Source organism: Octopus sinensis, linkage group LG13, assembly GCF_006345805.1.
Source record: "Octopus sinensis linkage group LG13, ASM634580v1, whole genome shotgun sequence".
Lineage (NCBI taxonomy): Eukaryota > Metazoa > Mollusca > Cephalopoda > Octopoda > Octopodidae > Octopus > Octopus sinensis.
In genome coordinates, this window is record NC_043009.1 from 64,379,888 (window position 1) to 64,451,976 (window position 72,089).

The window sequence follows — 72,089 nt, forward strand, 5'->3', positions numbered from 1 at the left end:
TCCTCGCTCAGGTTTGAAACCACGCTGTTCTTTAGGAATCACATTTGGACACACATTCTCAACGAGACGATCTAACATGATCGTGGAAAGTATCTTTCTGGTATGTGCCAGGAGAGTTATCCCTCTAGAATGACCACACACTGCTTTTTGGCCCCTTACCCTTGTATACAGAGATTAGAATGCCATTTATCCATTCTTGTGTCACAGAAGACTCATTCCAAACTTGAGTTACTAGGTTATGAATTTCAGATGAAATATGATCTCCACCTGCTCTCATAATTTCAACTCGAATAACATCCAATCCAGCAGCTTTATCTGAGCTCAATTTGCATAATGCCAGATTAACCTCTTCAATAGAAGCTGTATTGTTCGTGTGTTCATCTCTCTTTGCGGAATGTTGTTTATGATATCCATGTTCACTACATTTTAGCAGACGCAACCCATTCTTGTTCACCTTTCGTATTCTGTAACTATTCTGTAACGCCCAAGTACATTCCAAACACCATAGTCTCTACCAACACATGTATTAAAGTCACCAAGTACAGCCAACTACTCATTCAAAGGCACTGACAGAATACTTCTCCTAAGCTCTTCATAAAACGCATGAATATTTTCCTCACTAGCTGAAAGTATAGGAGCATAAACGGGGAAAACAGTTACAAAACGTATACAAGAATGAAGGATCCGTAGTTTCATTATGCGTGTATATATGCTTTGTGGTTGTTCTAGGTCTTTTAGCAAATCACTTCTAATTATAAACCCAACACCGCTTTCCCTTTACTCTCCTTTCGGCTTCCCAACCCAGAATAATGTGAAACCTGCCGCTTTTCCGACAAGATGATCTTCATCTGAACATCTTATTTCAGAAAGAGCTGCAATATCAACATTAAGACGACTTAGCTCCTTAGTTACTAGAGCTGTTCTTCATTCAGGTATATCTGCTCGATCTAAAAGGGTTCTCACATTCCAACAGGCCAAGTTAAGAGAAACTTTTTCCCTTGCATACTTGCTATCATTGCTTATATCAATTCTTTGTTAATTCTTGCTCAATTGAACCACATTTAGCTGCAGTAAACTAATCAGCAGAAACAGGACAGTCACTTTTTAGTGCACCTTCTCTAGCACCTTCCCAGTATATCCAGGTGAGCAGTGTTCTCCTTAAAAGGACTGATCAGACACAGTATTCTCCACCAATAACAGTCCTTGTCCATGAAAACACGTTAGCGATGTTAAGATAAGAACCCTGCCGCCTTATGTGCAGATTTGTAACTGTATGCTTCCAACCGGTCAGGTCTGCATACATCGCCACGCCTCTATCGCCATAGGACTTTTGAAAAATGATTGTACGATGATGGTGTTTTGCCGAGGATGTCTGTACTTCATTAGATTTCAGTGACAAACACTTGTACAAAACTTTTGCCACTCTCTGGGTCAAAATAGTAGATTCCATTGACAAGCAAAGCAAGATGACTAGTACTAAGGTGACATCATGTTTTATATCGGGGTACCTTCTCCTAGGCTTTTCCTCAAAAGAAGACCTCAAGCCAGCAGTGGTAAGTGAATTTGAATTCAGAGCTTAATTCTCCTATACTGGTTTTCCTAATCAAGACTTCGTTTCAAAACAGGGGCCCAGTCTGACCCCATCAACACTCATGGCTTTGATAGTGCAGCCAATTAAGGGACTGTCATTACTACGACCTGGTTTTATGTCAGAGTGTCCTTCTCCTAGAAGAGTTGCCTTCACCACAGCTAGTGAGCCCCATCTATCCACCCCCTCAGAAACTACACATGAGCTCTTCTACCCTTTGACAGGTCTTTTCTTCCTGCAGGGTGTCCAACAATTACCCTCTTCGCCAAGTAAGCTTGGTGGGTTTGCCAGTTTAGTCGCCGTCTACCCGACCGTGCAACAGGTTGCACTGGATTACATGTTACCAGTAAACGCCCAATAACGACCAGACAGATGTAATTATGAATAATTACGCGCGCGCACACACACACACACACACGCACACACACACACACACACACACGCACGCACGCACGCACGCACACACACAAACACACAAAGCCACTGAGAAATGCTAATGAACTTTTAGGAAAATGACGAAAATAAACAAGACGAATTATAATAATTAATAGGTTTTCGTTGTAGGTCTGTTGTATTTTTTTGGGGGGTATTTGTATAATTATTGTAATTATACAAATCCTTGAAACATTTATGTAAAGCAACGCTCTGTTCATGCTTTGCAAAAATATTCTTGGAATATTCCTGTGTTCGATACTCAAGTCTGTCTCCTTCCTTTTTTGCCTCTGTTTTTCCTCACCCACTCTCTCTCTCTCTCTCTCTCTCTCTCTCTGTTTTTCCCTCTCTTTCCCTTCCTAATACTCTCCTCCGTTTCTGCTATCCCTCTGCCCTCCACGACTCTCTTTCCCTTTCTCTTTCCTCCCACCCTCACGTGACCGGTGGCTATCTAAGCCCTTGCCATTCTTTTCCCTTTAGCCTCCATCTTGATCAGTCACGCTTCTTTGCGCTCCGTCACTTGGTCTTCCCGAGTTTGTTTTACTTCTTCCTTCATTGGTCGAAAGAATTGACAGAGTTTGATTCACAGTGACAAAAGCGAAAGGCGGATACTTCGTTGAGTCTATGATCGAGGGTTTTTCTCTGATTTAAGAAAATACATTAAGAAAATACTTCACCAGAATCTCTCAGTTATTTCCATTTTGTAGATGTTTTTTCAAAATAAGTTTAGGTGATCTAAAACTTCTGGATAGCAGTAGTAGTAGTAGTAGTAGCAGCATATATATATATATATTATATATATATATATTATATATATAATATATATATATATATATATATATGTATATATATATATATAATTTCAACAATTGAGGGTAAAATAATTAATTATTAATCAATTTCACCAAGTATTCAGTATGTAAAGGGACCATTTAAGGCGAATTCAAAATATTACATTTTATAAAGGGCTTAGTAAAATAAATTAAATGTGGCAAAGTAATTTATTTTACTAAGCCCTTTATAAAATGTAATATTATATATATATATATATATATATATATATATAATATATATATATATATATATATATACTGTTATGTCTGGGGAGAGTCATTTTCTTTTTGTGCAATAGTACTTAATAAGGCACTTTGGCTTGCTCATAACAAAGCTGGTCTCACCCGAGAAGAAATTAATGTTGTGTTGGCAGCCAGAAGATCTATTATTAAATTTGATGATAAGTTGTGGGTCCGTAAAGACACACCAGATAGTTTCGATATACCAATGGGAAGTTCTGATTCAGCACAGATAGCTGATTTGGTCTGTATATATATTCTTTTTGAAATCGCTGAAGAGTTCCCTAACATTTATGGAGGTCTATATCGTGATGATTGTTTACTTTACCTCCAAAATGTTTCCAACCAAAAGGTACAAAAAGTTAAGAATAGTTTAGTTAATTTTTTCAGTAGAATGGGCTTAAAAATCGTTTTTGATGACGATCTGACGAAGGCCAACCTTTTAGATATTACGCTTAATTTACACAGTGACTCTTACTTCCCATATCATAAACCGTTGACCAATCTTAAGTACATTAGCAAATTTAGTAATCATCCTGGAGCAATTACTAAGAATTTAGTTAAGAATATTTCATTTAGATTATCTAAATTATCTGCTAATGTTGATATTTTCAATAATAACGCTGAATTCTATAACTCTGCCTTAATCAAAGCAGGTTATACAGAAAAAATTTTCTACATTGATTCTGCTCAGTCTAATTGTAAATTCAATAATGTAGATAAGATTTCTAGTCGTAAAAGAATTATTGATAACAAACATAACTTACGCACCGATACAAAGCGAATGAAGGCAGATAACCCCTATTTATTCCCCTATTACCGATCTAAAAGTAAATATAACACCTTCAAAAGTAATTACGCTATGAATACTGGTAAAAATATTTGGTTAATAATTCCTTACGGGAGACAAATTAAATCTAATCTCCCACTGCTGTTTCGTCAAGCTATTGCTAGGAATTTTCCAAACAATTCTAGATATTACTCTATAATTAATTCACATAAGGTTAGGATAGGTTTTTCAAACACAAAAAATCTCTTGCAAATTGTATCTTCTCATAATAACAAACTGTTAAATATTAATACATTTACTAATACTAACATTAATTTAGCTAATACCATCCAACCCTCTAGAAATATTAATAACAAGGTTATTGTATCTGAAGTCAATTCCAATAGAATTAAATTTATGTCAAGTAACTCTAAGATTAAAAATTCTATATACCAGTGTATAATCAGTACTCATAATAAAGTACGATTTTACATTGGAAGCACATCGTTAGAGTTATCTAAAACAATTTCTATCCATTACTCAACATTTAGGGATAGAAATAAACGGAATAGTACCGGTCTCAGCAAACTGATTTGGGATTTAAAAGACCACAATGAACAATTTCATTTAGAATGGTTGATCCTCTCAATTTCGATACCATATGACAAAGGCAAGAAATTCTGTCTTCTCTGCAATTCTGAGCTATTTTTCATTATTTTTTACAAAAATACTCTAGTAAACACGGTTATAGAACGGGCATACAGATGTAAGCATTGGCAGAAACATACTTTTAGTGCATATAAGTAGTCTCTATCATTATATATAGTTTAAACTTTAATTTCCTTTATATTAACATTCACTATTAATATCCCTACTCTTTCTGTTAGCTACTTATGACGTTATATCATATAACGTTTTTTTAAACAATATTAATAGCGTTCTGTCTATCGCTATACGAATCCATCATTTTTTGCTAAAATGTCGTATTGACGAGTTTCGTTTTTTCACTTTCCCGAAGAGAAGATTGCATTGTTTATACCTTTTATTCTTTTGAATAGTATCAGTGGAATTTTCGAAACATATGTAGAAAGTAAAAATACTTGTTTAAACCTGCGTTAACTCCATTTTTATTCATATATATATATATATATATATATATATATATATATATATAATATATATATATATATATGTGTGTGTGTGTGTGTATATATATATATATATATATATATGTATGTATGTATATGTATGAAGTTGAAAACCAAGAGAAGAGTGGAGATTTATTCACAGCCAAAACTTTTTTATTAAGATGTTTTCTACAGCATATATAACAATGACCGATATATGTTTCTACTGCAGCAACTGCACACTGCTCCTTATGCAATTATGCATCCTAGTCGCTGCAATTTCATCAAGGGTCCATCACTTACGACATTTTCAAAGTGAGCTAATTCAAACAAGCTTCCTGCGTTGGTATTCTGTTGAAGGTGATAGCGTTATTTTTTAAAATCGAATTCTACTCTTATAATCACCTCTACTCGTATTATAGTTGAATCTTGGTCTTAAAATGTATATCTATATTACAATTGTAGCAATTTTTTAACCCTAGGACAACGGTTTCTTTTATGAAGCGACTCAGTTGCATTGACGGTAATTATTTCGGCTGACACCAGCAATTAGCGCACGACAATGGTTCGACGTATATTTACGTCAACCGCTTTTGTGCAAATACCGTTTATTTACCTAAACTATATCCCTCTCCAAGAAGCTCATGCAGTTTTCTTCCCGAATAAGATCACTCGACAGCACTACTCAGATCAGCTTCATGTATTTACAATCACGTGAACTCAAAACTTGGCTTTCGTGTGTGGTAGCGTTCAAAACAATGGTGTCTAATTTCCTTACGTTTCACTTTTGCTTTTCATACTGTGCATCTCTTTGAAGCGTTTGTGTTCTTGGCGGTGGGGGAAGCGGTAGGGGAAAATATCAATGTTCCTTCACCGTGCGATGAGGGGAGAAGCCGGTGTAGGGACATCTACGCGTTCTGTACTTTAGCAGGCCTCATGTTTCTATCATTTCACGGAACAATAGATTCCTGTATGTCAATCCATCCCCCACACCGCCAAACATCTGCCAAATCAAATTTGAGTTCACGGCACACATGTCAACTATATACTAGAAGATTTTTTTGTGCTATTTCACAAATTTTCTCTCCAATGTGTGTGTCGTCGCAAGCTAATCTGAGCTATCGACCCCACCCATCCCTTCTTTGTATGAAACAACTACACTCGGTTTCAGTATGGCATTACTGTCCATATCTTCTTTCCTAATGTCCTTAACTCTTGCAGAATGCATTGTGCATAACATGCAGATGTTTTTCTTGTCATACCACACTAGAATGAGAAAGCCACTATCGGTGAATCTATACGCTATTTCCCCCTTTCGAAGTTTTATCTTGTAAAGATTGGGTGGCATGTTTTTCCTGTGCTTCCTCACAGTCCTACAGATATTAATCCTCGCCTGCATGAAGAGGTCTCAACTGGAAAACCAGTTGTCCATATCAATATTGTAGCCTTTGTCAACATGACATCAGTTGATGCTACAGTAGATGTGAAAAGATCCAATCTGGCCCGACAAAGGTAGATTTTGTAATTTCACGCGTACCCACAGGCTCTGCCAGTTGACTGGCATACTTTATAAACCTTGATTCCAAAGCCGGCACGTTTGGTCAGGTTGTATTGTTTGAAGTGGAGCCTTCCCTTGAATTTCCAGAAACTCTCGTCCATACAAGTGTCCTGTGTGGGGATGCACATCATTCTGAAATTGTCAGCCACTTCATCAATGATGTATTTTGTGCAGCCTGTCATCCTGGTTCTCGCCTGTGTTGAAATGTAGATTTTGAAGAAGCGTCAAAAATCCATCACGTAGCATTGTTTCCGGAAAGAAAGGTGTCGAAGTGGCTGGATCCTGATTACAATATGATGCCAAGGTTGGTTTCTTCACGATGTCCCTCCATATCAGCAAGGCAAACAGAACTTTGATTTCGTTCCCTGTGGTTGGGAAACCAATCACTGCCATGCCCGTGTCTGTCATGCCGGAGATGGTTTTCAGCTTAGTCATTCATTTCGTCCGCTAAATATTGGAACATTTCATCCGTAAAAAACTCATGGAAGATTTCCATTGGCAAACTTCCATATTCAAGGTTTGCTTTTATGCTGGGTGTACCAGTAAACCCATGCCGTCGGACGAAATTAATCTCTCGCTAGCCACACGACATTCTGTTGTCGGGAGTTTTTCAGTGCTGCCCGGCTGTACCGTTGATTCACCGGAATATCATCATCGCTATCGGAATCATCTGTTTCCGAACTAGGAAAATACTCACTCTCCGAGTCATCGTCCAAACCCGAAGAAACAACTGGTGAGGTGGTGGAGTCTGGGTGTGATTTGGCGCGATGACCGTAAATTCAACGAAAGAGGACGCGACGTCGAAGTTGACGGAGCCAGAGTTGCAAGACGAGTCTATTGGGTTGTAAATATTTACATGAAGCATCTAATTGACCTCTCAGTTGGCAACTGAACCGGTACTAACTCACTGAGACACGGCAAACGGCGTATAACCACCGATTTAAAGCATATTCACTGTGTGCGTACATTTACGACCACAGTTTTAAAAGGGTTAATTCAGAGGTATTTAACTTCATTTGGCTCTATATTCAGTTAATATTATTGTTATAATTATATTTAATCGTAATCTTTGCATAAATATCATTAATTATCAGAATCATTATTTTAACTAGTGTAATTACTATAGATGATAAGTCGTGTTTATTTAAATCGTTCAAGCGTATATTTTTGTCCATAGAAGACATCTCATTGCCTGTTCGTGTCTAGTGTTTAGACTGAATTTGGAACCACACGGTTGGTAAGCAAAGTTATTACCACATAGCCACGCCTGCACCTATATGCAGAATGTTTCAAAAAAATAAATAAACCATTCAGTCCCACTGCGCGGCACCTTGGGCAAGTATCTTCTACTATAGCTTCGGGCCGACCAAAGTCTTGTGAGTGGATTTGCTAGATGGAAACTGAAAGAAGCCTGCCGTACACATACATATATATATATAGTTATATATATAGTTATATACATACATATACATACATACATACATATACATACACACACACACACACACACACACCACACACACACACATATATATATATATATATATATATGTGTGTGTGTGGTGTATGCATGTATATGTATGTATTTGTGTGTCTGTGTTTGTCTCCCCACCATCGCTTGACAACCGATGTTGGCGTGTTTACGTCCCCGTAACTTAACTGTTCGGCAAAAGATACCGTCAGAATAAGCAGTAGGCTTACAAAGAATAAACCCTGGGGTAGATTTGTTCGACTAAAGACAGTGCTCCAGCATGACCGCAGTCCAATGACTGAAACAAGTAAAAGAGTTAAAGACTAAAAGAGAATTCTATCATATTTGAAGAAGTATTGAGATCTTTTATGCAGTGTGTTATCCAAGTCGTATGCATCCCTGGTAGATACGACAGGGGCTGAAAAGTTTATGCGCTGACTATGAAGGAATGGTCCTGGTGCTATTAATTTCAGCGCTTCTAATTAACGACTGCATTATTTCTCTCCAGATAAACTGACTTCGGACTGTTCAAAGAACACTTTTAGGGTAATTGGCAGCGACTTCTCTTGAAAACGGGTAAAGTTTGGCATCGTGGTATTATCAAGTACCTGCAGAAAAAGAGCTTATCTCCCAATGGCATTTATGCTAAAATGGTAGCTACATTAGAGGATGACGTTCCAGCTTTATCAACAGCTCGAAAGCGGGCAGCTGAATTTGGAAGGGGAAGAGAGAATTTTGAAGATGACCCGAGGTCTGGACTTTTCCGCCGATCCCCGGATATGGCATAATATGCTCAATACTACAACTTTTGTTATTATAATTCGTACAAAGAAATACGTACCATGTCGAACTTCTACGTTTTACTCTCTATATACATCATTACCATTCATCTGCTTATCATTTTCACTGCTTCAAAGTCGCTATCATCTTTCTACCAATACCCGTTTTCTGATTCCTGTATGTTATATATTTTCTCTCTTTCTCTCAAACAGCATATATTTCTCTATCCGAAGAAGCTATTCCTCAAAACGTCAGCACCCACTTTTCTTGATGACATGCGTACATATTGAAAAACGAGAACTGATGTTTATTCATAGAAATCGTCCACAGACCACCATTAGTTTCTACACCATTGTATCTAGAGAATACGTATCTGTTATGTACTGAAGCGGAATTAAATTAATGTTATATTTTAGTCTTGTGTCAACGTCTGTAAATAACAATTTCCAATTTGAGCAGAAAAGCATTAATTTTGAAGAGAAGGTTTCGCATTAAACCCAGTTCTTGGTTGGCTGGTATTTTATTTTATCGATCACGAAAAGACGAAAGCGAGAGATGACCTAGGAATAAATAGGACTGAGACCGTAAATCAGTTAGACAAATTACTGCAGGATATAATGTCCGGCGGTCAAAATAAACACCACCACCACCACCACCACAACCACCACCACCACAACCACCACCACCACGAACAACAACAATACTAGTAAACAATTACCTTCGTTAGCATGAAACTAACGACTAACAGAGAGTAAAATATTTTGGAGATATACTCAACATTGAAACACACGTAATTTATCACATTGAAATTATTTGAGACCAAAAATTAAATCGAGTTCGTATGTTCCACTGTTTTGATGCCCGTTCCATTCGAGAGGATTCCATTACAGCACTTAATCGCTTCCCGATGTCACCAGTTAGATCGTCGCAAATTTTATCCCCGCATTGAAAGTCTGAGATTTGTACACTTGTAATAATAAAAAATAAATGTAATGAATAATTAGCAAATATCTAAACTAAAGCAACATATTGACGTAAATGTGATTTTAAATGTTTCGACATTTCACGTTTGTTTACATTAAACTCAAAAATTCTGCTTTTCTACAAATCTACAAATTGTCCATGTCTTCAAGTGTTTGAAGTAAACAAGCATCCTTCGTTTCAGGAAGTAAAAGGACCAGCAAACCAGCAACAATTCCGAAGACTCCAAAGATGCTTAGCGGTATCCAAGAACCGTATACAGAAAGTCCAAGCATCGGTGCTGAAATGAGACCACCAAATCGAGCAAATGAGGAAGCCGTTCCCATGCCACCGTTGCTGAAATATAAAAAGAAAGTAAATACATTTTACTTCAATACAGATAGAGATATTTATCTATATATCACTCTGGTGTATAAATATGAGGATATATCTACATTACAATTATAAGTCCAATTATAAGTCCAACACAATTATAATGTCATAAAGCTTGATACAACGACATTGCATGTATATGGTAATCAGCTAAAACTATTGTTTAGAGAAGCCAAATTAAAAAAAATATAAAACAGTGTTCGTCTCGTTGTCAAGTGATAGAAAGTGGCCTGCAAAGGGAGTAGCTAGCATTGCACACAACATATAAACAACCCACAACTTATTTTGATACACACCTTAGAAGTGTTAATTATTTTTAAATGTAATTCTTTAATGTTATTAATGTTTAGCAGGATTTCGAACCTGATGGATTATACCATTAATCGAAAGCATTTCATCCATAGACATCCCATCGTTTAAGGTATGATCAAGTGCATGTGTAATTTATGGATAGCGAATAGTATATACGAATGATTGGGATGTTCTGTGGGAGAGAGAAAATGAAACTGTAACGGCATGCGAAGTCCTTCTACAAGCTATTAGATATCATACCTACCGTACTGATGTTGGAAATATTTCTGCTGTTGTCAGATAAACACCATCAAATGATGCCGTTGCACCCAGCTTCCCAAGAACAGCTAATATCAGTGGAAACCAAAAGTTTCCTGAAAAGAAATTGTATACTGTGAAAATAAGAACGCTCAATTTTTGTATTATAACTTCTGCATGTCACATTCCTCTGCAACGTAAAGTGTTCAATAAACGGAGGAATTAGTTTGAAGACTAGTAGAAATAATGTTTCTGATGCCTCATGGGCAAACTATGGCCCGCGGGACTTTCTGAATGACACGCCTAACAAAAAATGACTCCGAATCTTTTTACTAGTGTGGCCCACACGATGAGGAGTCATTTCTCAAGAGGCCCGCCTATGGCAATAGAATCTAATAGAATGATTAGGTGACCCCAGTTGTTGGGGAATTATATTACCATCAGCCGAATGAACAGATTTTTGTGAGAATGATAATTCAGTCTACGAGAAAAGAAACCACCGCAGATACTAGTGTGCTTGAAGGCATCAAGTTTATAGCAAGGAAGTAAATTTTGAAGACACAAATGTGCGCTTGTGTTGAAAAGACTACCTCCACTTTTGAGGACGATTTCGACAATGCCGTCTATGCTTGTTATGAAAGATGATCTGAGATTCTCTAATCTATTGTCCTTTAGGGATGTAGCTGTAATGTTGTCATGTGCGTACATGGTGCATACAACACAGACAGTTGGCCAAATCTTAAGACAATTAATCAGAACGTTTTACGATATTTCTTCCGGTTCTATTCGTTCCCATTTCAAATCCCGCCAATTCTGGAGCGTGAGGACGTCTAACAGTATTTTATGAGGTATTTGTTCTGGCGTTTTATGCCGATGCACACAGATAGAGAAATGCCGATACACACAGATAGGGAAATTAAGGCCAACAGACCAGATATAGTTGTCAGAGATCATGAAGAAAAAAAATGCTTTCTAATTGATGTATCAATACCGGCAGATGACAACGTGTCTCTAAAAGAAATGGCGAAACTTTCAAAATACAAAGACCTGGAAATAGAGGTAACCAGAATGTGGAATCTAAAAACAGAAACAATTCTTATTGTGTGTGTGGCAGACTTGGCACTAGCTGATAGGATGGAATTTTGAGAAAATAACCGAAGGAACACAACCGACAAAAAATGTAGTCTTGTACTACAATTCCATGATAATTACAAGGTGACAACCTATGAAGTCGCCAGATTTCATCATTGAGCAAGGGAACTCTTTCCTTCATAGATATAGCGATTATGTCCTAGCGCTGCACGTTACCAGAATTCCTGACTCGTGTCAAATAGAACAAACCATTCCAAATTTGAGTTATGGCATCCGTGTGAATGTAGTCGGGACGGCTATCTTGCGCTGGTATAATGTCACATAATGTATAATAAGGAAGCCATATCAATTAATGAAAATTCGATTTCGTGGAGTGTTGGCGATTTTTTACTCCGTCTTCTTTTTCGCTTGGACTTCCCCTTGTCTCCTGTTTCTGAAGAAGAGCTTTGCTCGAAACGTAAAACACCCTTTCTTTCTTTCCCTGAGCGTGTTTTAATTCTTTGCATGTACCACACTCTCGAATTGCTGTCTTTTTCTTCGTTTTCTTTATGTATATATATATATATATATATATATATATTTAATAATAATAAAATAGGGTAATAAAAATAAATTATTATTACCCGTGGCCTAGCACAAAAGACGAATTAGACATTAGACTATATATTATTCATATAGAAATACAATAAAAGGCTTCCAAATAAGGAAGCGTTGTGCTAGACACACAAAAAGGGATAAATTCATGGAAGGAATGAAAATTAAAAACATTTACCATCTCAGCTATATCCAAGACCGAACGGTTTCTACCTATTTTTAGCAAACAAACAGAATGTATTTGCCAAGACAAGGTTCTTCAGTGAATTTATCCCATTTTGTGTTTGTAGCACAACGCTTCCTTATTTGGAAGCCTTTAATTGTATTTATATATGTATATATATAAAGTGAGTTTTCAGGGGTACATTATCCAAGCGAATACTGTGTGTGCTCTCAGTTCGGTTCCAGTTGTCTGTTAACACAACGGTCCGTATTCTTTGACCCTGCTTACAATAAGTTGTTAGATATTGATAAATTTTCTCGTTCGGTAATTCTGTGTGTTCTACGTACGACTGCAAACGCTCTGTAGAGCGTATAATGATAATAATAATAATAATAATAATAATAATAATAATAATAATAATAATAATAATAACAACAACAATAATGGGAATGGTAATCTGACCATCGATAATTGATTTTACAATTATATAAACCGTATTAATCATGACCTACACGTGTTTCAACTGCAGTGGCTGTACACCGTTGCCGATGCAAACTTGCAATAATGACAGTGCAGTTTCATCAGGGTCTATACCTTAAGTCAGTTTCGAATTAAACTATTCAAATCTCCATTCTCCTCCTCTTCCTCCTCATTAATATTATTACTATTATTATTATTATTATTATTATTATTTTATTATTATTATTATTATTATTATTATTATTATTATTATTTTTATTATTATTGAGTAAGAGATAACTGAAGAGATGGCGGCGTGCGTTTCCGCCCTGACATTCGAAACTCGGAGTTTTATCATGGCTTCCGAATAATTGTCACATATTATATTTACAGATAAATTCCTCTATTTACATAACATCGAGGTCTCTGATATGAAAAATCCAAGGCTGTGAAGGATTTCAGAACATTTATAAAAAGAAGGTCTTACATATGTTTCCGTGATATTTTATCAATCCCTTCATCAGAGAAAGAGTGAGAAAATGGTTAAGCAATGGTTATTATGGAGAAGATATGAAATACAGAGTGAATTGGAGGAATGAAAATAGACGTGAGATAAGTAAGGATATTGTATCAAAGTGACACTGGGGTAAAATATTCTTTAGTAATATGTAATTGATATGCGAGGTCAGTTGAAGAAAAAGTGTTATGACCCAGTTTCGCTGGTTGGTGCCAGATGGACTGGCGAAAGAAGTTATAGGGCTTTGTCTTGTCACCGGTAAGGGAAATTAATGAGGATGGAAAGTACCTCTGACCCTTATCCGGTCAAGCAAAGTTGAGAAAAAAATAAATCTGCCACCCCTTTAAATTGCGGCGAGCTGGGGTTAGTTAGTGAGTTGGCTAGAGGTGCAGTTGGCGTGAGGGTCGATCAGAGATGACAGTTGGCAAGAGGCGAGAAGGACAGGCAGATAGGATTGAGGACATGTCAAGCGAGAGGAAGTAAGGAAGATTACGGCGAGAAGGCATGAATATTTGTAGTAGGAGCTGAAATTGTTGCAGACTCGGAATGTGCGGTAATGTTTGTTTATGTTTTCGGTTTATGTTTTCGGTGTTGAAATGTAAAAAGAATTGTGTCAGAAAAAAAGAACTGTGGAAAAGAAAGGAAAAAAGGGGAAAAAAACATTGTGAGTTGTGTTAAAAAGAGAAGGAAAAAAGAAAGAGAAAGACTTTAATTTGGACTGTTTTCGAACTCTGTATTGCGTTGAACATTAATGTGGATTGTTTTCGGACGTTGTGTATTGTGCATGCATTGATTGTTGTTTTTCTTTTTAACTTTTTACGATTTGTTAAATGCTTTTCTTTAATGTATCTGCAATGTATTACGTTTTGATTGATGTTGTAACAATTGTATTAACTGTTGTAAATGTAAGCAACTGCCCTCCGCTGTCTCTCTCTTCCTGTTGTTGTTGTTGTTGTCTCCAGTCACCGGTCTGCGTTCGCTGCCAACTCCACCGCTTTCTGTGGTGGATTTCCGATTTGACTGAGCGTGGTCGTCGTCGTCGCTCGACTTAGGGTCCGAGTTCGAGTTGAACGACGGCAGGTTCGTAACATAATTCTCATGCTCAGCTGGTGCTAACTTTCTCAATAAAAGTCGGCGTTCTTTTCGTCCCGCCAGTTGGAGCTTCCTTCTTTAAAAATTTCCTCATGCCTTCTAAACTAAGCAGTTCCGCATTGACCGTTTAGTTCCGTTCAAGTAATTCCTTCCCAGTCCCACCATAAGCTAAGCCGTTCCTTACGCTGCTTCATATTGATGTACAGGCACCATTTTTCGTCCCCACTAACGATTCGGTAAAGAAATCGTTCCTTGTGTCCATGAGTTGAGCAGGGACGAGCAAGCAAACCACCGGAGATTGTGGCTCGTTGATTTTTGTTGCCACTTAAAACATGTGGAACCCATGCTCTATACTTCTGAACCTTTCCCATATAGTGAAGATGCTTCTCTATAGCAGTGTGGGAGCATTCCATTATCTCTGCCAGTTCACCTGTCATTTGACGAGAATTTTCGTGCACAAGTTAGTTTAATAGCTCCTCAACAAACTCAACTGGACGGTCAGAACAAGGTGCGTCTTTGAGGTCAAAATTTCTATTTTTGAACTTGGCATACCAATCACGAGCGGTTCTTTCAGCTATGAAACCCTCTCCATACATAGCACAGATGTCGCGAGCAGCTTTTGCGGCCTTAGAACCTTGATTAAAAGCAAAAAGAAGGAGGTATCGAAAATGCTCATTTTTCTTAACTTGACATTCCATTTTAATGTTCTGAAAATAAACAAAAGGTAACTAAAATTAACTAGAAAAAAAATAGATACCAAAATGATTCAAAAATAGGATTCTCGAAGAAAAAATAGATTACAAAATTTAAAAAAACGGCGGGAACTTAGTTACCAACAATATTTATATATATATATATATCTGTAAATATAATATGTGACAATTATTCGGTAGCCATAATAAAACTCCGAGTTTCGGATGTCGAGGCGTAAACCCACGCCACCATCTCTTCAGTTATCGGGCCATCGAAAAAGATGCAATGAAAATGACCGTTAAACGCATTTTTTTCGATGGTCCGATAACTGAAGAGATGGCGGCGTGCGTTTCCGCCCTGACATCCGAAACTCGGAGTTTTATCATGGCTACCGAATAATTGTCACATATTATATTTACAGATAAATTCCTCTATTTACATAACATCGAGGTCTCTGATATGAAAAATCCAAGGCTGTGAAGGATTTCAGAACATTTATAAAAAGAAGGTCTTACATATGTTTCCGTGATATTTTATCAATCACTTCATCAGAGAAAGAGTGAGAAAATGGTTAAGCAATGGTTATTATGGAGAAGATATGAAATACAGAGTGAATTGGAGGAATGAAAATAGACGTGAGATATGTAAGGATATTGTATCTGTAGCTCCATTATTTAAGCAGAGTGGTTTACGTATAATTTTCATATATATATATACATATGCAAGTATAGATGGGCTGGACACGTCGCCCGGCTCACCGATAATCGGTGGACGCACGCAGTTGACGAGTGGTACCCGCGTGAGCGGAAAAGATCACCCGGAAGACCTCCACGACGGTGGAGTGACGATTTCAAGAGGACGATTGGGATCACGTGGATGAGAAAGGCGCGATCCAGAGAGGAGTGGACAGCGTGCTGTGACCAGCGGTGTCAAATGGACGCCTGACGGACTGGTCGGTCAAAGTGATCAAAGTGATATGCATATATACATACATATATGTGTGTGCGTGTGTGTGTATATATAATAGGCTATGATATGTATATGAATATAAGAATTGAATTTATATTATGCAAACATTTATGCAAACAGATAATTTGACATAAGTTTGCTTTTAACTAATAAACTGTCAAACGACGCACTAAAATAGTAAACAGAGAATTATATAACAATATTAGCTAATGCCATTCATTTGTATGTATCCTTAACATTTATTTATTTAACAATGACCAGTTACAAAATATCTGATGTAACAAAATTTTTACCTTTTGGTACAAAGTTTGAGACAATACAGTTAATTCCACCAAAAACCATGAAGAAACAAAGCGGCTTACGATGTCCAAACCATTTAAAGCTTATACATCCAAGAATATTCGCTGGAATTTCTACTGCTGACATCACCAAGAAATTTACGTAGCGATTGCCAGACATATCAACAGAATTTAGAGTCACGCCGTAATAAATCATACTGTTGATCAACCTGTAAAAAAAAGGGTCAGTTTGAAAAATAGTTTGGTAAAGAGATCTTAGCTGATTGTTTAATAATCTTCTTTATATATAAAAGTCAAGTTGTGTGTCTGTCTCCTACGATTTAGATTCCTAACTACTCCCACATTTTGCGGTGCAGTTCAACCAAAACCGGGTATCTTATAGTCGTGATTCATATCGAGCCCTTCTGGGTATTAGCGCGCGTCTACGATGAGTCTACGATTTAAAAAAAAAATTACCATCATTTTTTTCCATTTTAATGCATTTTTTCGCTATTATATAAGGGAAGTAACTCTCAAAAAATGTCTACGATGAGTCAACGATTTAAAAAAAAATTTACCATAATTCTTTTTCCATTTTTAATGCATTTTTTTGCTATTTTTTGGCTATAACTCTTTAAAAATGCTTATATAGTTATTTTCCTTACAAACCCGAGCAACGCCGGGCGATATTGCTAGTTCTTTATAAATAATGAATATATATTTTTTATCATCCATTTTTCAGTCATTAGACTGCGGCCATACTGGGGCATTGCCTTGAATCATTAGTCGGATGGATCTCCCCAGGATATATTTCTAAAGCCTTGTGCTTATTCTATCTGTCATTTATGTCGACATGCTAAGTTACAGGGACGTAAACACGCCAACATCGGTTTCAAGCGATGGTGGGGTGACAAAGACACACACAAACACATACATGCATACATATATAGCCGTAGCCACTTGAACATGGCTGTCCATTCGAACGGACACTACAGCGACTTTTTTAACCCTAAGAGGGAATCTCCTCTAGCTGGTTAGCGATGCAGGGCTGCATCCGAGTTGTCCAGTACCGACGAGTGGCAGAAATAGCCTTGGTTTGATTGATCTGTCACCAGACGGTGGTAGGGGTTCAGTCCCCTGCTCGCAATTTATCAGATGCAGCCCTGCGTCCTTAACCAGCTAGAAGAGATGTCCCAAAAAATCACACTAGGGTCCATTCAAACGGATAGCCAGGCTGAAGTGTGTATATATACATATATACACATATAAGTGTGTGCGTATATATATATATATATATATATATATATATATATATATAGATATATATATATATATATATATATATATATATACATATATACATATACATATATATATATATACACATACACATATATATATATATATATACACACACACACATATATATATATATATATATATATATATATATATATATATATATATGTATATATATATATTATATATATATATATGTGTGTGTGTGTGTGTTTGTAGTTTATATAAAACTATACTGATATATTCACTGCTAATTTTAAAAAATACTGCTGAGATTGGAATTTAAAATTTTATTAATATATAATTAATATGTTCTTTTACCTCAATACTCCTTTGTTAAAGCCAGTAAATATCATTTAATCAATATTCAAAGATACCATCTGATGATTTAGTATTTAAATATATAATATGTATGGATTCTAAACTATTTCTATATAATTTCTTTTCCTCCCTCTATTGTGGTAAAAGTTTGATATATACTCAAAAGTATTCATAAATTTCTATCCTTTTGTTACAATATTCTTCTTAATAATCCTCTGAATAACACTAAACTTTATCTGTATACAATATAGCAACATTGTTTTAAAGTATTTCATTATAGTGCTACATGATAAGACTCCCCCTGTTTCATTATCAATAGTCTGCTAGTGGGTGCCCCTTAATTATCAGCTAACATCTTGTTTTAAGTTTTCCCTTACTAAACATCATGAGATTGCTTCTAATAAATCTTGATTTTTATGGCTATACATCTAGAATGTCTGTCTACTCCCTCAGCCCTACCCTAAACAGATACTGCCCTCTGTTTTCTCTCAGCCTTAAATATATAAGGGATTTGATAAACTAGTATATAAATTAAAAATGACCCCATAAAAAATCAGTGACAGGCAGTGTCTTGAAAATTTCAGTTATGGCTATGCAACATGTTCTTTGTCTGTCTCCTTAACTTGGAGATTTTAGGTATAATTATACTAATGAGTCCCTCTGTTCTAATTTAATTAAATTCTATGTCTTTGTGCAGCTGAAAATTTTTCTACATTTTAAATTGATGTAATTATTGCATTGTTTAATCAAATGGAGTTGCATGAAATGATCGTAGGCATTACTTCTGGATATCCTTGTTGCTTATTTTGATTATATAAATATGTATATATATATATATATATATATAATATATATATATATATATATATATATATATATATATATGTATACATTACGTACATACATATATGTACATACACACACACATATATATATATGCATATTGGGTACGGGACATCACAGAACGTAAACAACATGAAATGCAAAAACAACACGTAACTATCTGCCATCTATCTTTTCCTCACGTGACCATCTTTCTTTTCTTTCAGTCTGTCTTACAGACCAAACCTATTCTTTATATGTCTTCTCTTCTATCTTTTCTCTTGTCAAACACAATATTCCTCCAGCGTTCGTTACCTATCTCGTCTGGCTTAACGGCCCTCCATAATTGATTTCGTTTGGTTTGTTGTATGTCCTGTTTTTTTTTTTATTTTGGTTCGTGGGAGCAACTGTCTTTTGGAAGCCTCATATTGTAGTTAATCGCTCGAAATGAGGGGTAGATGGACTGCCGACGACTGATGAAGGGTAGTTTTTCATGTTACTTGTGTTGTTTTCGATTTGTTTCTCTCGTTGTTCGCATACCAAAGTTTGTCTTCGTATTTCATGTTGTATAAGTTTTGTGACATCCTGTGTCCATATATGCATTATATATATATATATATATATATATATATATATATATATATATATATATATATATATATATATGCGTGTATGTACATATATGTATGTGTATATACATATATATATATATATATTATATGACTGAACGCCACTCATCCATTTCCAAGTGAGTTTATCTTTTGTATATATGTGTGTGTGTGTGTGTGTGTGTTTGTCTATATATGTGTGTGTCTATATATATATATATATATATATATATATATATATATATATACATATACATATATACAACTTATAAACAAAGGCAAGAGAAAATTATTTCTATGCCGATGTGCTGATAACAGACTTTTAAATCGTCAATTTCCACATATTATTATGTACCCACTACAGAAACACGTTGTGCTGAAATCGAGGAAAGATAGCTAATAGAATTTCTTTAAAAAGTTCGTTATTTCTATATTGAATCAATTTCGGAATTAATCTCATAGATTCTTTCCTCTTCAGTAGAAAATACAAATAGAAATAAATGAAATACTTACATGCGCCCATGGAAAAAAAGCCGAAGCAAAAGTCATGTGTACACATAAGTACCCCAGATATAACTAAATATAAAATCCTTTGGCCAGCCTCAGCACACGTATGAAATGTTCTCCACCACAGCTTATAGTGGTTACCAGTCCCTATAGCGAATAGTAATAGATCTACTACTAATATAGGATGAAGATTTTTTACAGAAAAAAATTTCATCAAAAAATAATGAAACTAAGAATGAAAAGACGGACGAAACACCGATAAGCATTTTACTTGGCATGCTAACGAACTCGGCGGAATTTGAACTCAGAACGTAAAGACGAACGAAATGCCGCTAAGCTCGCCGCCTACTTAGTATAGAACATATTGATAAATGTAAAGTATAGAAGCCATCTTAACATGGCTAACCACATAGGGGAGGGGGTGTTACTGTAGCTTTATAGCCCCAGGAGATCGTCGTCTCCAGCTGGCTTTAGACACCATTTCAGTGCCCTTGAAGTACTTGCAAATACTTCAAGGGCACTGAAATGGTGTCTAAAGCCAGCTGGAGACGACGATCTCCTGGGGCTATAAAGCTACAGTAACATCCCCTCCCCTATGTGGCTAGCCATGTTAAGATGGCATCTATACTTTACATTATCGAGCGATTACTGTTTCAATCTCATTCTGAGATTTAATAATGCATATTGATAAATATTTATTATTTAATCTTAAACATGACAAAAGATTTACCAGTTAAACCAAATGTTCACGGAAATCATCGCTCTTCGAGGTTTTTTTAACAAATCAATTGCTGTGTACGTCTTATGTATTTTCTTGCTTCCAAGTTTCATATTTTCGTCAATCTCGGCCTGCAATTTGGATTTCCTTTCTGTTTGAAGTTTCTGAATAAGTTTTACCGCAATCGCAGCGTTTTTCCTATTTGTTTTAGCTATCTTCTCAAATGACTTTTCAGCTTCAGTAAATTTCCCTTTATTAAGAAGCCATCTTGGAGACTCAGGAAGGAATCTGCCAAATAAGATGATTGATAGACAGTGAGATAACGTTGCAATGTTTTAGAAGTGAAAAATGAAATTATGCAATAATAAATTTGAACTGATAATAATTTCATGCATCTTAGACTCAAATTAAACAAATCAGTTTAATTACTACGGAAATGTGAACCTATAACTTTGTAGCTTATAGGTTTACTGTCTCTTTGTACTGTATTATAAATATGACTAATATTATAACGGGCCGTAAATTATGTTTTCTAAATGGCCATTCGCCGCACATATACAAATATATAATTTTTTTATGTGTGTAAATTTGTATCAGAAACACCTCAGTGAGGGTGAATTATCTGAAAAATCTGTTAAATTCATAAAAGTGGTGAGTTAAATATTTTGCAATATAGATATGTATTACTAATAGAAATATTAAAATTACCAAGTCTCTCTAAAAGAGATTACGGCAGCGTTACTGGAAATTAATTGTCATCGCCATATTAATATTAGTATGGCGATAACTATTAATAGTATGGCGATAACAAATTACACACACGCACGCACACATACACACACACACACACACACACACACGCACACACGCGCACAAACACACATACATATTACGACGAGCTTCTATCAGTTTCTGATTACCAAATCTACTCGTAACGCTTTGGTTGACCCGGGGCTATAGTAGAAGATATTTGACCAAAGTGTCTTGCACTTTGGAAGTGGACATGGAACCACCATATATATATATATATAATATATATATATATATGTATGTATATATATATAAAGACGACGGGCTTCTTTCAGTTTCCGTCTACCAAATCCACTCACAAGGCTTTGGTCAGCCCGAGGATATAGTACAAGATGCTTGATCAAGGTGCCACGCAGTGGGATCGAACCCTGAATCATGTGGTTGGCACACAAGCTTCTTACCACACAGCCACGCCTATCTGCCTAGATGTTCGTTGCAGCATGCACAACTACACTTACTTCAATGCTACAATGACAACCAACGCTGGTGGAATAACTGAAGCATATAGCAGGTGTTGCCATTTTGGAAATACATATGCCACACCAGCTAGAATCATTGCTCCAAAACCGAAGGTTCCATGCATAAGGTAATTCAAACGCATTCTGTAGTTTTGGGCGACACATTCTTGCACTGTAATATAGAAAAAGATATATTTCTTAATATAATATGTAAATAGTGATACAAATAGTGGTTTCAATTTTTGGCACAAGGCAAGCAATTTTGGGGGAAGGGGATACGTTGTTTGTTCCTTCTCGAGCCATGCCTGGCTCATAAGGGCCGGTTTCCCGGTTTCCTTGGTGTATAGATTCCCCCACCTGGACAGGACGCCGGTCTGTCGCAGGTGAGCTGCAAGATGCAGGAGGAAAGAGTGAGAGAAAGTTGTGGCGAAAGAGTCAGCAGATGTTCATCATTACTTTCCGCCGGAGCTGCGTGGAGCTTAGGTGTTTCGCTCATAAACACACACATCGCTCGGTCTGAGATTCGAACCCGCGATCCCTCGACCGTGAGTCGCTGCTCTAACCAGTAGGTCATGTGCCTCCACAAGGGGATAAGCCGATTGCATTGATCCCAGTGTTCACCTGGTATTTATTTTATCGACACCGAAAGGATGAAAGGAAAAGTCGGCCTCGGCGGAATTTGAACTCAGTTTTCAACCACCGGTTCAATTAAAGTTTAATTACGTAAAAAAATAACGAAATCTTTGCAATGAGATGTATCTATTGCATACCTTTTAGAGTAATTACTGTAATTCGTTACAATCACGAGTTACATTTATCTGCTCCTCAGTTCAAATCGCTACTGAGGCTATAGTAGAAGACATTTGCTCAAGGCCTCACACAATTGGACGGAGCCTGGAACCACGTGGTCGAGAAGCAAGCTTCTTACCACACAACAACGCCTGCAGTTGTCTTGTCTCACAGATATAAATCTTCAATTCTTTTTATTAAGGAAAGGACTGTCGATAGCAGAATTGTAATTTCAGGCAATATTAAGTAAGCACAGATGAAATTTAGAATATAATTCCTGTCGTTGTAGACATTTCGTATTATCGTTTGAAATCGATAAACAAAACAGAAGCCCCAAATTGGGTTGGTTAGTTGGTTGCTTGCTTGCTTTCTTGGTTCCGTTGACTATAACGCCTCGCATGAAATTTCATTAAATGTACTGGAATAGAATTCTCACCGTACTCACGTCTTATGTTCGGAGAACTTTTGAAGATATTAAAAGAATTTTGTTCTTCGCCGTAGAACAACGTCGTCCTTAATCGTGTACGACGTACCATCTCTTTCAGATTCTTTTATTAAATAGCAAAAGTGTTTTCTCTTTCGGTAAAATAAAAAAACGAGAGTAATATTTGCAGGGAGCAGCTAGATGACTCCTCAACTATCACAACACCCACATCATTGTTACTCTACATCTGGACCTAACACACTCTGACACAAAATGTATCACTCTTGGCACTCTGGTATTTGGTGTTATGTTCTTTTAGACAGTAGTTTCAAATCGATAATATCTCCATGTTCATCGAAGATCACGATGAAGTACTTTGCATTCTTTCCTTGTGACACATCACTGAATGCCACTTTGATTACTCGCCGATTCATATCAGATATAAATAATACACAATATTTGCAGGAATGTCCCTTTCATTAAGGCTCCTTTATAGCCTTCCTCTTTTAAGGGCCATATGGAAAAACCAAATGTCTTTAATAAATTTCTTGACCTGTACTCTGGTACGGTTGTAAAAACTCTCACCGTTTTCTTTTGCATACATCTTTATTTCACTTGTGGTAATGCCGGTAACTCATGTCTCACGAAGTATCCGTTTCCTCCTGAACCCCCGCTTAATAGGCAAACGAATTCACTGTTCTCAGTGATATAGTAAATTTTTAAGATGGTTCTGCCTTAGTAAGAGAGCACCAGGAAATATACTACAAGTGAATAGCAGACAATTTTTCAGATGTAGACACAAAAAAAACAACAACAAAAAACGGCGATTTACAGGCTAAAACTCTCTAATTTAGAAAAGGATTAATCCAATGGGACTATATTTTCTGATGATGCTGGTATTTTTAATCAACAAACAGGGCCGGATTTGGATACAAATGTTATTGAAAGACAATCACCCATCCATTGTATACGGACGTCTTTAAGTTGTATAATCCTCATGATAAACTCGTAATACTAAAGCAAGCAGTAGATGAATTCATCAGAGAAATGGATATGAAATAGAGATTAGAAACATACAACAAAGTAACGTTGAAGAGTGAAAAATTAAGAACGTTTTCCTGTTAGATACAGACACAGAAATAATTAGAGAATTCGACCAAACATCGATATCTGGAAAGTATACAATACACAAATTAAAGAAAATATTACATAAGAAAGGATTATTTGATGCTCCTACAATATTTGTGGTTGGAGTATCATTAATCATGGATATATTTTTTAATTAGGGCTGACCATAGACTATAAAGCAGTCGATTACACATTAAAACAAGATATAACAGACTATCGTACAAGCACATTTCTACACACTAAAAAGAAACGATTTCGCATACACCACAGGAGTACAAAGGCCCAAATTATGAAGCAAAAAAGAGAGGCATGTAAGTGTTAAGATCAAAAGTTGGCGTCTATAGAATTTTCAAATACTTACAGATGGTGAATAAAACTATATACGTGCCAGCAATTCCGAAACCTTCAATAATGTAGATAATGCAAAAGACAGTGTAATTTGGTGAGTATATTTTGACAAAACGACAAAATATATTCAATAGATCCGCAACACAGAAAATCTTATATCGGCCGAATCTGCGAAAAATAAAATTAAAGCGACAAATTATTGTTTTAGTGTTTTTTAAAAAAAGTTTATTTTTTAAATTCATCTGTCTGTTAGAAATCGAATTCCCTTCATGTCAATGTATAAATCTCTCACGTTTCTCTCTCACGTTTCTCTCTCACGTTTCTCTCTCACGTTTCTCTCTCACGTTTCTCTCCATGTCTTTCTCTTTCTCTTTCTCTCTCTCTCTTCCTCTCTCGCTCTCTTCTCTCTCTTGTTCGATCCCTATTCGTTGTCGATCTCTCACTTTTCATCTCTCATCACCCCCCAACACACACACAAATATATATATGTATATACGAGTGTTGTACCGAAATAATGCAAAAGTGGGTATGAAGATACAAGGAGGGTGGTGAGAGAAATTTCGGATATTTTTAGTGAAATGTTTGAAAAAACAACTTTTAGATGTACAGGTTATGATTTGGTTGGAATTTAACGTGAAAGAAATTCAGCGAAATTGAGCTGATATTTTACTCATTTCGGCCTTGTTTTCTCATCTATTTGGATGATTTAGATTTCAATTATGTTAAAAAATTACTTTCAGGACAGCTTCATCCTTTCCCGAAAATTCCCTGAAAGAAATCATTGTACTAGTATGAGTAAATTGCGCAGCGAACTAGCAGAATCGTTAGCACGCCGGACAAAATGCTTAACAGCATTTCTTCCGGATTTACCTTCCGGAGTTGAAATTCCACCGAAGTCGACTTTACCTTTCATCTTTTAGGGACCGATAAATAAGTACCAGCGAAGCACTAGGGTCGATGTTATTGGCTTTTCCTTTCTCCCAAAGTTGCTGGCCTTGTTCCAAGACCTGAGACCATTACTTTGACGCTGTCGAGATCTCCCTTAAATAAACTCAGGCATAGTCCAGTGTCCATTCATTACCTGGTCGTTTAGTATACTAAAAGTAGAATAAATCTAGGATTTATGGTGAATGTTATTTGATACAACGTTATTCACCTTTATTGCTTGTAAGTCCTTGCTTCTTTGACATTTTCTCATATTGACAGAAAGTCAAGACCCAAGGTTAGTAGAAGTAAATATCGACATTTGCATTTGACTGACACCGCTTCTATCCATAAGCGCTGAGTAGAACATTTTTCTGCACTTTTGAACAGACCATCCTCTGTTGGCATGAGGTATTCGATATTGTTAATCGAAATGCCCTGTGATTAATTCTAAGGAAAATAGGTTGCCCATAAAAAATTGTGAACATGATCAGGGCTTTGCATCAAGATATGAAGACTAAATTTTGGTAGGAGGCTTTCTGAATCATATTTTGCCATGGAAAATGGAGTAAAGCAAGGAAACTTTGATGCTCCCACCCTCTTTGCAATATACTTTGCTGTTGTGCTATCACACGTTTTTCAAAACTATCGATCAATGGCTAATGTTTTCAATCTGACCAAACTGAAATTCAAAACAAAGCTTTTACGACACTCATTAGGGAACCCCTATACACAGACGATTGCGATCTAGTCAGTCACTCTGAAACAGGCCTGCAATCTCTTGGATCGGCATTTGACTCATATTCTGGTATGACCATCAACTTGAAAAAAAAAACAGTTGTGATGTACCATGTGGTACTGTTTATAAACCCCCAAACTTTTCGCTAAGGGTAAGTTACATGAGGTTGTTGACTCTCATCGACCTCGGAAGCTCTGTACAAAATGATGGAAATCTGAACACAAAAATACATCTGCGAATTCAAAGGGCAGCACAAGCATTTGATGGGTTGGAGTCACGTGTTTGGCGCCAACGACATATAAATAACAACACAAAATCGTTATCCCCGTTGTATCCCTCTGAAACATGGACCGATTACGAAAGACATCTCAAATTGTCAGAACTATTCCACCAAAAATGCCATCGCCGCATTTTAAACTTTAAACAGAACTTGTTTACTCATGACACATATGTCCTTGCATCTGCAGACGTCAGTTCACTTAAATCAATGATCTTGAAAAATCAAATGAGTTGCTCTGGCCACATTGTTCGAATGGCGGATGAACGCGCACCCAAGTTTTATGGCGAACTTGCAGAAGGGAAACGCGATCAGTGTAAACCACAAAAGAGCTTTAAGGACTGTTTAAAGACTAACATGAAGTCATTTGGAAAAGATCCAAAGACCATAAAAACCCTTGCTTCGGATGGAGCTGGATGGTGGACAAAAGTGTGGAGTGGAGTGGAAGCTTTTGAAGAAACCAGGATGACGCATGTGAAACTAAAAAGATATTTACAGAAAAATGCTACGATCAAGGAGAAAATTAATACCAACAACCTTTTTGCGTGCACAATTTGAGACAGATCATGCCGTTCTCTTACTGCGTTATGCATTTTCTCTGTGTGATTTTGTTTGGTAGAGTGGAATATTTCTTCTCAACGAATGTAACTTACTGGCGTAATTGTTTCTGAGTAAAACTTTGCGAATGTTGGGTGTTTCTTATCCCAATATTCCTTAATTCTCTTCATGTAGCCAATCGAGAGATTTTCCCTGGTCTCTCTGCAAAATTAGTATAGGTTTCGGTTCAGTTAGAAAGTCCACTGGAATTCTTCTCGGTAGAGCCGTTGCGCTTGTGATAGCTGACTTCGGATTCTATCGTTGCCATGGTGATATGTATTAACTTAATTTCAGTGTTGCTTACTGTTTCGATCTTCTCAGGAAAGGTTGTTTCTTTGTATTTACTCCAAAAAGATAACCATTTCTTTTGCCGAGGCTTGTACTGTATTTATGGCAAAAAATTATAGGAGACTGTATTCACTAACCGGTAGAATGAATAGACTGCTATGCCAACGTTTCTGGATTCGACGCCATGATGTTTGTGTATATGAGTGTATATATGAAATTTTATCTTCTTTGAGAAATGAAACACTTGCTGGTTAATTTGTGGATGAATTAATAAATTTATTTGCATTCATTAGACATCTCTGTTTTCTAATTCAGCTTATATGTATGTATGTATGTATGTATGTATGTATGTATGTATGTTTGTATCTGAATATATCTATATATATATATATGTGTGTGTGTGTGTGTGTGTGTGTGTGTGTGTGAAGGTAGGTAGGTATACAAGAAGCCATAATTATAATGTTGGTTTCAAATTTGAAGGCCCGTGATTTCGGGAGAGAGGGTAAGCCAATTACATCGGCCCCAATGCTGAACTTGTACTTATTTTATCGACCTGAAAAGGATGAAACATGAAGTGGTTCTCGGTGGAATTTGAGCCCAGAGCGAAAGGTCGGACGAAATACCACGAAATATTTTGCCTGGCTTGCTAACGATTTTTGCCTGTTCGCCACTTTAATAATTATCATAATGATATTAGCATTTTGAATTGATCATTATATTGTTAGTAAAAGGTAAGATTTGAACTTCAAAGTCAGTGTAGTTATTTAGTTATAGATATATTTACAGCTATTGGATGCCATACTGACCCACAAACTGGCTTGCAATCTGGTTAAAAGTTCACAAACCATAGATCTATCATTGTTCAGACAAGAACACAGTGCACCTGATTGGCGTCTTGTCAATGTATTTATTACTTGACATCCGTCACATAATTATATTTATAAGGACTTTATACGATTTCTGTCAACTTTTTCATTGTTAATTTGTTAGATATTTCATTATTCATTTATATGAATTCCATTTTCTTATAACCAGCATTCTTAGAGAAAGTCAACATTATATACTTACGCGTCTGAAAGTGTACCAAAAAGTATATTTCCAACCAGAAATCCTGCAAACATTGCTGACACCGCAATGTTTTTCAACCATTCTCTTTCGCAAACCAAATCGAACTGAAGAAAAACAGAATGACATTTTAAACAGCGCTAATTGTTCAAGGTATGTGTGTGTGTGTGTGTGTGTGTGTATGTGTGTGTGTGTGTGTGTGTGTGTGTGTGTGTGTGTGTTGTGTGTGTGTGTGTGTGTATCAAATACAGCAATATTTTCTCTGAGGGAGCCTTTTATACAGACGGCAATGAATATCCTACACTCAGTAGGATCTACATCACCATTTGGTATTGATGCAGCTTCCATCGGTAATATTTATATTCAGATGATTTAATAAAAAATAACGATAACTTCATTGACGAATGTCAGACATTCTGAATGAATTCTTATTTGTCCTTAATTTAAAGAGAGGAAACGAAAATATAGTGGCAAAAACTGGTGACGTAAAAACTGGAGAAATGTAAATATTTAAATTTATATCTCTTTAGCCTTTAAGATCAGTGAATATTTATATATATATATATATATATATATAATATATATATATATATTATATATATATATATTCCGTGAAGAAATGAATTACAAAAATTTCGTTAGCCGGAATCTATATAAATATAGAAAGTGGACGACTTTATCTACATTGGTACCCCTAACCCAATTGGTTTATTTCTTTTTATTGCCGTACATTTTAATCATTACAATATTCCACTAAACTTCGTATTTCTTCTGCCATATGGAATTTTCGGTCTTGAAAATTCACAATTCCTATTCTCACTGCATAAATAATCATTAAATGCTGTAAACTGTGGAATTTATTTTTGCAAAGATTTAACGTTAATTAGAAAACTAAAATTTATCTTCAGCATCTACTGAAATTTTCGTTTATTGAAATCACGATTTTATAAGACTTAGGGGGCGTATATATTTAAGGAATAAAGATTTTAAAAAAATAAACAAACAAACAAAAAACGAGTTACAACTCCTTACCTCAGAGACAATAGATGACAGATGGTCAGAGTAGAACTTTCGACCATTATTACACGGTTCCTTTGTAGAATTACTGGTGGGAAGGATATAAAATCCTTCTTTAGTATCCAGGTTATACACAGAGCATTTCTCTTCTTCGACAGCTGCCTTGTTTAAGAATTCATCCAAAGTGATATTTGGTGGAATCAAAGATTCATTGAAATTTGAAGGATAACAAGCAAACGGAACACTTTCTCTTATAAATACCATCGTTAAAATAGCTTGAGAGTGACATGTTACAAAGATTACAACATAAATAGTAAGTATCTTTTGAAATAAACTATATCCACCACATTTCTTCAGTATTTCTTCTGTAATTTCAGATACTGACAAATCTAAAATTGAAACCAAAGCAAACATTGTTTCGTTAAGAAATTTCTAATGAATCGTTTTCATTTAAATTTTTGGGATCGATAAAATAAATATCTGATGAGCATTGGGTTTGATGTAATCGATAGCCCCCAACATCAAATTTCAGACTTTGTGCCTATAGTAGAAAAGGTACTAATTACTAATTAATAAGGCGGCGAGCTGGCAGAAACGTTAGCACGCCGGGCGAAATGCATAGCGGTATTTCGTCTGTCTTTACGTTCTGAGTCCAAATTTCACTGAGGTCGACTTTATCTTTCATCCTTTCGCGGTCGATAAATTAAGTACCAGTTACGCATTGAGGTCGATGTAATCGACTTAATCCCTTTGTCTGTCCGTGTTTGACCCCTCCATGTTTAAATCCTTGTGGGCAATAAAGAAATAAGAAACGTCAGCACGCCGGACGAAATGCTTAGCGGTATTTCGTTAGTCTTTACGTTCTGAATCCAAATTCCGCCATAGTCGACTTTACCTTTCATGCTTTCGGAGTCGATAAATTAAGTACCAGTTCCGTACTGAGGTCGATCTAATTTACTGGCCCCCACCTCTCCAAAAATTCTAAGAAATACTAGCCCACTATGGAGCTCATAAGCTTATTAAATATTATTATCAACATAATCTCCGGTATTTACATAACTTATTCTGACGCAGTTTAAAAGCTTTTTTTTTAAGTTGCATTTTTAATATTTCCTCTGCGAGTTCATATATTAACTAATCTAAAATTTTACATGAAACGAAATATATTCTGATAATTAATTTTTAAGAAATCTTAGTATGTGTTGTCACTGATAATCTCTGTTGTTCAAATATATTTTGTAAACATTTACGTTGGATTATTCAAAACATTTAAAGGGTTGACAACTTGAAATGTGTAAAATGACAAGTAAATAAGTACACAAACATATATTTTTATTTTCCCTCCCTGTTTATTTCTGCGTTCCTTCCTGTGGAAGAGCGTATGACCGAAACATAAAATACTTTCTCATTTCCCGTGCATTAAACTAATACATCTGTTTGTTGTTTACCCACCTGTATTCGTCGTACATTTGTAAATTCCAATTATATATATATATGCCGTAAATCCTCGAGTATAGTCCCCCCTTGAGTATAATACGCAGGGGATTTTTAGGGAGCTGTACCTCTGAAAAAATCTGAAAGAAGCGGCCCAGGATAGAACTGAATGGAGGACACTGATCCATCGAGTAACCGAGAGTCGACTTCGACTGAGCGGATAGCTAGAGATAGACCTCTGAAAAACCCAAACCTTGTGCATAATACGCACCCTTTCTCTAACTTGAGTCAAGGAGGTCTATATAACGACCTTGGTTTGTGAAAATGTATACGGTAACGTCCTTTATTATTATTGTATACATAACATAATGCAGACGTGTAGCACAATTCGTGCATAATTAAGCCAGCAGCACCTGGTCGAACAAACACTTCCGCGCATGCGTAATACAATAATAGTGATGTTCTTAACTGTTATATGGGAATGTAAATATGTTTGCAAATTGTTTTTGTTACATGTTATTCTGTGTTCTGAATACTTTTATTTTAATAAATGTTGCTAACTGCAAATTATGGATGATTCTTTTATGACTTCATTGCTTTCAGGTTTAGCTGAAGGTGTTTTCGCGCCCGACATCACTAAATGCGTATGAATAAACATTGCCGGACAGCAAATAGAGACTCGGACATTGCTTAGAAAATAGTTTTAATTTTTAACCTCGTATATAGTACGCACAAGGGATTTTGACCTTTAAATTTTTGGGAAAAAAATGCGGATTATACTCGAGGATTTACACACACACACACACACACACATATATATATATATAGTTAATCCAAACATGAAAACACAAAGAGAAAACATAACAACGCGAGGACGTGGAACAAGTATAATGTTTTGGGACGCTCAGACAAGGAGAGAAAGAAGGAGGATTTAACGTTTCTTGCGGAGCTCTTCGTCAGAAACATAGGAAAAGGAAAGATCCAAGGAAGGGAAGATGGAGAAGAAAATCGCCAACGATACACACGCGGTCACATATAGATGGAAACTGAAAGAAGTCCGTCGTGTATATGTATATATATATATATATATATTATATATATATATATATATATATAATATATATATATATATATGTATATATATATATTTATATATATATGTGTCTGTGTGTATACATACACACACAAATATCTATATCTATCTATCTATCTATCTATCTATCTATATATATATACACACATATATATATGTATACATATGTGTTTTTGTATGCATATAACTGATAGTGAGGGTAGTATATTCGTGTATATATATATAACCATATACATATTTTAGATTTGTTTACAGGAAACGTTTTGAATATGCAAATATAGCCCCTACTCCTTTATGTTGGCTGCAGTCCTATGATGGTGATTGGTCAACCAGTTTGGTGGGTGGGGTTGCACCAAGCTGTAGTGATATAATGTAGGATAAATATAGTAGTAATAACAATAGTCCTGCGATGGAATTTTAAAATATCTTAATTCATCGCTACGCGCGATTCCACAAATACGTCTCTTAAGATGACAACCTTTATTTCTGGGATGATTAGATGTGCTTCAAGTGGTATAGCATAAATGGATGTTTAACTGAGGGCTGGTTATCCTTTCTGACCAGTGAGGATAAACAACCTTCAGTTAAACTTTTATTAATGCTATATCGCCCTAAGAAATGAATCCTTGAAGATGATCCACACTATGGATTACAAGATAATTATTGTTATTATTACTATACATATACATAGGCGCAGGAGTGGCTGTGTGGTAAGTATTATGTTTACCAACCACATGGTTGGGCAAGTGTCTTCTACTATAGCCTCGGGCCGACCAAAGCCAAGTGAATAGATTTGGTAGACGGAAACTGAAAGAAGCCCTTCGTATATATGTATATATATATATATGCGTGTGTGTGTTTGTGTGTCTGTGTTTGTCCCCCTAGCATTGCTTGACAACCGATGCTGGTGTGTTTACGTCCCCGTTACTTAGCGGTTCGGCAAAAGAAACCGATAGAACAAGTACTGGGCTTACAAAAGAATAAGTCCCGGTGTCGAGTTGCTCGATTAAAGGCGGTGCTCCAGCATGGCCGCAGTCAAATGACTGAAACAAGTAAAAAAGTAAAGAGTAATACTCCTACACACACGCGTGCATACACACATACACACACAAATACACGCACACATACACGCAGACATACACGTATATATGTATTTCTGTTCAAACACAGAAAACACGATGGCATTATAAAATGAAAAGAAGCGAAAATAAAAGATAATCTTCAGACCTTTGAATTCTTCAACATTTAAATCCTCGTGTAATTCCTTTAAAACGCTTGCTTCATTCTCCATGTTACAATCAGTAAGTGTCTCGTTGCAATCTCTACTGAAAAAAGGTCGCCTAATGACTTGATTATGAAAACAGACTGCTTCATACAATTACATTATGAAGCATAAAAAACGAAAAAAGCGATAAGCTGACAGAACCATCGGCACGTCGAGTTAAGTCGCTTATCCGCATTTCGTCCGTCCTTACGTTCTGAATTTAAAATTCTACCGAGGTCGAATTCACCTTTCGTCCTTTCGGTATCGATAAAATAAGTACCAGTTGAACACTGGGATCAATGCAATCGACCATCCCCCTCCCCTGAATTTCAGGCCTTCTTTTCTTCTATATTAGAAAGGATTATGGGATTGCAAAATGATGATTTAATATTATTATACATTCTATAGCCACACGAATGGCTGCGTGGTTATGAAGCTCGCTTCGAACACACGGTTTCGGGTTCGGTATTTGTCTTCAACTGTAACCGCTTGTGAGTGAATTTGGTTTGGCGGAAACTGAGTGGATGCCCATTGTATATCTATATATATAAAACTGTAGTTGTGTGAGTGTCTGTCCCCTTCGATTTAGATTCCTAACTCCTCCCACATTTTGTGGTGCAGTTTAACCAAATTCGGGTATCTTATAGTCGTGATTAATTTCGAGCCCGTCTGGCTATTAGCGCGCGTCTACGATGAGTCTACGATTTTAAAAATAATTTAACATCATTTTTCATTCCATTTTAATGCATAATTTTTCGTGTGTCGATGGCGGCGGAGTTGGCGTCCACGCTCAAACACCTGCACCTGTGTTTGCTTCTCCCCCTTCTTCCCTCCTTCGTGAAGCTGTGGGGAAGGGAGTGTAAAGAAATCAACGTCGTAATGCGTTGTTAAGGAGACCAGCGTTCTTTTAGAACCTCGACTTCATGGCTTGAAGACACCAAAACAGAAAATGTCTACGATGAGTCAACGATTTAAAAAAAAATTACCATAATTTTTTTTCCATTTTTAATGCATTTTTTTGCTATTTTTTTGCTATAACTCTCTAAAAATACTTATATAGTTATTTCCCTTACAAACCCGAGCAACGCCGGGCGATACTGCTAGTCTTTATATATAAAAGTGAAGTTGTGTGTCTGTCTCCTACGATTTAGATTCCTAACTACTCCCACATTTTGCGGTGTAGTTTAACCAAAACCGGGTATCTTATAGTCGTGATTCATACCGAGCCCTTCTGGGTTTTAGCGCGCGTCTACGATGAGTCTACGATTAAAAAAAAAATTACCATCATTTTTTTCATTTTAATGCATTTTTTCGCTATTATATAAGGGAAGTAACTCTCTAAAAATGTCTGCAATGAGTCAACGATTTAAAAAAGAATTTACCATAATTTTTTTTCCATTTTTAATGCATTTTTTTGCTATTTTTTGGCTATAACTCTCTAAAAATGCTTATATAGTTATTTCCCTTACAAACCCGAGCAACGCCGGGCGATACTGCTAGTAATCATATAAATGTATATGTATTTTTTCAAAGTTTACAAATAACACGAAATGAATAGTTGCCAGATTAGCAAAAATTCACGTAAGTACCAAGGAAAGCAGGAAATCTTGAGAAACCCATCGCGACCATATTTCCGTGTGTAGAATTCACATGCAACATAATCTGCAACAATATTAGCTGACAACAAGCGAAACTTTCCCTGAGTTTCTGCAGACTCAGCCTCCACTTACCGCCCGATTTTGCATTGATTCCGAGACCTCCTTCCTTCAAGGCCTTGCACTCCTGTTCAACGTGCTCCTTAATTTAACCGATCCTGAGGCAGACCGTAAGGGACGAAGCGAGCGGTTGAATTGCTAGGTGACCTTCTTGTCCTCTAGACTGCGACCAATTGGCACGACTGATCAATATTAATCACGTCCAGTACGATCGTTCATTCATATCCTCAGTCAACACTCTCTTATCTGACTCTTGATTTGCTTGCAACCAAACTGTAATGAGAGTCTCAACACTGCTTTTTCTTTGCCCCATACGCTTCTGGACTAGACAGGCACACGCATCACACGCTATTAACACACACTCTTAACCGAGGTCTTCCCTTGTGTGAGCATTATAAATTATACTGCAGAATGGCTGTCGCTGCGTTTCGACTGTACACTCTCTGTTTTCGCTGCAGTACTCGTTGCTTCCCTGACCACGCCATTCTAAATAATGACATCAACAAGGAGCCGTGTCCCTACCAGTTTTCTGTCACAATTCGGATCGGCAAGACCAAGCAGCTGTGATAGAAGGAGGTCTAGTCAGGTTAAAACTCTTCAAGATCCAAGATTGCACGGCAAGTCACTCACCGCCAGGTCTTCTGACAGATTCTCATGTGCTGTGCCCACAATGTCGAGAAGCGGTGAAATCGCTAAGCTCGAGTTACTGTCGAAAAGGTTTCTTTCTTCGCAGCATCCTTGGTTTCTAGAATACCGCTCTTCTCTGTCAAATTACAAAGGATATGGTCATGGGTTTTTTCAGCTTCGCTTTTGCTACCCTCCTGTAATATTGAGTTTAGTTAAAACAAATTATTCATCAGGACATACATACTTTGTGTGTGTGTGTGTGTGTGTATTTGTGCCTATGATTATGTGTTCGTCTCTATGTGGTTATGTGTTCGTGAATATCTAATTGTGAGTTTATGCAACTTTTGAGACGTGTAACATTTTCTTATGTTTATCTGCATTTGTGTCTGCGCATACATATTAATACACGCATACATATATACATACATAAACACACACATAATACATACATACATACACACATATATATATATATATATATATATATATATATATATATATATATATATGTGTGTGTATTTGTGCCTATGATTATGTGTTCGTCTCTATGTGGTTATGTGTTCGTGAATATCTAATTGTGAGTTTATGCAACTTTTGAGACGTGTAACAGTTTCTTATGTTTATCTGCATTTGTGTCTGCGCATACATATTAATACATGCATACATATATACATACATAAACACACACATAATACATACATACATACACACACACACACACACATATATATATATATATATATATATATATATATATATATATATTATATATATATGTGTGTGTGTGTGTGTGGTGTGTGTGTGTGTGTGTGTGTGTGTGTATACATACATATACAAGGTACGGTCAATATATTGTCTAATTACGCAAAAATGAAAATAGCACCGACAGCTCATTTTTACAGATTTATTTACCAAATTTACATTAAAAAAATGTTGAAATACTAATGATTAAATTTATTCAATAAAATCGCCATTGACTTCAACAACGGCCTCCAGACGACTTCGGAATCTTTTGCAACTCTTCTGGGCGGTCCCCTTGTTTAAGTTGGAGAATACCGACATAATCCTTGCCTTCAGTTCATCTTTGGTGTTACAACTGCGCCCCACATATAATAATGAAGGGGTTGCAGCGTGGGGAGTTAGATAGGCAGATGTTAGGGGTGATGTGATCACAGAAATTGACTGACATCCATGACTGGGTTCTCCTGCTTCTCCTGGCACGTTGCAGAGTCCTGTTGCCAGACATAGGATCTTCCAGCAGCCACCATTTTCACCAGGAGCAGCACTACTTCCTCCAGGCTCTTGATGTAGGTCTCCGTGCTGAGTTTGAGGCCGTCTGGGAAGATGGATGGAGGCATGACATCGCCATCACTAGTGATCACTCCAAACACCATGATCTTGACTGGATGTTTGATCTTTATCACTCTCAGTACATGTCCTCAGATTGCACTGTCCTCAGATTGAGACCCAAACACTTTGAAATATTCGTATCGGAGCTTGCGGCGCGAATGCAAGCTGTACAGTATGTCGTTTCCAATTTTCTGCCAGAGTGATTGGCGTCATGGTGCAGTTTTTCTCATAGACGGTGCCTAAGTGATCCTACTTTACTGTGTAGTCGAGAAAAGCAAACATAAACTCTACGCTGAATTCAAAATATAAAATTGTGACAATTTACCCATCGCACCATGCACACACACACACACACACACACACACACACACACACACACACACACACACACACACACATGTATTGGTGAGTAGATAAACATGAACAGAAATAAAATTACTCACTTAAGAAAGGTATGACTAATTCTTTCACGAGACTGTTATCATGCATTAACACACAAGCTAATTATCTCATGATACTCTGCATGTATCTACGTGTGTGTGAATCGTAATGTTTACTCGTATTTTTCTGATTGTAAAATTCGTGCTAGTTTACAAAAATCAACGTTATGCACTCATTCTTAAATCTGTTGGTAACATACTTGTAATGGCAACACACATAGCACAAAAACAAAGAGCTGTAGTTTCGAGTCCCATCCGTATGGAAACTCTACTTCTTTTCCGTTGAGTGCTTATATGCCCCAGTGTTAGACTATAATACGATGACGAGCTGGAAAAATCTTTAGCCCGCCGGGCGAAATACTTAGCGGTATTTCGTCCGTCTTTACGTTCTGAGTTCAAATTCCGCCGAGGTCGACTTTGCCTTTCATTCTTCCGAGGGTCAATTAAATAAGTAAGAGTTACGCACTGGGGTCGATGAAATCGACTTTAATCCTTTTGTTTGTCCCCCTCTATGTTTAGACCCCCCGTGGGTAAAAAAGAAATAAATATTAGAGTATTTTCGTTAATCATTACACGGTGATCGCTTATAAGCTTTAAGCCAATGAAATATTATCATTTACAGAATTGTAACAATCGAAACTGCTTATCAAAACCCATCGCAAGAAACGTATATGTGTGTGTGTATGTGTATGTGTGTGTGTATAGTAAAAAGATCGATAAAAATATATCATATATAAAATTAAAGTTTAGATAGGAGGCATCAAAATACAGCATTGAAGCCTTGTTTCAGGTAAGTCTCAGGTAGCGTGCCTGAAGAGCACGTTTACCGCTAATGGCTACCAGGTGTCATAAGATACGCTTTGCCTTCATCAGTGGAATACACGCAAAATAGTACATAAATACAATATATATACATACAAATATATATATATATATATTATATATATAGATATATATATATATATATATATATATATATACGACATACGAATACTTACATATACGCAAGTATACACACAAATATATACACGTGCGGGCAATTTAAACTGGTCGTGTGCATATGTGCATATATATGCGTGCATACGTGCGTATATGTAAGTATTAGTATGTTGAATATATATATATATATATATATATATATACAGTCGCCATGATAGATTGTTAGCCACTACACACATTTTATTCTCTCCTTGTTTCTCTTCTTGTTTATTCTGTGTCTCTTTCTGTAGAAGAGCGTAGACTCGAAACGTAAAAGACTTTTTCTATTCCTGAGCGTTATACTAATACATCTGTTTGTTTTGTACACCACCTGTCTTCGTCTTTTGTTTTTTCGTAAACTCTATATATACTTTATTGAAAAGCAACAGAAATATCACAAAAGCTGTTACTCAAAGTTTCTCATTCCCGTTCGTCGGACAGTTTTGTTAGAATGGAACAGAAATGATGATATAATCAAACATAAAAATAGTTTAAATGATACACTTTTGAAAATGGTCTTGTTTCATTGGTCCTTTCAACTAACGGACTTATGTATGCAATAAACAAAATTCAGTATAAATTCATATTGTAGTAAAATCGAAGAAAATCTTAAGTCGATGGGCAGAGTCTAAATAAATATGGTAAATAATTATATACAAAATATAAATGAATTAATGCATTAACAGTTATATCCATTTAAAAATTGAAATTAAACATTAAAAATTACATATTTTTCAGCAGTATATACCCATACTAAACCATCTATAGTATGCATATATACACTAAAATATACATGTGCATGTACATAGTTATATACATATATAGACATATATAGGTGCGACATAAATATGTACACAAATACATCATATTTTTTTATTTTTTAAATTTTATCTAGTTTCAGCTCACGAGCTGTGGCCATGCTGGGGCACCGCATATGTACACACATACATCATATGTACGCACACATACACGCGCATAAAGTCTCTTGGTGTATACATATACAAGTCAGTTGTTACCGACTAAAAAGATGGGAAGTACATTAAGCGTAGGGAGGAGGGAGAGAAAAAGTAAAAATAAAAAAGAAAAAGAAACTGAAACAAAAAAACTAGCGAGAGAAGAGAGAAAGAGGTTGCTACGTAGAAACGCGAAACCAGTATCGAGTAAGAAGAAAAAGAAAGGAGAGATGCTTCACGAATTGTGCTCAACGAACGCACTCATAAAATAAAATTACATATGTATATACACAGGAGTGGCCCTTGTGGTAAGTAGCTTGCTAACCAACCACATGGTTCCGGTTTCAGTCCCACTGCGTGGCATCTTGGGCAAGTGTCTTCTGCTATAGCCCCGGGCCGACCAATGCCTTGTGAGTGGATTTGGTAGACGGAAACTGAAAGAAGCCTGTCGTATATATGTATATGTATATATATGTATGTGTGTGTTTGTGTGTCTGTGTTTGTCCCCCTAGCATTGCTTGACAACCGATGCTGGTGTGTTTACGTCCCCGTCATTTAGCGGTTCGACCGATAGAATATATACTGGGCTTACAAAGAATAAGTCCCGGGGTCGATTTGCTCGACTAAAGGCGGTGCCGCAGTCAAATGACTAAAGGCATGGCCGCAGTCAAATGACTGAAACAAGTAAAAGAGTAAAGAGTAATAACTATACATATGAATACAAATACACATATGTGATTACGCATATAAATATACAAAAATATGTACGCATATACATGCTCACATGAATATAAGTATATACACGTATGCATATACAGCTATGTGCCTATGTTCATAAATATAAACATACACGTATACTTACACACGTACACACACATACATGTACACGTACGGACACATACACATACTCATGTACACCCACGATACATCCATACACACAAAAATAAATATACAGTGACACATCTATATCGTAATGTATATACGTATACAAACAAATAGGCGGCGAGCTGGCAGAAACGTTAGCACGCTGGGAGAAATGCGTAGCCGTATTTCGTCTGGCGTTACGTTCTGGGTTCAAATTTCGCCGAGGTCGACTTTGCCTTTCATCCTTTCGGGGTCGATAAATTAAGTACCAGTTGCGCACTGGAGTCGATATAATCGACTTAATCCGTTTATCTGTCCTTGTTTGTCCCCTCTGTGTTTAGTTTGTCCCCTTGTGGGTAGTAAAGAAATATATATATACAAATAATTTCAAAAGATGCCCGGTGTATGTAAAATCAAAATATGGATAAAAAGGCGTTTCAAAATGCAGCACTATATAAGGAATCATCTGCAAATTAAAAGTAAAGCTTAAATAGGTTTGTAAAATTCAATAAAGTAAAATAAAATGAAATATTATAAATATCAAAAAGTTTTAATAATAAAATTCTAGACAAAGCCTAAGCTTGAAAATGATATGCAAAACAGTCGAAGTTTTTCTTAAAGAATGTGTTGAAATATATTCAATATCGCTGCGATGCGTAACCACCATATATTACAAAGACAAATTCACAAGTAGCAGTCGAAAATAATTCAAAAGTCAAAACATACTATCCGTATGGTATTTTGTCGGTTAACATTTAAAATTCTGTTGCAGGAAATTAAAAGTTCGCGTCTCTGATTTAAAGCGCTTTTATCCTGGAACAAGATGAAGAATTTTTCCGAAAGGCATAAATTGCATTTCATGGGTCTTTTATGAGCTCCATGTCTGTAAGCTTATGCTTTGTCTAAGATTTTCCGTCCTGTTTTCGGGGTACCGGAAGGAATTTCTGTGGGAATAAAATCGGGTCTTGAAAGAATTTTCAGAAGCCCTGTGTATGTTTTATATTCTTGCAAGCCTTCTATTTGTACTTTGGCCCTCTATACAATCCCTTTTTCCAGACATTTTCCTTCCAACGGACAGGGGGTCTCATCTTTGAAATTACAATTCTTTGGATTAGAATAGGCACTGAAGTTATCTGTGATTATTTTAGTGTTGTGTTGGCTAATGAAAGAGGCGAAGTTTTTACAATAATAGCTAATTTTCAGCGTTCGCCTATTAAATATTCTGTAGAACTTATGGCTAGGTTGAAAATGCTTGGAGACTAATTTAAAAAATTCATTACCTATATTATATTTGTTTTTATGACTATATTAAATGCTGGGTTGAACCAAAAAACCCTCATAGTTCTAGTTCTACGTGTTGTATTATTGCTCGCATTAAATTGGTTGTATTGGATCTTCTCCAAGAATCCACTATTCTTTAATGCGTTATTGTAATAGGGTGCAGCATTTTGAAATGCTGTCTCATCCGAAGAAATTGAAAATATTCGCCTACCTACATTATTGACAATGTTCTTAAGAATAACGGGTGGATGAATAGATTCTTTGCTAATATAAGATAGCTTTTCATTAGGCTTACGGAAAGGTTTGAAACTATTTAACTGTAAATCTAAATTAATATCTAAGAAATCTACGTTTTTTTTTTAAAATTACTATCTATCGTAATCCATAAGCCCATTCTTTAGAAGAAGACATTTAGATCCTTCCTAAGCTTATCTAAATCATGGCCGTTTCAAATAATTGGTGACTATAAGGCCGTCATCCCTGTATAATCCTGCGTCTATTAGAGGGAATCTTAGACTTAGATTATGCAAAATATAAGCTCCTATAAGCACACATAACGCAGCCCCATAATATGCCCCGTGATCGGTACATCGAAAAGAGAATCCTCACTCTTTTTGACCCAGGTTGAATCCTCGTAGAAAAGAAGAGATTTTCTCGCATGCAGTATAATATCCATTTCCGAGTCATCGATGCTGACATACTGCTTGGTGAAGTCTAATGCTTTTAGAAGCAAAGGCCTGGATATTGACGGGTAAAAATCAACAATATCAAACTGTGTAAACTTACAATTATGCTTATGGCTAATCTCTTTGAACCGATCTATCACTGACTTGCTATTATTCCAAATCTGTAAATTTAATTCACTATCTAACATAGTTAAAATACGATCTAAAATATATTTGCTAATAATACCTATTTCAGTTTTAGCAGGATTAATCAATCTACATTTAGGGTTTCTATTAAAATTAGTTTTATGGTATTTTAGGGTAATAAAAGAGTGGCGCTGAGGGAGATATTCTATCCTATCACTAACTTTAAGATTGTTAGCAATTCTTCTTGCCTCCAAATTCACCTGTTTATATAAATTTGCGTTGTCTTTTTTTTTATGTATCTGTGATACTATTCGAAATTAAACGCTTATAAACGTCCTTATCAACCGCATATAAGATTTTTGTCTTATCAGAGTTCACGAAGATCTTATATACATAAACGTATTGATGTATGCATAAACATATGAATATTCGTGTATGAGTATGTGAGAGAGAGAGAGAGTGAGATAGTGGGAGGGAGAGAATGTATGATTATATAAATGCATAACAGTAAATAATAACCTTCCTGTTGATTACTCCGTTATTTTCGCTGACGCTTTTTGCAATCAACTCTCGTCTGATACCTGTAAAGTATAATTTGATTTAGGTTAGAGCGTCGAGCTTACGATCGTGAGGTTGTGAGCTCGAATCCCGGACCGGGCTGCGTGTTGTGTTCTTGAGCAAGACACTTTATTTCACGTTGCTCCAGTTCACTCAGCTGTAGAAATGAGTTGCGACGTCATTGGTGCCAAGCTGTATCGACCTTTGTCTTTCCCTTGGATAACATCGGTGACGTGGAGAGGGGAGGCCGGTATGCATGGGCGACTGCTGGTCTTCCATAAACAACCATGCCCAGACTTGTGACTAGGAGGGTAACTTTCTAGGTGCAATCCCATGGTCAGTGTCGTGACCGAAGGGGTCCCGGATCCCGGAATTTCATATGATCAAGTCTGCCTAGAAAGCTCGTTCTGTCTTTGAACAACGTACCCTATTACATTATGCTATATTCTGTTTGCTTGATCACGGGTACCGGTCCGAAAGTGGTGCTGCCCTTTCTCTCTTCTGGTGTCACATTCTTGATATTTGACTGGTACATGCCTAGGAGGGTCTATTTCTGCTTGCGATTACATAGGCATGTAAAACAATGGACCAGCCGCATGGATCGTGCTACAAGCTCATACTAACTTGCGAGTGACGAACGAACCGCTGGTCTGACAGATGGACAGGCTGATGGATGTAGAACTGACCATTCCGAGATCGTCTCCGCTGTTTACATCATCTTTCGTGTCGCTGTTTATTGGAGTCCACGGATGACTGTATTATTAAGTTGATAACAGGTACGAATTCTGTTTAAATATGAATAAAACGTGACAGTTGTACAAGATATTACATTACATATAGAGTAAAAACGCAACGGGGTAAACTTATCAAAAGGGACGATAATGAACGAGGGGGTTCTAGAGAAAAAAAATAAAAAACAGACGGCTTAGGGACAAAGAAAAGGAAGGGAATATGAAATTTACACACACACACACACACACACACACACACACACACATACACACAAATAGGGTGCGATGGGGAAATTGTCGCCAGTTTATATTTTAAATTTCACGCATGCGCATTGTTTGCTTTTGAGTTTGTCGATAACTCAGTATAGTAGGGCCAGTTGGGCACCGTCTGTGAGAAAAAACTGCCAGAAAATTGGACACGGCATACCGTACCACTTATCATTCGCGCCGGAAGTTCCAATACGAACATTTCAGATTATTTGGGTGTAAGTCTGAGGAAAGTGCAATCTGAAGACATGTACCGAGAGCGATAAGAATCAAACGTCCAGTCAACACCATGTTGTTTGCAGTGATTACTAGGAGTGGCGACGTTATGCCTCCATTCATCTTCCCACACAGCCTCAAACTCAGCACGGAGGCCTACATCAAGAACCTGGAGTTAGTAGTGATGCCCTGGGTGAAGAAGGTGGCTGCTGGAAGGTCGTATGTCTGGCAACAGGACTCTGCACCATGCCATACAAGGATGAGAACCCAGTCATGGCTATCAGACAATTTCTGAGACCACATCACCCCTAACATCTGGCCATCTAACTCCCCAGACTGCAACCCCCTTCATTATTATGTATGGGGCGCAGTTGAGCGGGAGACCAACAAAACTCCTTGTAACACCAAAGATGAACTGAAGGCAAGGATTATGTCAGTATTCTCCAACTTAAACAAGGAGACTGTCCAGAAAAGTTGCAGGAGATTCTGAAGTCATCTGGAGGCTGTGGTTGAAGTCAATGGAGATTTTATTGAATAAGTTTACTCTTTAGCATTTCAAGATATTTTTATGTAATTTTGCTAAATGAGATGTCAGTGATATTTTCTTTTTGCGTAAGTCTGACGACAGCTTAATCACCGTTGCCTGTATGTACATGTATATGTATATATATATATATATATATATATATATATATATATATTATATAATATATAATATATATATATATTATATATATATTATATATTATATATACACACTCGCCTGCACGCGCACACACATGCATGCATGCACACGCGCACACCTACACGCATGTACGCATACATGCATACATGCATACACACACACACGCACGTACACATACATACACACATACATACACCCATACGCATACATGCATCCTACACACACAGACATACACACTCACACATACATACACACACACACTCACTCACACACCTGCATGTATGCGCACACACATGCACATACACACACTTCCACACACACACACGTACATACATACACACTCATAGACATACAACACACACACACACACACACGGACATACATCTATACACACACATATACACACACATACTTACATACATTCATCGGACACACTGACACCCAGACTTACACACAGACACACTCACACATCCACACACATACATACTTACACACACACTCGCAGGCGCACGCACATACACGCTTGTGCACGTTCGCGCACGCATACATGCATGCATGCACCACGCTCGTGGGTACCGACTAGATCTCCTGTTCGTATCTGGAGCCGGCGCGTGTCTTTGGGTTCTCCCACGCCTGTCGCCGCGAGACCACTCTTCCATCTTCCCCCCCTCCGCTGCAGTTTTTTTCCTTAACCCCCCCCCCCCTTATGTACACACACGCACACACATACACACACCCACTCACACACACACATTTGCATATATATATACATTACACTTACACACACTTCAAATTTACTTGCCATACACACAACTACGCACACTGGACACACACACACTACCACTCAACACACACACTGGCACGTTACATACGCCCCCACCCTTTCCCTCCTTCCCTTCTTCCCTCCTTCCTCCTTTTTTTACCACTGACCACTCACTTGAGACTTGCTATGTCATCTGTTCGCCCTGCACGCACTAACATATACATATTTTTTGTTTTTTTATCTCGCCTCACACACACATACACACACGCACACGCACACACTCACACATACATATACACGCACACACACATACCTCCCTGTTTCTGATATGCCTTTCTGACTTGCTAGGGTACCCCCCCCCCACACTCCTTTAATTCTACTACTGCCTGCTACTAGCCATTGTCCACCATACACACACATACACACACACGCTCACACTCACACACACACCCTTGTCATCTCGCACACCTTTTTTACCATTCCCTCTTTGATTCAGCTCTCCTGTTTTTAAAAAACATTTTCCTCCTTTTTTACCACTTCCGTCTTTTTAGTATGTGACCTCGTGAAGACTACCTGCAATTTTTTTTCCTCTGTCCTCCCGTCTCGGGATCTTTCTTTCTCCTATGTTTCCGACGAAGAGCTCCGCTCGAAACGTCATACCCTCCTTCTTCCATTTTCCTGAGCGCCTAATAATAATAATACTGTAATTGTTCCACGTGTTGTTGTTTTTTCTGTTTTCCCGTTTCGATTACCTATATATAATATATATATATATATATATATATATATATATATATATATATATATATATATATATATATTTTGGGATGGTCATGTTGCCAGTTTTCGCCATATATATATATAATACAAATTTAGTGAATGGAGTAGATAAAATCCGGGCTACATAGGATTCCTAGCAAGCAGAGCTTTGGAAGGAGTAGTTACCCACACGAATACTCAGCTAGCTATTTATCAGGCTGAATATACCTTAGTCAAGTGCTTTCCACGCATTTTCGATCATATCTCCTGTAAGCTGACATAGAATTCTTTGACGATAATGTAACCTTCAAACTGACCATGGTATGTTTGGCTTGATTAATATCTAACGGAATACCCTTCGTTTGGGTAATTAGTACTTCCAATGTCCTGCTAGCTATGAAGAATGGATTTTATCAACTCCATTCTCTTAATCTGGATTTTTATTCACATACACAGTAACTCCAGTTGCTAACCGTGACCTACGAACTAACTTTTTCAGCTAATCGAACTTCGATATGGTAAAAATTTACAACCTTCTGCGTCAATAAACCACCATTGTTCCTAAAAGTTGTTTTTGGATACTTTCCACGGACTGCATGAAGCCTAGTAACTTCCTACACCTTGATCCTTCAATCTTACCTTTACACACACACTCACACACACACACACACACACACACACAAGCACACGCCCACACACATACACAATCTTGCAAGCAGAGGAAAGCGAGAAAGAAAAAGAAAGAAACAGATAAAGAAGACTTGGTTACAATTGGTACTTTTTTCAGGAAATCATATCGTAAATTACATTTCAAGTTTTAGGTCCCGAGAGTATATGTTTCTTATATGGAGGAGAGAAAACAACAAGGGAAGGAAATGGAACAAATCCTTGATATAAGATTGAGGAAAACCAGAGACGACACGAAAACTGTGAGGAATTGGTACGAGGTGTTCTAGTCTATTCATATATTGGTTTAAAATTCCTGCACAAGCTCAGCATGTTCATGGAAGTCGACTATATTGACCCATTCTCAACTAATTACCATTTTGTCGATCCTGAAAGGATGAAAGACAAAACCGACCTCGGTGGAATTTGAACTCAGAACGAAAAGACGGACGAAATGCTTCTAAGCATTTCGTCCGGCGTACTAACAGTTTTGCCAGCTCACTCTTCCCCAGTAAACAAGAGTTTGCGTGCTGGAAGAAAGTTACGACATCGGACAAAAAGTTTAGCAGCATTTCTTCCGACTTCACGTTCGATTGCCGCTGGAGTCGACTTTACCTTTCATTCTTTCTGGGTCGGTAACATAAGTATTAATAGAGCACTGAAATCAATGTACTTGATCTACCCCTCCCAAATAATTGCTGGGTTTCTGCCAAAATTTGAAACGAATATCTTTCGAAATATTTCGTAAAAGCAGAAAATTTCTATTGTGAAACAACTTGTTTTTTTGGCCTTATGAATATTGCGTACATTTGCACTGAACTTTATTGGGTCACACTTTTCGTTATAAGAAACATGTATAGTTTGTATTACTTAATTATGTTGCCAACATTTTACACTTTGCTGTTTTTCATTCTATTCTACAAACACAAAACGATTTCAATACCCTCCGGAATTGCCAAAGAGTTGCTTTAATATTTCTAATATTGAATAAAATAAAATAATGATGAATACACATATATTTGTACATGTTGAACAAAATGATTAGTAGTAGTAGTAGTAGCAGCAGCAGCAGCAGCAGTAGTAGTATAGGTAGTAATAGTAGTAGTAGTAGTAGTTGTAGTAGTAGTTTTGTCTTGGTTTAAAAGATGGACCAAAGCAAATATTCTTTTCAGTACCACAGATTTGTTTGTCAGTCGTTTGACCTTAAACAGTTGAGCATGTTCCTGGGTGGCTGACGATATGTGCATCTCTGATCACGAGCAGAAGTAGTGGGGGAGCATCATAGCCATGTGTTGAGTGGAATTCTTTGGGGTTTGAATAATTCACATCTGGAAACTTGAGTGTTTCGTTCATCAACCTTAAGCAAACCTTATTCAAAGACCTTTTGAGCGGGATGGGCTACTCGACCTGAAGAAAATTCTAACAGGGTCCCACCTGCAAGGTCATGCATTGTTAATCTTGATATGAGAACACCATTATTTACATTATTTACATTTCCCTGTATAATCCTGCATCTATTAGCGGGAATTCTAGATTTAGATTATACAAAATATAAACTTTTTCATGCTATTGTAGACTTTTATTAATGCTTTCTTTTTAGTAAATGTTACGTAAATATAATTAATATATAGCTTCCTTTATTATAGCACATAGACATACCTGTTTCTGTGAGCACTTGAGTGCGTAATAGTATAACACACTGATCAGAATGGTCTAGTGTTTTCGATTATGAAACGGTACAGCGTCAAAACACATCATTAACCCTCATCGCGCCATAAAGTTTTAATTAGATTTGACTTTGTTAAATTTTTATTTGGACCGCAACATTGTTTATTATGTTATAATCATATTGACAGAAAACGACAACGAATTCACTCACCAGCGTTTCCAATCGCCATTTTACACACTTTCTCTTTTACAATTACTACCATTAACTCTGCTCTCATAAATATTTTACATTATTATTAAAAGGGAGACATTTTGTACCAAACAACAGTGTGTCCCTAACATTGTGTCATACCATAACAAAGACAACTCTGTATTTTTGCTGCTCCAGAACCTCCCGTTACCAATCATTCTCTGAAAATACTATAAATGAACTCTTCCAAAATGTACCCTTTTAATGCCAAACATGTCACCGCAAATATAAACAACGCCACGTGAAAAGACTTCTTTTGTTGCTTCAGCACGCATTACATCATCCAGCAAGCACAAGCATTAAGTTTTCGTGCGAGATTCTCCCCTCAACGGACTTACATTTTAACACTGAATACGAGTGTATTCCAATCTCTGTAGACACTGCAGTGATTCCTGTGCATAAGAACCGTCTGTTCTCTGAATCAAGGAAGGAGGCCCCTAATTGGCCGTGCGATCTACCAACATAACCGCCAAATCTGTTTTAAATGTCTTAGCAACGGGGACATCAGATAAGTATGTTCTGTTTCTCTCAAACCTAGGAAAAATAATGGACGGAGATAAAAAGGTTCTGGTATAATATAAAACGGCGTCTCTTGATTTGAGACAAACAAGAAGAATGCGAACACAGAAGGACTTTATATTTTCGTTAAATACAAACATGAATAGAAATGTTTAACACGTGTGGACAGTGGCAAACTCACGGGATAGCCAGGAACAATAGAGAGGAATGATGGAGATCAGTGTGAGCGGATGGCCTTAAATGGAGGGTGAATGAGAGATGGGCAATATAGAGCGAGGGAAAGATAACTTGAGGCAAAGTGAGAGAAGCACATATTTTTACGATGAGAAATATGATGGTGTCCTTTTATTCTTTTATTTGCTTCAGTCATATGACTGCGGCCATGTTGGAGCACTGCCTTTAGTCGAGCAAATCGACCCCAGGACTTATTCTTTATAAGCCAAATATTTATTTTATCTTTTTTTTTGCCGAACCGCTAAGTTATGAAGATGGAAACAAATCAGCATCGTTTGTCAAGCTATGTTAGGGGAACAAACACCGACTCAAACACACACACACACACACACACATACACACACATACACACGCACACACACACACACACACACACACACACATATATATATATATATATATATATATACGACGGGCTTCTTTCAGTTTCCGTCTACCAAATCCACTCACAAGGCTTTGGTCGGCTGGAGGCTATAGTAGAAGACACTTGCCCAAGGTGCCATGCAGTGGGACTGAACCCGGAGGCATGAGGTTGGTAAGCAAGCTACTTACCACACAGCCACTCCTGCGCATAATATATAGGGAAACCAATCCCATTAACGCTTGTATATATTTAATCGTATATAAAGAAATGGGAAAGAAAAATGGGGAGAAATAAAGGTAAAACAGAAGCGTAAATATAAAATGCATCGACAACGAAAAAGAGAAATGAAAATTTAATAAGAAAGAAAAAAGGGGAAACGGAGCAAAAGAATAGAATGCATTGTTTCAGCACGAGCATTTTGTAATGTTGCTTGATATCAATTATGGAAAATGAGGGACTGAAATATTTTCGAAAGATGACCAAAATTAAGAAAGATGAAAGAGTTGGTGAGTTAAAGAGAAAAGGAAAATAAACCGAAAAAGCAGGCACATTTCCTAAAACCAAAAGAAAGAAGCGTGCAGAAAGAAAGAAAAAGAAGAATATGTCTGAATAAAAATCAAGTCACTACTAAATCACTTTTGAATAGACTGGACAACATCAATTTTGTGACAGGAATTTTCACGAATGTTTTAAGTGTACAATTGTAAGTCGGATGTAAATATGAAATGTCGCATATAAGGCTTCTGGTAAAGTGCTAGAATCTTCATATTTCATTTGATGATAGGCCAGATGCCCAGACTTTTATTTAATCTGCACATTTCGTTTCTGACCAGTTTGAACGGTCCGGATGTTAAAAGAAAAAAATTCATAAATTTTCAGAATTTTGTACTACGAAACTGCGAGATCCGAATAAAATTCCAGTTGTCATTTCCTTCTTTTTTTTCCTTTTTTTTTTTCATAATTCAAATGAAATTATCACCTAGAAAGTTGAAAAACTTGTAAGAAAGTAACATAAGTATAATTACTAAATTTTGCTTTAAAATTTTGGCACAATGCCAGCAATTTCAAAGGTTAAAGTATGTCGGTTACAATGAGCCCAGTGCATGACTGGTACTTAATTTATCGACCTCGAAAGGATGAAAGGCTAAGTTGACCTCGGTGGAATTTGAACTCAGAACGCAGAGGCGGACGAAACGCCGCTAAGCATTTTGCCCGGCGTGCTAACGATTCTGCCAGCTCGTCGCTTTGTTACAATGTAATATTTTGACATAAATTTGATAGTAATTAATTGAACACTTGTTTGTATTAAACTAATCGCAAGAATAGTTTAATACAAACCATATCGATATGCCAAATCTAAAGATTATCCATATCATCCAGAGTTTGAAGTAGACAAGAATCTTTCATTTCAGGAAGTAAAAGGATCAGAAGTCCTGCAGCAATTCCAAACACTCCGTAGACACTGAGAGGTATCCAGGAGCCATATGTAGAGAGCTGAAGAATTGTTGGTGAAAAGACACCGCCAACTCGAGCAAACAACGAAGCCGCACTCAAACCGCTGTTGCTGAAATGTAAAGAAAAAATAACATATACTTTACATATAGATATAAATTTGTATGTGAGTATGTATTATGCTAAAAAGGAAAAGACGGAACGGAAGACAGAGAGGTTGAGAGAATGAGAGAATGAAAGAGAATGCACGTTCCATATAAGTACATTTCGATTTGCATTTAATAATTGGTCGCCAAAACTCAGTACAATATGATATGAATGAATTTATGCTTTGCATACATTAGTTATTAGCATTTTTCTTGAAATGATGAGTTAAGGAAGGATGAAGTTAAAAGTTCGTCTCACTATTCCAGTGTCTTCTTTGAGTGCGAGAGTAAATTCCATCTATTATGTATGTATGTATTCTTGTGTGTGTACGTGCGAATTATTGTGTGTGTGTGTGTGTATGTGCACCTCTGAATATGTATGTGTATATGTGTGCGTTTGTGATATACTGCATGCTTTCAAGAACTTATACATATAGAAATCATAATAAATAGACGAAGATAAATATTAGCGAAATACAAATTAATTGGCATTAATACACACATGCACACACACACACACACACACACACACACACACACACACACACACACACACACACACACACACACACACACACACACACACACACACACATATATACACACACACACACACACGGTGTGAATCATGTCAACTATAACAGGAAAATTAAGGCTACTTGAAATAAGTAACTTAGATAATGCTCCGAGAGAGAAAGTCCATTTAAGTCTGTTATTTTTTATCATAATAACTTAGATTATCTCCCCCTTTCCCCTTTATCTGGCTTCCCTTTCAAACGAACCGGTTGTAGTTTATCCAGCACCCTGTTTGCACCCTTTAAGTATGATAAATGTAATGGAACATTTCAATACAGAAATTGCGTGATACAGTCAGACATTTTATTTTTTTGTTAGAGATTGCAATTCTCATGTCTGAATCATCACATGAACTGGCAGTGATACGAGTTAATCATAAAACGCTGAGTGCCACAGCGACATTTTTTGCATTCCTTCGTTTCACCTCTTACTAAACTCAATGCTGTGGTTCACCATTTTACCCTAGTATCACTAGAATGTGCGGGTGTGCTCGTGCCAAGTCATTATATAAAATGGCTCTCGGCTGAACCGAGTCACGAAGACACTCTTCCTGTGAATCATGATTGCGACTAGGTAAAGCCTATTGGAATGACTATTGTGTCTCATGACCATCCCAACGGAAAGCAACTTAACAAGTAACACCCATATACACACAGCCCATACATACATTCATACATACATACGTAAATGGACACACATACCTACACACATATCTCTATAAACAATGATATATATATATAGGGAGAGTTTACGAGAAAAACAAAAAACGAAGACAAGTGGTGTACAAAACGTATATATATATCACAATGATGGTGGTGTACAATACATATATATATATATCACAATGAGATTTTGACAACTGTTGTTCTTATAGAACTTACACATACCCGAGAAATAATACTAGAACCATTTTACCACTGATTAGGAAAGATCTCTAATGTACCTACGTTCGGTAAACGAACGAAAGCGTTTATAAAGAATTATCCAAAATTCTGACTGCCTCCTTTTTCTCAATATACAATATATGTACACCACTTCAAACACGCTATACATACACACACACACACACAAATACTGAAAGAGAGAAAGAGAGAAATAGAGAGAGAGAGAGAGGGAGATAAAGAGAGAGAGAGGGAGATAAAGAGAGAGAGATGTATGTGCGTGTGTAAGGTTATTTTAAACGAAATTATATTGGACACAATTCAGTATCCGAGTTATTCTGGTGCATCACATCGCAATAAGTGCGAAACTCTTTTCGAGATTGTGAAATACTTCACCTACCGTGTTACAGTTGGAAACAGTTCTGCTGATGTCAGATAAATGCCACTAAATGATGCCGTCAAAGCCAGCCTCCCGATAACGGCTAATATCAGGGGAAACCAAAGATTACCTGAAAAATTGTTTACAGTGAAAATATGAACATTTAAGCTTTATAAATATGTCACGTTCATCTACGAGATAAATTATTCAATAACCGGAGGCGAATTAGCTTCAAGACCAGTAGAAGCAATGTTCGTGAAATCTATGTTCTCTAACATAATTATGAGTAATCTGCGGCCCGTGGGACTCCTAGAAAGACTCACCGAAGGAAAAATTGCCTTGATTTATTTTCACCTGATGATTAGCAATGTCCCATGCGATCTGCTTCTCGAAACAGGTAGCTCTTGTCATTTAGATTCTAAAAGAATAATTAGGTATTCTCGGTTGTTTGGGGGAATCATTTTGCAATCAACCTAATGAATAGCCTTTTGTGAAGACGTCTTACGGTCTATGACCTTTGGGTTGGAAAAATAGAGTATCACCACAGATACTCTCTCTCTCTCTCTCCATATATATATATACATATATATATATATATATATATATATATATATTATATATATATATATATATATATATAAATATATATATATATATATATATATATATATATATATATATATATATATATAGGTGAGAAAGTTGGTATGTGAAAGCACGTGGTTGAATATATAGAAAATAGTAAAAAGTGAAAAAACTACAGAAAAGCTGAACGCGAAACCGTCTTTCTTCAAAAACTATGTCATTGTATAAAAAAATTTATAACATTCTTCAGACATAATGACTCAAATATATAACCTTCTAAAACAAGCCTTCTGTAGTTTTTTCCCTTTTTACTATTCTCTCTCTCTCTCTCTCTCTCTCTCTCTCTCTCTCTCTACATATATATATATATATATATATATATATATATATATATATATAATGGAGTCCCCAGTATGTTAGATATGACAAGGCGGTGAGCTAGCAGAATCGTTAACACGCTGGGCAAAATGCTTAGCCCCTTGTGGGTAATAAAGAAATAGGTATTTCATCTGTCTTTACATTCTGAGTTGAAATTCCGCCGAGGTCGACTTCGCCTTTGATCCTTTCGGGGTTGATAACTTAAGTACCAGTTGCATATTGGAATCGATCTAATCGACTGCCCCACCCACCAAAAATACTAGGGTTCAATGAACTCGACTAGCTCACTCCCCCAAATTGGGCCTACAGTAGAAAGGGTTATTTATGCTGATAATTAAACATAAATTTTCATTTCACTAAGTGGGTCGTCGATACAGTATTGCATTCAAAATTAAAAAAAAACGACGAAACAAAATGATTTTAGCGCATGTCATCCATTTCTATTTTTTTTTTCTAGTTTCAGCTCAGAGCTGCGGCCTTGCTGATGCACCACCGTTGCACATTTATCTACTTGACAATGAACGGATTATAATATTTGATGTAAATAATATTACCTGCTGGTACAAAGTTTGAAACAATACAGTTAAATCCACCAAATACCATTAAAACACAAAGCGGCTTACGATGCCCAAACCATTTAAAAAATAAATATCCAATAATGTTCGCTGGAATTCCTATTAGCGCCATTATGAAGAAGTTCATATACCGACTGCCAGACATATCAACGGAATTTAGTATCACTCCGTAGTAAAGCATACTGTTGACAAACCTGTAACAAAAATAGCAAGACTGAAATATCACTTGGTAAAACGGCATTGACTGGTTGCTCAAATTATTCAAGATATGAGCTCAAACATTAGACAGATACTGAAAGAAGCCCGTCGTATGCATATATGCATGCATGCATATATATATATGTATGTATATATATATATATATATATATATATATATATAAAATTAGAAAAAAAGACACCTTTTATAAATTCAAAATGAACAATTAAATTACACCATCTAGAAAATTACATATAATAGAAATATTAACATTAAAATAACAATAAAATGTCAATGATTAAGTAAATTGCAAGAAAAAAAAAAAAAAAAAATAATAATAATAATAATAATAATAATAATAACGAATATAAATTGTAGGTGGTTTTTTTCTAATTTTTTATATATATATTATATTGTGTGAAATTTGATTTAGTATTTCTAAATTGAATTTTTTTCCTTGTAAATTTTGGATTTTATTCCCTCAAACATTAATAATTATATATATATATACATCAATACATTATAAATGGAGTTAACGCAGGTGTCATTTAAATTCTTAACAAGGGAAAAATACACACATCTATTACATATATACATATACATATACATACATACATACATACATACATACATATATATATATATATTATATATATATATATTATATATATATATATATATATATAATTGCCAACCAAGCATGGCGTCCTTCACAGGACAGTGGTGTTTATAGCCCCAGAATGACGTATCTTCCAGCTGGCTATTGATCGCTAACTTCAAAAGTTGTTTTTTTTATTCTCTCTCTATTTCCTCGTGCTCCTATCTGTTGAAGAGCGTAGGCTCGAAACGCAAAAGACTTTCTCACTTTCCCGAGCCTCAAACTAATATACCTGCTTGTTGTTTATACATCTGTATTCGTCTTTTGTTTTTCTGTAAATTTCAACTATGTGTGTGTGTAAGTGTTTGTATTATTACAAACTAAAATATCTATTTTGTACACATACTATGTTTATTGTATATCTTGCACCTATCTCATAAGGCCTTAACTTTAATGCTCCATTATATTTATTAATTACAATGTGGATTTGTCTATTCATAACTAAATTATTACAGCTAAGTTTTTCCTTATTTGACTAATTCGTTTCACCATTTAAACTATATTTGGTCCTGTTTCCACCTATATATATTTAAACTATGATTACAGTTTTTTCTTATACCTACCTACCATTAAATTAAGTACTATCCTCTCTATTCTTCCAGTATTTTTATTAATTGAATATTTTATTCTTTCTTTCTTCCTATTTTGGTAGGATATTTTAATATTTTACTTATAAATCCAGTTAACTTATTTAACTTATTATTTAATATAATATTTTTTATTTCATACATTGCACGCCTCTCTAAGAATATATAATATACACATTTTCTATCTAGCCCAATCTATTTATTTGCTCTGCCCAATTTACTATCAATAATAATAATAATAATAATATTACTGCGGCTGATTCGTTCCACTAAAATTTCTCCGAGGCGGTGAAACAAGTAAATGATAAAAAATATATGACAATATTTGATTTGTTGGGTGGATATTAATGCAGATATCATCTAAAATATTACCATAAATGTTAGTATAGAGTAATGCGATAATCACTTTGCTATTTGCATATCTAACATTGGACACGGTAAGATATTTACCAGTTAAACCAAAGATTTATGGAAATCATGGCCCTTCGAGGCTTTTTTAATAAATCCATTGCTGTGTAGGTCTTTTTTCGAGTTCTTTCCTCATTTCCAAGATTCGTACTTTCGACAGCTTCGCTTTCAAATTTGAATTCAAGTTCTGCTTCCCTTTGAAGTTTCCGAATAAGATTTATAGCATTCTCGGGGTTTTTTCCATTTATTCTTGCTAGTCTCTTAAATGACTCTTCAGATTCTGTAAATCTCCCTTTATTAAGAAGCCATCTTGGCGATTCAGGATGATACCTGCCAAATAAAATTGTTAAAAGATAGTATGACAGTGGAGATTTGAAAGTAAGTAATATTTCTGGTGCAGAAAAAGGACAACGACATATATTGAAGAGACAGCACGTAGCGTAGGTGAGCGAATAAACGAACACTGGCAGGAGCTTAAGGAGAAGAAAAGCTTGTCAATGTTCTACCAAGATGCTCATAGAGAACATGGAGGCTAGGTCAATAAGACAGATGTTGAGGTATTATCGACACATAAGAAGAAGCACGATACTCAAACAGATTACGGAAGCCACACGCATAATAGTAGATAGAATGAGCCTCAACAGAAAACGTGTATGGAATAATAACACCAGGCTTGGGAACCTGACGACTAAAGACAGAATGAGAAAAAAAAGGACAAAGATACAGGTAATGTAATACATAAACCTAAATACACACACACACAAGACGCACATACACATATTAAAGACAGAACGAGAAAGAAAAACACAAGAAACTAAAGACACGGGTATAAACAATGTAATAATCAAATCCATATACACACACACAAATCATGCATTCTAAACACACCTACAGACAGACACACACACATACACACACAAAGATACAGACTCAAACGCATGCACAAATATGGATACATACCACAAAAAGACAAAATGGAATAAGCAGAACAAGAGGAGACACGTGGGATAGAGAGTCGCTGAAGAGGTCACAGGATGTGTGCCGAAATAACTTGGACAAAAACACTAAAATGATAATTATAACGCTGAAGAAAAAATGAAATATACATATATATACATCCCCATATATATATATATATATATATATATATATCAACAATTGAGGGTAAAATTAATTAATCAATTTCACCAAATGTTCAGTATGTAAAAGGACCATTTAAGGCGAATTCAAAATATTACATTATATAATTAGGGCTTAGTAAAATAAATTACTTTGCCACATAATGAACTTAGTAGAAATAGCAGCCCAAAAAAATTTTTTTAACCATTTCTACTACTTAAAGAAAATTTCTCTCAGATAATGTTTACTCCAGACAGCTCACGAAGGTTTGGAGGTAAATACAGAAAAATATCACAAGTACATAGATCGTTTGAGTACGTCAACGTTTCAAGATTAGCCAAATAAATCTATGTACTTGTGATATTTTTCTGTATTTACCTCCAAACCTTCGTGAGCTGTCTGGAGTAAACATTATCTGAGAGAAATTTTCTTTAAGTAGTAGAAATGGTTAAAAAATTTTTTTTGGCTGCTATTTCTACTAAGTTCAGTATGTGGCAAAGTAATTTATTTTACTAAGCCCTAATTATATAATATATATATATATAATATATATATATATATATATATATATATATTATATATATATATATATATATATAATATATATATATATATATACATATACATAAATACACACACACACTCACACAGACATACACATACGATAATGTGTGAGTAAATTGACAACTTTAATATCTATTGAGATTATCGTTAAATCCTGCGAAGATATACCTACTTCAAAGCTATAATGAGAACCAGAATATGCGGAATAGTTGCCGCATACAATAAATGTTGCCATTTCCGAAGTAAATACGCGACACCAGCGAGAAGTGTTTCTCCAACGGCGAAGAATGCATGCAGACTGAAGTTCAAGCTCAATCTGTAATTCTGAGAGACATATTCGATCGCTGTAATAAAAAACAAATATCATGTTAATATTTCTTGATAATATATGAAATATATCATCTTATACAATACTAGCAGTATCGCCCGGCGTTGCTCGGGTTTGTAAGGGAAATAACTATATAAGCATTTTTAGAGAATTATAGGCAAAAAATAGCAAAAAAATGCATTATAAATGGAAAAAAAATGATGGTAATTTTTTTTAAAAATCGTTGACTCATCGTAGACATTTTTAGAGAGTTACTTCCCTTATTTAATAGCGAAAAAATGCATTAAAATGGAAAAAATGATGGTAAATATTTTTTTAAATCGTAGACTCATCGTAGACGCGCGCTAATACCCAGAAGGGCTCGATATGAATCACGACTATAAGATACCCGATTTTGGTTAAACTGCACCGCAAAATGTGGGAGTAGTTAGGAATCTAAATCGTAGGAGACAGACAGCACACAACCTTACTTTTATATATAAAGATTATATATACTACAAGAAAAATCGCACTTCGGGCGGTTTTCTGCTTGTATGTGTAATGCGTATATCTATATACATATAGATATGACACATAAATTATAAAGTAAATTGACAATATGCACATGAATTGAACAAAGACTCTGTTGTAGTTTATTCTATAATAAGTGAAATAATTCATAATTAATATTCATTTGTAATTTCTTCAAAGTAATATGACATTTTTAATAACGTGGTTTGGGGTGATAAACTGGACAGAGACCCGCACTTCTTCAATCATTATATTATAGAGTAGCTTAAGGTGACCCGCTCTACGCGTGGGTGAGGGTGTGGTTGTTACTTTCTGTTGCTTCCTTCCTGTTTCTTATCGCCACATTCTCCGTCTTTGTTTCTCACTCCTTTCTCTCTCACTTTCCCATCTCTTACTCTTCCTTACTCGCTTTCTCTTACTCTCTATCTTACTCTATCTATCTCTCTCCCATTTATAAAAAAAACAAAAGATCTTGAGTAAGTTAAGAAAGGAAATATTTTGAAAGATCAATCATAAATAACAACAAACAACAACACATGCAACCGAATACAACAGTTGTCTCATAGATTCACCACTCTGCATAACAGGAACACGGAGATCCAGATTATGGCACAAGAGAATCTAACATATTTTTTACACTCATTTATTATTTTTTTCCCAAAAGTTTCGTTGCTTCTTGCAAACTCTTCAATAGTTTTTGACACAGCTAAAACCTATTGAACGAAAATTTTAGAAAAAATATAATAAAGAGGGGAAATTGAACCGGTGAGTGTGTTAATTAGTAAATCATTACAACAGAATGTCTCTCCCCAGACACAACAAAATATGCTTCAACACACAAATTTACATAAAGAATCTTAAAAAACAAATGCAAAATGAAATAGAATCTAGCATGTAACTCTTAAAATCAAAAGTTTGTGTCTATAGAATTTTAAAACACTTACCCATAGTGAATGCAACTACATACGTGCCAGCATACCCAAAGCCTTCGAAGAAGTAGATGATGACGAAGACTATATAATTTGGTGAATATATTTTGGCAAAAGCACTACCGATGCAAAGTATATCCGAGACACAGAACGCTTTGAATCGACCGAATCTGCCAAAAATAAAACCATTTAGTCATGTTTATTGAATCTTTGTGAATGTTCATATTTTTAAAATAAATTTCGGTGCCTATTAGAGATTTCATTTCCCACATGCCAAGCTGTTACATTCCGGGATTGCTTTCTCTCTCTCTCACTCTCTCTTGATCGCTTCTCTCACTCCACCTATCTCACTCACTCTCTCTCTCTCTCTCTCTCTCCTCTCTCTCTCTCTCTTATCAAACCTACATAATACATGGGCACTCAACAAACACGTGTACCCTTAATGTAGTTCTCAGGGAGATTCATTGTGAGACAGGTTGTGTCTTTGAATTACAGGTACAATTCATTTTTGGTAGCTGAGGGGACTGGTGCAACGTGAACTAAAGAGTCTGGCTCAAGGGCAAGGCGCACTGCTGAGAATCGAACTCACAACCATATGACAGTGCGCCGAACACCCTAACGGCTAACCCATGTTCCTTCATTAACATAATACCTATCAACGAAGGTTAAATCGAATGTAATGCAAAAATAGATATCGTCTTTTATTATCAAAGGACAAAGGTCATAGCGTAACTCTTCTTCCCGTTCTTTTTCATTGGAGGTAAATAATGGGTTCTGAGCAGAAACATGATGTCACTGAGTTTTTGAAGAAGGAAGAGAAAGAGCGTAATTCTCCGACAGCTACCGAAGGCCACGGGAGATGACTCCATTGGTCAGAACGATATGAACAGATGGATGACGAAGTTTAAAGAACAAATCATTATTGAAGACAAACCACACGGGGAAGAACATCCACTGCAGCAACTGACACGAATTGGCGGAAAGTGGACGAATTGATTCGCACAGAAAAGTTCGGTGCAATCCATGAAAATACTCTCTTCCCAGAATTGGGGTGGTTTCAAGGCAAAGAATTCATCAAGGTATCTTTTTACATCATCCAAGGAATTGAAATTTTCACCATTAAGACTATTCTGCAGAGACCTGAATAAGTGGAAATCCGAAGGAGCAATATCTGGGGAGTAGGGAGGGTGGGGGTAACACATCCCAGCCGAGCTGCAGCAATTTTTGTCTGGTTCCCAAAGCATCAAGTGCCGAAAATGAACTTTCTCATCTTTTATTTTAAAGGGTTACAGAATTAACACAGGTTATAGGAACATAAACCTTCTTCCACGAAAAGATAGCTTAAACTGTGCTCTAAATAGAGGTGTAGTCAAATCTTATTTCATGGACTCAACCATATTCTAAAATAAGTCGAAAGGTAAGCTGCTATACATCGGCATGAACTTTCCGGACAACCCAATATTTAATACTCGGCGACCGTCACAAAATAATTCTTGCGTGACATTATACCATCTCTTTATACCAACTTTGTAAGAGTTAACTTTGTTAGGTATTCATTATTTCTGTTCGACATTAAACGATTTATACATTTATATGAACCCCATTTTCTTATAAATAGCATTCTTAGAGAAAGTAAACGTCTTGCACTTACTTGTCTGAAATTATACCAAATAATAGATTTCCAAAAAGAAAACCTGTAAACATTACAGACACCGGAAGGTTTTTCAACCATTCTTTTTCACAAGCTAAATCAAACTGTAGAAAAACAGAATAATATTTTAAACATAGTTATTGGCTAAACACAGACATACAACTGTTATAACAGTTATAAATGCTAAACAAACTAAATTGTCCCTCACCCCTGGAGTTCGAGCGGAAAAAACCTGTATGCACGCGCGCACACACACACACAAACATACACACGCACATACACATATATACATATATATATACATACATACATACTTACATACGTACATACACACATATGTATATGTTTATATATATAGGTATATACAAAATGTGTGCATACATATGTACATATATATATATATATATATATATATATATATATATATATATATATATATATATATATATATAAACTTAGATAAACTTAGATATGTTTCGACCAAGATTGGTCCAGGCCATGTCTAACTTAATAGCACCACCTGATAGGATTATTCGAATCCTGTTTAAGTCAAGTTTTGTTTATGGTCCGTTCAAGTAGTGAGTTTTTGTTGGGTGAATTGTATCCAATTATGGGTGGCTTATCTGGAATTATTTGAAGGAATCTATCCAGACTCCGTTTAAAGTTGATGGGATCATTTTCCTCTTTGATCTCTTTCGGGACAATGTTAAATAGGGCAGGGCCTGTTGAGGAAAATAAATTATGTTGCAGTGTACATGTATGCTGTGATCTTATATATAAACAGTTTTGTGGCACGTCGTGTACCTGTACAGGTAATGCTGATTTGAGGGAGAGAGCTAATGTGAACAAAAAAAATTGATCACTATAATCGGGAAAAATTATCTACCATATTTATTGAAATTTCTATTATGATAACATTATTACAATACGTATACACCAAAGCACAAAGATTAGAAGAAAAAAGACGAGTTACAACTCCTTACCTCAGAGACAATAGATGACAGATCGTCAGAGTAGAACTTTCGACCATTATTACACGATTCCTTTGTAGAATTACTGGTGGGGAGGATATAAAATCCTTCTTTAGTATCCAGGTTATACACAGAGCATTTCTCATCTTCGACAGCTGCCTTGTTTAAGAATTCATCCAAGGTGATGTTTGGTGGAATCAAAGACTCATTGAAATTCGAAGGATAACAAGCAAACGGAACCTTCTCTCTTATAAACACCATCGTCATAAGTGAAAGACCATTAAGCGTTATAAAAATGAAAATGAAAATATTGAGTGTCTTCTGGTATAAACCATACCCGCCACATGTCTTCAATATTTCCTCCGTAATTTCTGATATTGACGAATCTAAAGTTGTAAATCAAACAAAATATATTCCCAGAATTAATTTATGATAAATCATTATTTTTTTTTTAATAAGTAAAATGCGCTTCTGAATGATTATAATTCGGTACAACTGGTTTCTGAAACACATGTCGATCATTCTCAGGAGAACGAAACGAAAAGTTTACTCAAATAGATGTCAATGATGTACGTAACACGACTGAGTCGAAGCAGGTTTTCTCGTGGTTTTTCTGTTTCTGAACAGAAGTACATTCAATGAATTATGATAATATGAAGTACAAGGCGCAATGACATTGAGGATTTAGTGAAACATATTGAGGATTTAGTGAAAAATATGACTAATGTTCAATAAAGAAGGAATTATTTGACATTTATAACATGTAAATAACATCGTTTCCAATTGGGAAATACATGGCGTATTATCGTATTTATAACATGTAAATAACATGGCGTATTATCGTATTTATAACATGTAAATAACATGGCGTATTATCGTATTTATAACATGTAAATAACATGGCGTATTATCGTATTTATAACATGTAAATAACATGGCGTATTATCGTAATGGCCGAAAGTTGTTCTATAAGAGTGAGCGCCAGACTATGCCAGTAAGTGATTTCGGCTTCAAATTTAAAATAGCCGTGGACTTTCTACAGAATCTTTTAATTGTATTTTAATATTTTGCCAGAAGATAAGGCGTCGAGCTGGCAGAATTGTGAGCGCACCGGGAAAAATAGTTACGTCTTGAGTTCAAATTCCGCCGAGGTCGATTGCCTTTCATTCTCTCGGTGTCGTTGAAACGAATTCCAGTCAGCACTGTGTTCTATGTAATCGACTTAACTCCTCCTCGAAATTACTGACCTTGTGCCAAAATTTGTAGCCTATGGTTTTCAAGTAGGTAATGTCATTGCTACTCTGTTATTCAAACGTACTTTCACGCGCAGTTAAAACAGAACGACGACCTGGACGATGTCTATTGCTTAGCCATCCAGTAGTAGCTTTGTACTTCTGAATTACTTTGGCAACTGTGTTTACGCTAACATGTATTCGGTTACTAATTAACTTGTATCCTAAACCATTCCTGTGCAAATTAAAAATAATCTCCTTCAAATCTTCAGGCAACTCTTTTCCTTTTGGTGCCATTTTAATCACAATGAAGATTTTTACCACGGTACACAAATCAGAATTCCTGCAGATGCAATAACAATGACCAGTGCAAAAATGACAGGAGAAATAATTTATTAGAACTGAAATTATCAACAATATCTGAATTTAGTAAAAAAAAAAGTGGATAAAATAATGAATATAGCAAATTTCCATAAGGGTGTACATATTTTTGTAATGTTTGAAAATTAATATTTCGTTCATACCTTTAAAAATATCTATTGTTTTGTGTTCCAAATTTGTATAATGTTTGCATATATAATATATTTTAGTCAGTATAAATTTCGTTTGATTTCCTTCAATATTATCAGAGTAATAGCAATTTACTGAAAATTTTTAGGAATATACATACTTCTGTGACATAATGTATATATATACGCACACACACATGCATATACATATATACACACATATATGTCTATACAAACACGCACACACGCGTATACAGCCCCACACACATGCACACATATACGCACACACATACACACATATCCCTCCCACACATAGATACAAAGAAATACATGCATACGCCCGTATAGGAATCGACACACGTGCGCATGCATATGAAAATATGTGAGGGAAGGTTGTGTGTGCGTATGTGATGATGGTGCAGCTACCATTTGTGAAGATGGAGCAATCATCATATATATATATATATATGACAAATGATGGACAGGTGCCAATTAATTACAGCTGCTTCCATTACAGGTACAACTCATTCATACCAGCTGAGTGGGCTGAGACAACGTGGAGTAAAGTGTCTCGCTCAAGGACATGACACGCCACCGGGAATGAATGATTATATTCTATGATATAATGCAAAATTACCACCCAACACGAGTTTTTCCCAAACGTCAAACGCTAGGGAGATAATCACACAAAAGCTGTCATACAAAAGTAGTGCCCCTTGAATTCATGTTTTTTTTTACATTAGTTTTTCTGAAAATCCCCAAATTTTTAGCGTTGTCATCCAAAATGGAGAAGAACATGTGATCGGCTTGAAAAATTAAGATGTCCAGATATTTTTTTTTAACATGAAACCAATGGTAGCCTTAATACACAAATAAAGAAATTTTATACATCAATGCGGTGTTGAGCACTCATTCCCATTGTTCAACATTTACGAAAGTATGTATGTATGTATATATGTATGTATGTATGTATGTATGTATGTATGTATGTATGTATGTATGTATGTATGTATGTATGTATGTATAAGGCGGTGAGCTGGCAGAATCGTTAGCACACCGGGCGAAATGCGTAGCCGTATTTCGTCTGCCGTTACTTTCTGAGTTCAAATTCCGCCAAGGTCGACTTTGCCTTTCATCCTTTCGGGGTCAATAAATTAAGTACCAGTTACGCACTGGGGTCGATGTAATCGACTTAATCCGTTTGTCTGTCCTTGTTTGTCCCCTCTATGTTTAGCCCCTTGTGGGTTGTAAAGAAATAGGTATGTATGTATGTATGTATGTATGTATGTATGTATGTATGTATGTATGTATGTATGTATGTGCGTGTGTTTGTGAGTGTGTGTGTATTTGTGTATGTATACGTATGTACACTATGTGCGAAAGCTAAATATATGTGTATGCTTATGACCATATTGGTAAAGAGACTTGCTAGTCGGTACGTTTCTCCTTAAAAGGGTCTCCTTAAAAGGGTCATACTAAAATGACCAAAAAATTCCATTTCATTATTCTTGATCTAATTAATTCTCCCCCACCCCACTCTCTTTTGTTTTATTCTTTATTTTTTTTACTTGTTTCATTCATTTGACTACGGCCACGCTGTAGCACCGCCTCTAGTCGAACAAATCGACCCCAGAACTTATTCTTTGTAAGCCTAGTACTTATTCTATCAGATCTTTTGCCGAACCGCTATGTTAGGGGGACGTAAACACACCGGCATCTGTTGTCAAGCGATGTCGGGGAAGAAACACACACACACACACACACACACACACATATATATATATATATGTATGTGTATATATATATATATACGACGGGCTTCTTTCAGTTTCCGTCTACCAAATCCACTCTCAAGGCTTTAGTTGGCTCGCGGATATAGTAGAAGACACTTGCCCAAGGTGCCAACAGTCGGACTGAACTCGGAACCATGTGGTTGGTAAGCAATATATATATACTCACATGTTTATGTATATATGTATGTCTATGTATGCGAATGAATCCATGTATATGTGTGTTTGTGTTTCTCTGCGTATGTATATGTATACGGTTCTATGTTTTTGTGTGTGGGTGCATGTGCGTGCGTGCGTATGTGTGTATGTGTATGTGTACGTCCCTCTATATATGTGTTTTTGTAAGGGTATATGTATGTGTGTGTGTGTGTGTGTGTGTGCACGTTGATAGTGAAAAATATGTTTTTTATTGCACTAAATTTTCTGTTTGTTCACAATTTACACTTCACATTGTTAGAGAGGAAGAGAGACTATGAGAGTGAGTAAGGGAGCAGATAGCCAGCCGATGCATTATGTCGGTACTCATGCGGTTAGTGGGGGGTGAGAGGTGAAAGGCGAAGAGAAAGAGGGAAAAGTTAAAGACGCGAAGAAGGGAGTTACATGGTTGAAAAGTTTGTTTAAGACGTAGAGAGAAAGAGAGAAGTGTTTAGCGGAGGGAAATTATTGTAACTGGAAGTGAAATAACAGCAAAATAAAAATAAAAAATAAAAATGCAGATCATCCTTTCTTCTCTTAATATTTTTCGTTCCGTGGAATGTCCACGGGTCCCACTAGTATATAATACTGTACTAAGGGTTTTCTATTTTTTATTCTACTACTACTATTACTACTACTACTACTACTACTACTACTACTACTACACACACACATGCGTGTATATATATAATATATATATATATATATATATATATATTACGTTTATATATTTGTTTTGGAAGAGTCTTGATATGTGAAATCGTGTGTTGAAACAGATATTGTTGTATTTAGGAATGGTCATGTTGCCAGTTTAGCCAATATAGAGCGTGTGTTTTTATTGGCTAAACTGGCAACATGACCATTCCTAAATACAACAATATATATATATATATATATATATATATATATATATATATATATATATATCCTTTACGTTCGTTTACGGGAACTGTTTTTCAATCCGTATATAAAAGCTAGTATCTTATTCTTTTCTGCTTTAGGCACAAGGCCCGAAATTTTAAGGGAGGGGCCCAGTCGATTAGATCGACCCCAGTACGCAACTGGTATTAAATTTATTGACCCCGAAAGGAGGAAAGGCAAAGTCGACCACGGTGGAATTTGAACTCAGAACGTAAAGACGGACGAAATACCGGTAGATATTTCGCCCGGCATGCTGACGTTTTTGCCAGCTTGCCGCCTTAAATGCTCGTATCTTATTAAGCCGACTACAGCCTTATGAGATTAACTGGCAATAATAATCTTTTGGGGGGTATGCATCATTGAACTATACCGATATAATGTAGGATAAATACTACTATATATATATATATACAGAAAATGTAACGAAATGAACAGAAACTATTCAAACCTTTCAATTCTTCAACGGAAGATTTCTTGTTTAACTCTCTTAAATTGGTTGCCTTAGTTTCCATGTTACCGGTAGTAGTAATCCTGCTGATGTGAAACCTTACTGTAGAATTCCACTGAGTGATGTGTTCATCATAGCAGGCAGGAGCACAATATATATACATTCGTTACACGGTATAAATAAATTTTTAACGCTTTCATGCGTACATGCGAAGTACATATCTGCACAAACCTGCATTTTATGTACATTCCGTTATATTAAATTACATTTATAATATGACAATATATCATGCTATATCATATAATATTGTATATTTATTACATTATATTATATTACTTTTTTTTGTATTAAGCGTAACTAGCTGTGGTAAGATCAACTTGCATGCATGTAGTTTCTGCACCACGCCTTTGTTAAGGGCCTTCTACTATAGCCCCGCGATGACCAGTGGGAATTTGATAGACAGAACTCGAGTGGAAGCCCTTCGTATATATATATATATATATAATATATATATATATATATATATATATATATATGTATATATATATCTCGGAGTGGTTGGCGTTAGGAAGGGCATCCAGCTGTAGAAACTCTGCCAAATCAAGATTGGAGCCTAGTGCAGCCATCTGGTTCGCCAGCCCTCCGTCAAAATCGTCCAACCCATGCTAGCATGGAAAGCGGACGTTAAACGATGATGATGATTAGGATGATGATGATATATATATATGTATGTATGTATGTATGCATGTATGCATGTATGTATAAATTATATGTGTGCGCGCGTGTGTATTTTCCCCGCACACCCGCCCACACACCACTCGACCACTTAATTTAGCTTGTTCATATCCTCATAACTTAGCAGTTTGGTCTAACAGACCTATAGAATAAGTACCAGACTTTGAAATAAGTACCGGGTGGGGGAAATGCGAAGTTTTATTCGGGAAAGAGCCCTGTGCTTATGAACCTTTTCAGGGTCACAAGGACAGGTAGGAGAGAGAGGAAGGAACTGGGGAATTGGTCTGAATGCATTCAAAGGAGAGGACACATTTAAAAGAAAACCTAAAATATCAGACAATGGTTTTAAACCGGGTGGCAACCTAACATTAATGACTGAAGATTAATATTGGTTGCAAATTTTGGCACACGGCCGGCAAGTTCAGGGAGGGGATAAGTCGTTTACATCTATCCTAGTGCTCGATTAGTACTTATTTTATCGACCCCAAAAGGATGAAATGCAAAGTCGGCCTCGGCGCCATTTGAACTCATATAATGACGGACGAAATGCCGCAAAGCGTTTTGACCGGCTGCTAAAAACTCCGCCAGCTCGCCGCCTTATTGAAGATTAATATTATCAGCTCTGGAAGAATGAATAGCAACATTGACTTGAGCGTGAAACGAACTCAGAACATGTGTTTTGTAATTCTCCGCCTATTCTAATATCGATTTCAATTTTTGGCACAAGGCCATAAAATTCAGGGCAAAAAGTAAGGTGATTACATTGACCACGGCACTCTACTGGTGTTTATTTTATCGACTCCGAAAGGATACAAGGCAGAGTCGACCTCGGCGGAACTTGAACTCAGAACATAAAGACAGACGAAATGCCGCTAAGCATTTTGCCCGGCGCGCTAGCGATTCTGCCAGCTCGCCGCCTCCCCTATTCTAATATTAACAGTTACAAGAGCACTGAGAAAGCGCAAACCTCCGCCAAGGCAACACCAGCGTTCTCTCAACGATTAGCCAGGAATTATTTTTAAAATGAGAATATCTGAAATAAACTCGACTGCTTTCACAAACGAGAATACTAAAAAAAGAACCCGACCTCTCTAAAAAATTAAGGAAAAACAATCCAGAATCCTTGTCCGGTACCGGATCGATTCCCAAATCTAATCAGTTTGTGCCAGCCATGAGGCCAAACATTCCTGAAAGTTTCATCCGAACCCATCTAGCAGTTCTTGAGATATCTTGTCCACGGACAAAACCAGAAAACAAACAAACACAACTGAAAACAATACCTCCGCCTTCGCGAAGGCGGATGTAATGATGATTTTTGTGTGTATGTGTTAGCGTGTATTAGTGTATGTGAGTTTGTAGGCCTGTGCGAGTTTGTGAGAAAAGTTCAAAGCTAAGACAAAATGTACATATACTGGTTTCAAATATTGGCACAAGACCAGCAGTTTCGGGGCGGAAGGGCGAACTTGATGACATCGACCCCAATGCCCAACTGGTACTTATTTTATCGATCCCTAAAAAAATGAAAGGAAAGGTCGACCTTAGCGGACAAAATGCCACTAAGAATTATACCCGGCGTGCATAACAATTCTGTCTGCTAGCGACTAAAAAATGTAAAAGGTACACATAATAAGGCTTTCATAAGACTGCAAACAGGTAGAGTCAGTAGCACGCCGGAAAAAGTCCTCAGCGGTATTTTATTCCGGTTTTATGTTCTGAGTTGAGAATGGCTGAGGTCAACTTTGGCTTTTATCCTGTGGATAAAATAAGTCCCAGTTGAAGACTGGGGTTGATGCGGTCAACAGACTTCCTCGTCTCAAAACTGCATGCATTGTGACCGTAATATGAAGGATTAATATTAAATTTCATAAACATTCTCGCGCCTTCTCACTCTCTCTGTATATATGTGCGCGTGCGATTGCGTGTGTGCGCGCGCAATCGTGTATAAATATATATATATATATATGCGTATGTATATATTTGAACAAACTAGCGAGGGTTGCTCTACAGATTGTTGAATTTCTATAACCCAATACTCAACATCAGGTCTTTCACAGGTGATTCTCCTTTTGATGCATTTTGCAACAAGAGTCAAGAGAGTTTCACGGTTGATATTAAATGTTTTAGCGAAGACGTGAGCACAGTATTCCCTCAATATTCCATTTAAACTTTCTGCATCGCGGTTCTGCTATTTCTTTACTTTCTAGGTCCTTCTATTCTACTGAGATAATCTGTCACAAAACCAAAGCTGATTTGTTCGAGAGTTTATTGATCACTGTGAACTTAACAATATACCCCATTCGTCCACTGTATACTGTATTAACTTTCTTTCACAGATGTCATACTATTTTGTTGTTTTCTTGTTACGATCTATCGCTGTTATTAAAATCTATGGATGAACGGTAACTGCAGGGCACAATATTAGGCCATTCAATGACCCAGTGTTGAGATCTTCGATATAATTGATCAGGGTCAACAGAGTTTCCTATAGAATTTTGTCAAAATTATTTTTGTTTTCTTTTTCGTATAGTCATCTGTTGATGTAAAAACGTAAAGTGAGTATGTATAAACATCTCCATTTTCAACTATTTGAATTCCTTAATATAGGAGAGGATCTGAATTCTAATAAAGAAACAAAACTCCGTCACTAGAATTTGGATAAAACGATCAGTGTTAAATATGTTGCATATTTTTAATGTTCTGCTTATAAATTGTATTGCATTTTCTGCCATAAAAGTCGAGGAATATAAAGTTTAAACATGCGGTGTAACCGTCGTCACTATCTTTTAAAACACTACTGCATTCTACATAGAGTTTTCGGTCCTTAAAAGTTGTTTTGGTGTACAGGTTGACCTACAGTTTTTGGTCGTAAATTCGGATCATTAACATTCGACGTGTATGCTGGAAAATGCAGCATCTATAAATTATATGTTAGCTGGCCACTTTCTTTTTCTGAAAACACTGGTTTTTCGATTTATGCATTTATTAACATAGCCAAGCGCACTAACAGCTTTTGATAAAAATGTGAATTTATAATCGGGGTAGAGTAGATGCGGATTTCCAAGCAATTGTTTATAACTCTTCTATTTACTGATTATGCATTGCAATCTGCTTCTATAGCATCAGATAATTTCATTTTCCCTCCCAAACAATAATATCAGGTCTGTTAACATAGCCAAG

At 36.2% G+C, this 72,089-nt stretch overlaps 2 protein-coding genes across 5 annotated transcripts in view; both read right to left on the bottom strand.

Moving 5' to 3' along the window:
* Positions 1-9,282: 9,282 nt before the first annotated feature.
* On the bottom strand, positions 9,283-31,484 carry LOC115218678 (solute carrier family 22 member 15-like). Its single transcript, XM_036508482.1, has 10 exons — positions 31,367-31,484; positions 31,149-31,258; positions 29,712-30,085; positions 28,683-28,786; positions 24,803-24,957; positions 22,101-22,272; positions 20,845-21,120; positions 16,573-16,787; positions 10,708-10,816; positions 9,283-10,115 (listed from the first exon to the last, which is right to left on the bottom strand). The coding sequence occupies exons 1-10, from the start codon at positions 31,390-31,392 to the stop codon at positions 9,908-9,910; spliced, it is 1,749 nt and encodes a 582-aa protein (XP_036364375.1). The 5' UTR covers positions 31,393-31,484; the 3' UTR covers positions 9,283-9,907.
* Positions 31,485-50,284: 18,800 nt separating this feature from the next.
* The window catches only part of LOC115218497 (organic cation transporter protein-like), an 80,239-nt gene continuing 58,434 nt past the window's right edge, over positions 50,285-72,089 (bottom strand). Inside the window, exons 1-9 of one of the 4 annotated variants that reach the window (XM_029788397.2) lie at positions 68,178-68,287; positions 63,095-63,468; positions 62,112-62,215; positions 60,476-60,630; positions 58,866-59,037; positions 57,053-57,340; positions 55,139-55,353; positions 53,643-53,751; positions 50,285-51,751 (exon numbers count right to left, since the gene is read on the bottom strand). In XM_029788397.2, the coding sequence (XP_029644257.1) occupies positions 51,544-51,751; positions 53,643-53,751; positions 55,139-55,353; positions 57,053-57,340; positions 58,866-59,037; positions 60,476-60,630; positions 62,112-62,215; positions 63,095-63,468; positions 68,178-68,241 (1,689 nt within the window). In that variant the 5' untranslated portion in view covers positions 68,242-68,287 and the 3' untranslated portion in view covers positions 50,285-51,543. Of the gene's footprint in view, positions 51,752-53,642; positions 53,752-55,138; positions 55,354-57,052; positions 57,341-58,865; positions 59,038-60,475; positions 60,631-62,111; positions 62,216-63,094; positions 63,475-68,177; positions 68,288-72,089 lie in introns of those variants that run through there. The other 3 variants (XM_036508486.1, XM_036508485.1, XR_005001742.1) reach the window with 3 other exon arrangements.

What these genes read in the sequence shown, in the direction of transcription:
- LOC115218678 (XM_036508482.1), bottom strand. Translation starts at nt 31,392, where the DNA reads ATGCACAAGGTTTGGGTTTTTCAGAG. An exon ending in CAAATGTACGACGAATACAG is followed by an intron (nt 30,086 to 31,148) that starts GTGGGTAAACAA and finishes TTTCAATTTTAG; the next exon opens with ATTTGTCAGTATCTGAAATT. An exon ending in GTTGTCATTGTAGCATTGAA is followed by an intron (nt 21,121 to 22,100) that starts GTAAGTGTAGTT and finishes CTTATTTGGCAG; the next exon opens with ATTCCTTCCTGAGTCTCCAA.